The sequence below is a fragment of the Leptosomus discolor genome, chromosome 7 (assembly GCF_034619465.1).
Source record: "Leptosomus discolor isolate bLepDis1 chromosome 7, bLepDis1.hap2, whole genome shotgun sequence".
Taxonomy (NCBI): Eukaryota; Metazoa; Chordata; class Aves; order Leptosomiformes; family Leptosomidae; genus Leptosomus; species Leptosomus discolor.
In genome coordinates this window covers 10,231,249-10,303,337 of record NC_141397.1, presented here as the reverse complement: position 1 = coordinate 10,303,337, position 72,089 = coordinate 10,231,249, and the positions used below count along the sequence as shown (strand labels likewise).

Genomic DNA, 72,089 nt, shown 5'->3' with positions numbered 1-72,089 from the left:
CAGTGGTAGGCATGTACCAAACCTTGCGGTGTTTAGGTTTTTCCCTATTTGTCTGACACACGCGTAACATTGCTGGGATGACATTGATGTATTGGCAAATGTTAGCATGGAGTTGTAGAGTTTGGTTATGAAATCATTTGCATATGCAGCAAGTCAACCCCAGGCAACTCGGAGGGATGTGGGGACTTGTCCCTGTGTCCCCAGGATCCTCTGCCCCCGATGGGGGACATGCTGCCATCCCAGGGAACCCTGCTCTGGATAGGGAAAGTCCTTCCACCCTGGCACGGTTTTGAAAAAGGAGCAACTTTGTCAATTTGGAGCATTGTTTACCATCTTCTCTTCGTGGTAATGCTCTAACGCAGTCACAAAGGACATCTCCTCACCAGGGAGGTGCGAACAAACAGGCAATACTTTTTTGTGTACTTTACAGGCAGTTCCTTTATAATTTACCTGAAATGCACCCGAGGTGAAGATAACCTCCGGACACATCCGGAAAATAGCAAATGACTGCTACGTATCTGACATTTGAAATAACATGTTTCTGGAGGGTTGACATTACAAGAGTCATTTCACTTCAAAATGTTATTCCTAATGTAATTTTTTCAAATTCATAAGAGGCGCTTGCTAGGATTCAGCACAGCACCGGAGTCACTCGAAAGACAGAGGTCAAATTCATTTCATTTCTTTTATGTTTTCTTCTCCCCGCTAGATGAAACAAATGATTGAGCCGGGAACGCTTGGCAGGTCGGTGGCTGTGCGCGGCGGCGCCGTCGCAAGATCGATTTTCCCCATCCGGGGGGCGCGGGCGGCATGGCTGACATCTGTCGCGGTTGTCATGGCAGCCCACTGCGAGGCCGGGGTCAGGCCTGACAGGGAGGGCCTCCCCGCCTCCGCCCGCCGCTCTTCAAGGTTAACAGCCAATGGACCAAAGAAATAGGCAATTATAGTGCAGTCAATTCTGGTTAGGGAAATACCCGAGAAGTAAATATATCTGATCAGCGGATGAAAATGAAGCGGCCCAGCGCTGTGGATGGGGGGCGGCAGTGCCCTCCAGGCGCGGGGCTGTGCCCTCCCAGGCCCAGCGGCTGCCATCGCCCACCTCCAACTCTGCCTCGGGGGTGGAAGGTGCAGAGGGCGGCTTCCCTCGTTTGCCCAGGGATGGTGCCTGCCTGCTGAGAGTGACCTGCCCAATATATATGTATATTGTAACGTTGACATTAATTCTGCAGGTTGTAGAATAAAAAGGGGGCAGAGAGGAGGGGAGAGGAGCGCTCTTCAGGAGAGTGGCAACAGCTCAGCAGGAGCGGACGTTGCCTTCCTTCAGCCCTCAAGGCAAACCAAGCCACCACAGCCTCCAGCAACTGGCCTCCGGGGCCCAGTAAGAAGAGTATCAAAACTCAGCACCCTCAAAACCTCACAGCCTGCCTCGGTTATGTCTTCCCATCTTCCCCGAAGACAAGTGGCAAGTGTAGGTACAGAAGGCCACCCCAGAGATGGAGGAGGAGGAAGAGGCAAGCAGTTGGGTCCCTGGGCTGGTGAGGTCCTTGAGCCTCCAAGACAGCTGTAATACTTGGGGGAGACACCAAAATATTTCCCCCTTCCATGGAGCGGCAGGGCATCAGGAGGTTGCATGCAGACACATCCAAAGACACCTGGGCATTAGAAGTCCCTACTGCACATCCAGCCTGTCTTCACTCCTCAGTGATTTTGGACGTGAGGCTGTTTGTTCTGGACCTCCTGTTCCTCAGGCAATGGATGCCCCAGCTAATTCCAGAGATCCTGTCTCCTGCATGGCTTTTGTGCTGCTGCTGCTGAGGACAGTCCAAGGAGAGTAGGAGAAAGGCCACCTCGGGGATGGCAGCAGAAGGCTGGGACTAGCTTCATGGGCTGCGTCTGCATGCCCTGTTATCACAGACAGGCTGGAAACACTGTCCTCTGCCTCTCGATGCCTGTGGAAAGGAGGAAAATCCCCCTGGCTTGGTGCTGTGAAGGCAGCTCTCACCAAAATGCGTGCACCAGTTCCTGTACCTCAGGGCATGAGTCCACCCAAACCAGAGCCCCTTGTCAATCACCCCCAGCTCCCAGAGGGATCAGCAAGAGCAGAATGGAGGCTTGTCTGTCCCAGCAGCTGCAGCTCCTCCAGAAAGAGGCTATCTGAATCAATGAAAACATTCAGTTTTAATGACCGCAGAAAATAAATCCCTCAAGATCATGAGTTTGTTACAAATGATAGATCAAAAGCAATACTGGCATTTCCTTCTGAAGAAATTTTCCCAGCTCCTCGGCATGGTAACAATCTTTTTCCCTACACTTCTGACTAATCCATAGCTACAAATGGAACAAGATGAAACTTTCCACCTCCAAGAGCACAGGGAACTAGAGTTAACATAGCAAAGTTTTCACAATCAGCCGCAATTCTGAATTGTGTCTGCTACTCCAGTTGATTCATCATTTCTTTCCACCCATATCTGTTTCCTGCTCGATCACCTTCAGCGCTCCTGTGTTCCCCCTGCTGTGCTCAGCCATGTGTGGACTCATGTGGGGTCAGGGCAGGGAGCCGAGACGGAGCCTCACTCCTCCAGCCTCAGCACAAAGGTCCAGCCGCTGGCACTCTGCCGTAACCTGTGTACACAGCGCCAGAAGGCTTCTTGCTGGCATTTATGAGACCTGACTCCTAATCTCTTTGGTATCACTTTTTGGATTCGTCTTGCACTCAAAATAAACATTTCTGCAGATCTTGTGTTTCTAAAGAAATTAGAGATTGGTGACCCAAGATTTGCTGTTTCGTTTTTTTTTTCTTATTTGACCTAAGCAGTCTTTTCCACCAAGAGAAGTTTGCAAAGAATCAAATTCTGTTCATCAGACTTGTTATTGATGACAAAGGGAAGTACCAAAACCCGAAGATTTTTTCTTTTACTGTCTCAGCTGTCATCCTGGTCCAAGATTCTGTTGATGTCCTGTTGCCCTGCTACCTTTCTATCAATTTCCTCAGCATATTGCCTGGGTACCAAACTGTTTGACATTGCCCCTCAGATGCCCCCTGGACTCATTACATGGCTATTAACGTCTCTATGTTACCATTTCCATCTGCTAAGGAATTACTTTCAAAGTATACTGTGTTTTCCCTAGGAGCTCCCTCCGGTACACTAAAAAAGAAATATTTATTCCTAAGAAGGTCAGCACCTCTATTTAGTCACCTGTTGAATGGATTCAGGATGCTTTGATTGCAAGCTTTCTTGCAGGGCTTGTCTTTGTGTCACTTGTAGATACTCAAAGCCAGCTAAAATGTTCCTGTGCTTCAGAGGGAGTCATCATCTATTACTGTAGCAGAAATAATAAACACCAAAAAAATATGCTTCCCAGATCTGGGGTCAAAGTGGTACCATTTTTCCCCATTTTGGTCACATTTGTTGTCCCACAAAAAATGATTCATGAAGTCATTTAATTTCTCGATCCTTTATGTGATGAACGCAGCAAAATTTATAATGTCCATATACTCTGTGGAAGGCACCAGCATGTTGCAGCATTTTAACCTTTTAAATATTCTGTATTTCAGCTGGCTAGCCATCCTACCCCTTCTGCACAGTTCACTGCAGCTGTAAATAGTGGAAGGAAAAGAACAGACAGCCAATCAAATTACAAAAAGCTGAAAAGGTCAAAACTGCACAATTTACTACTACCTTTTCCAAAATACATGAGGCTTTAAGATCCCATTATTTTCTCTTGAAACGCTTAATTAAAAGAAGCAAAAATTGTGTAATAGGAATGTGTTGGTGGGAAAATTAGTGAGGCAGTCCTTGTATAAGCTGTGTCACCAGTGTAACTGTTTCTCTACAGTCTTAATGTCAACTACTCCTGGTCTTCTTCTGTTATTAAAAGCCGGTCATGCAGCTGCATTCCTCGATCTTCTGCAGAGCATCCCAGCGACTGACCAGCCCTTAGCCCTCCCACCCTTCCTTTGCTTTTGATCTGTTCTGAAAAGCAATTCAGTGAAAAAGATGGTTTTCTTCAGGGAGCTACATTTTGCAAACGTGCAAAGTTCACTGCACAGCTTCCATCGTACTGTAAACTGGAGGACACCAACATGTAGGAAATGAAGAAGACAAGAGTCTGTCTTGAGATATGGCACCCCTAGGTGGCACTACAACCTGCATTCATTTAGAATCACAGAATCATAGAATGGTTTGGGTTGGAAGGGACCTTAAACATCATCCAGTTCCAACCCTCCTGACATGGCAGGGACACCTTCCACCAGACCAGGTTGCTCAAAGCCCCATCCAGCCCGGCCTTGAACACTGCCAGGGAGGGGGCAGCCACAGCTTCTCTGGGCAACCTATGCCAGTGCCTCACCACCCTCACAGTCAAGAATTTCTCTCTTGCATCTAATCTAAATCTCCCCTCTTTCAGTTTGAAACTGTTACCCCTTGTCCTATCACCACACTCCCTGATCAAGAGGCCCTCCTCACCTTTCCTATAGGCCCCCTTTAGGTACTGGAAGGCTGCAATAAGATCTCCCTGGAGCCTTCTTTTCTCCAGGCTGAACAACCCCAACTCTCTCAGCCTGTCCTCATAGTGGAGGAGCTCCAGCCCCCTGATGGTCTTCATGGCCCTCCTCTGGACCCGCTTGAGCAGGTCCACATCTTCCTCACACTGGGGGCCCCAGAGCTGAACACTCTGCAGGTGGGGTGTCATGAGAGCAGAGTAGAGGGGGAGAATCATCTCCCTCGACCTGCTGGCCACACTCATCTTGAGGCAGCCCAGGATGCAACCTGTCACACTGCTGGCTCGTGTTCAGTTTTTCGTCCACCAGCACCCTCAAGTCTTTCTCCTCAGGGCTGCTCTCTATCCACCCATCACCCAGCCTGTATCTGTGCTTGGGATTGCCCCGACCCAGGTGCAGGACCTTGCACTTGGCCTTGTTGAACTCTGTGAGATTTGCACGGGCCCACCTCTCCAGCCTGTCAAGGTCTTTCTAGATGGCATCCCTTCCCTCCAGCGTGTCAGCTGCACCACACAGCTTGGTGTCATCGGCAAACTTACTGTCCACATGCCAACATATTATTCGCTTGAATAATATGCATGGACTCCTCTTTTAGACTGTGAAGATGACATTGGAAAGTGGCCCTCCCTCCACATTTGCAAGACCACCATGGTTATTGCAAGTCAGTTTGCTCTTTTTCCTGACAGGATCAATGTCTATCGCATTGCACCAGTCTCCCCACCCTCTCCCCCAGGCTGTCCTTCCGTCCATTGTAAATAATTCAAACAATTCCTGCCGTAGACAGAAAGCAGCGTCACCCCTTTCTCCTCCTTGGAGCGTTGAGAAATAGCTCAAGGTTGACAGAATGCCACAGCTCTGTCGCCCCCAGGTGTGGGCTGCTGTCCTGGGACTCCGCAAATCGCAGGCAGAAAAGTAATTTTTGCTCTGTGTAGCTTATTCAGCCATTTCAGCATGTGGAAAAGAGACTTCTGCTACTTTGCCATTTCAGCTGACTGCTCTTTTCTGTGAAAACCTTGGCAAATAATCATTAGGATGTATTTGTTCTGAGACTTCTCACTTTTTCTTTCTGTGGAAATCACATTTATGTCATTTTATGAATTTTCACTTGGATATCTTTGACAGTAACTTAAAGCAAAAGCAGCAGAAAATGAACAGAAAATAGACACTTTATTTTTTATACCACATGAGAAGTTGGGAAAAAAGGACAAAAATAAATGTAAAAGGTGGAAAGGAAATAACCACTCTTCTGTTTTTCCACAGCTATTTAATGGAAAAGTAAGTTTAAAGAGCACTAGAGCAGGTTTTCTTCTGTCAGGCCCTAGGTATGTTTTCCTCCTAAGGAAAAGGAAGTCATAGCATGTGGGAGCATACTCATTTGGTCCTATTTTCAGTATTTTTTTTTAAATAAGAAACTGCGAAAAAAGGGTCCCCGTTTTTTTTTTTTTGTGTTTGGCCTCTGTATCATCCTTGGTAGAGGAGCCCTGGTTGGGGACGTGCCCTTGTACCACTACAGCTCTGCATCAGGGAGAAAACCATCCCAGTGCCAGCATGGCTCAGTGGATACCTCCTACCTTCCTCCAGGTCTGACTGGTGGCCCCGAACGTGTAACTGGGAAGGATATAGCTGTGCTGGGGCTTGGACGGAGGACACCTGCTCAAATCAAGCTGGCTGAAGTGTTGCCAGTTTAGCTGAGAGGGACTGAAGCATTTGTGCAGCCACAGGACAGAGGTCAGCCGCACAGCGTGGATGCCAGGGAGGAGGCAGCAATGTCTAACCTCGTGCAGAAGGGACCACAGGTTGCACCACACTGGTGGGCAGTGATTTTCCTGAGGTTACCTTCAGGTCATGCACTGTGTGAGGGTTCACAGTTATAACATGTGGAATCTTGTCATTAATAGAAATGTACTGTTTCCAGATTTCTTCACATACAAACAGGCCAGCATTTTATTCACTGGGCTCAAACTGCTGAACAGACAGTTCTCAGGCATCCTATTCTGTTAGAAAAACCTCTTAGCATGGATTTAACATGCCCAGTCATGGAGAAATGGCTCCAACTCCTGGTAAATCACTCTAACGGTCAGTTACTCTTTACGTAAACACTAAAGTGTTTACATGATGAAAGGGAGCTTTTGTCATTGACTTTAACTTGTACCCATTTCTTCCTGCTTCCTAATTCTTTGTGTTTTCTGCTTTCTCATCTCATTTTACTCTCAGCTATTGTTTGTCCTTTTCTTTCCCCTCAGCTTCACTTCCTACCCAACTTCGATTGTTCCTGTCTTCTCAGCCTTTTTCCCCTTCCACTCCTTCTCCACTTCCTCTTACAACATCCTCCGCCTTCTGAATTTTCTGCTCTGTAGAATCTCACTGTGTCCAAATGCAACTGTGGCACAAAGACGGCTGTGATTTAGTCACCAACAATCTGTCGCATAATCATAATGAAATCCTGTCACAAACAAAATTCCATCATACGAGAGGAATTTCCTGTATGGAAATTATCTTTTTGGATGAGAAGGGCATTTCTCCTGGGCAACTCCCCGCCCCACCCCCCGACACCCCATTCTTTGCAGAGCAAAAAATTGCATTTGCTTCAGTATAACAGAATGCCAAACAGGGCCTTCTGGGGAGGCAAGAAGTAGTGCAAACTACTGATAATCAAGATAAATCAAGCCATGACGTAGAACATAAGCACTACGCTCCATTCAATTCAGCTAGGGAGCTCAACTTGTTCAGCACTGTAGGTTATTTTCCATTTGTAATTAGAGCAACAAAGAAACAGCCTTTCCCTGTTCTGCTCCATCAGCACAGTCCCAGCAAACATCCTCATTTTCAATAACTCTTCCCCTTTATCTCACTCTGCCTGATGCCTAATAAGCTGATTGCTATTTACTTTGGACCAACAGCTAATCTGTTAATGATTGATTTTAAATTTTTACAGCCATTTGTCTTTGGCAGGACTTGAGAGTGTGAGCAGCAGTCTTTCGTACCTGATGAATTGGCTTTTCTTTAAAAAAAGAAATAAGATTTAAGTCAAAAGTCTTCACTGTTATGTTTTGCTGACAAACAGCTGACACACAGTGAGCAAAGCTTAGACAAAAGGGTAAATCTTCACCTAAAAATTCATCAGCCTTTGAAACCACTAGCAAATAATCTAAGTGGACATTTTGTTAATAGTTGTAGGGGGTAAAGACCTACTTATGAAGTAAAACATAATTGTACTATAAATTCACAGGGTTTAAAATTCTTAATTAACGAAATTGATGCTTGTAACGACAACTAGGTAGGGAATAAGAACTAATACAGTTACTGTGCTCCAAAATTATCTAAATTGTATACCATATGATATATGTATTACCATGATATATGCCTAAAAGTGAATTTCATTTCCCATTAAAGGACTGCCAAATAGACAGTAGTTATTTTAATTGGTACAACGCAGCAGTGCGGTGCAATTTAATCGCTGATTCTAAAAATGGAAAAGTGAATAATAACAGCTTAGCCTGTATATTCTGAAAAGAATAGGAAAAATTCTATACCAGGAAGCTATGCATATTTATAAATGTTGTTTCTTCAATGAGCCACTTAGGGATAGGCCCTGCAAGGAAATAAATCATGCTTAGAATGCCTATACTGTGTCTCGCTCATAGATCTCAAAGCACTTTACAAAGCAAGGCAAGATGTGTGATTATCATTTTCCAAAGAGGAGAAGCCAAATATGAAAAATCCCATTTCCCTGACATCCAGAAGGATCCAGATCCAGACTTTGGTTCATAACTCACACAGGAAAATAATCCTAATCCAAGAAACCAGTGAAGCCACTTTGTGCTAAACTACACTATCAGCAAGTTCTAACAATAAATGCCTTTTAATCAGTCAATGACTGTTCTCTGTGTATATATGTCAACATTTAAAGCTGTATATGTACACATATATGCATCCAGGATGCCGGTACATAATGAGGGATAATCTGATAGAAAGAAGGATGCAACCTAAGAGGTTGTGCAGCTGCTGTTTCCCTCACTGATAATGAAATAGCAGAGAAGAAGGACATGGTTTAATTCTCTTCAGTCCTACACCACAGGTGGCCTCCGACAGGCTTGAGTTAGGGAAGCCTAAGAACTACTCCCAAGTAGCCCCAAAAGCAGGCTAGTGCACATGGAAGTTGTGAACCACCACTCCTATATATACATATATATATATTGCATAATTTGGGCAGGAATGATGAGCTGTAAGCAAACATAAAACCTATATGTACACCCCAAACCTCTCAGCTCCAGGCTGAGTTATCCAAAGCTTAGAATCTTCCACAAAAAAAATGAACCTGTGGCTAGCTTCAAACGCAAAGTGGCGCTTTCTCGATGAAAAGCCACACCAGTGTAACAAATGCAACATTTTGGCAATGCCAGCACAGGGTAACAGCCATCGCTACAGAGGTTTTGCGTTCCACTGGCTGGCTGCATAATTGCAAAGCACCAAAAAGGAAACACTGAACTGTTTGAAGGATGGAAGCTCTAATCTCATTAATATTTTAGATGCCACAAGACGTGGAAGCTCCATCTGCCATCAACAATATCATGGAAAGAATCAAGGCGACTTGGGAACAGGACTCATGGGCCTCCACAACGGTCTATTGACCTTCTGGTGAAGCAGATACCGAGTGACAGAGATTGCCTATCTCAGCAGACAGGATGGAAACAGGAGAAAGTGTTAAATATAACCAGGTAGACAGTGATGAATTGACATGCTGAAAAATCGAACGCTTCAGTAATCAGCCTAAGGATCTGATATCAACAACATTTTTCAGTTTTGTCCGAATTCATTGAAAGGTGTAGTTTAGCAAGCTCACTTCTCGTTGGTAAGACCTTTCATCTTTATGCAGGTTTTCTGATTGGATTTTGGGACGTCATCATTGGGGTCTGTGTCGTTGCTGTTCTTTGCATAGAAAACAGAGAAAACATTTGCATGAGAGCAAAGTGCCTTGAACAAACCCAGAGTTGGAGAAACGGCTTGACTTGAAACATTCATTGAAAAGTATCACCTTTCCCTACTTCCAGTGAGAACTCAGGGCCAAATTCAGTCCCAAAATTTACATACGTGGTTGTGCAAGGCCTCCATGAGATTTCCAAAGCATATCTGTGGTCCTAATCTGACATCAGGGAAATGATGATCAGACTGAAAAATGAGGGGTCTATCTTCTGCCTTTGTTGCAAGCTGGAGATGACATTTAATTGAGGCACACTCCACAGCAGTGCCCAAAGAGAGGATCTTGGCAGGCTGCAGGTGGCCTGGAGGAGCTGGTCTCTATAAATGTAGTTTCATGGGTTATTTGAGAGGAGGTGACATTCAGGGCCCTCTCGCCAGGCTGGAGGTGTATCCCACCACCACAGCTCTGAGTTCTTCCCCCGGATGAAAGTTGTTTACTGAAAACTTGAAACAATGAAATACTGCAGGTATATTTAGCACTCTGAAGCTTTTGTAACTATAATTCTAATTACAGAAGTCTAATGAACGTCTTTATGGCTTCATTAAATCTTTGGGATATTTATATTATCTGAAGAAATAATCTCCATCCATTAAGAGTGCATAAATCCTGAAGCAGAACTTTAAAAATTGCTATGGATATGCTTATTTCATTGCAAAATACATATAGAGAATTTAAAGAAATCCATTACTAGGATTATATACCTTTCTTCTGAAATATATTTTGAATATAATATTTTATTACAGAGGTCTGACTGCTAGCAAAGAAATGCAGGAGAGGGCATTCTAAAATAATTACTCAGATAGTCAAATGGACAACAATTATTCAGCTAATGTTTGAAAGATTTTTCATAAGCGAAAAGTTTAGTGTAGTTTTCATCTGTATGAAGAGGCCAGGTTCCCTTCATCTCAAAATTAAATGCTACGGGTACAAATGTCAAAATCTGGATGTTTAAAAAAGAAAAGAAGGAATTTTTTTCAGGATATATTTATCTCAGGCATGTGCATAGGAATTAAAGGTTCTTAGAACAGCTATAAATTGCGCATGCAAAGCATCAGTTTAGCAACAAGATGTGCAGTTTTTATGGGATTGATTCTGTTATGCAGACAAGGGGGCTGAAGTCCCCTGAGATGCCCTTGGGCAGCTGTGCTAGCATTCAGCTGCCACTACAGAAGGACACAGGTCTCCCACAGGTCTCTCCACATGATCCCGTGTCACACCAGCCAGCCTGAACAGACCCAGCAAATGGCCAAGGACACCTCCAATGGAATGAGACAACCATGTGTGGGCAACTGAGTTTCACCCTATCCATGTTCATACACATCTCATGCAGCTTTATCCCAGAAGGTGTCATGTACCTCAGTCCCTGGGGAGCTCTCTTCTCCAGACACCCACTGAAAAGTGGGTCTCACCATCTAAGAGAAAAACACTTCTGAGGTACAAATTGATTTCTTGCATTCTTTCCTTGGTCCCCAACCGCATCCCTTTCTCCTTCCTCACTTCTGAGAAAAAAATGAGCCTCAGATCAGATCCTTCCCTGACCTGACCCTTCAAGACTCATTTAGATCCTGAGTGCCAAACAGTTCTCAAGAAAGAACTTTTCCTTTCCCTTTTCCCTTCATTTCTCCGTCTATTTCCTACTTGGACTTTACATTCTTCTGTCATATATCAGGACTGTGGCCATATTCTTTAATAATTTCAGAGTCATGGCTCTAATTTGAGCACAGTAACAACTGGCATTGGCTAGGCTTCTCAAGAGGAGATAATATAATTCTTCCTCTTCCTGCTGTCCAAGTCCGGCATGGGCTGCATTGGATCCACGGTACGTTTTACACTATTACATCATTTCCCGTTGATATTGACCCAGCCTCACTGAACTTAACAGTAGGGACTCCTTGGATTTCAGTCAGCTTGTGTGAGATTTTTAGTACAGTGCTATATACACCAGGGACTGGCAAAAATGCCTCAGAACAAGACATGGAAAATGCTCATTCTGGTTAGCTTATCAAACAATTATACAATTACTTTTTAAGTAGTAAATACTGTGGGGAGTGTAGGAGTTCTTGTTTCTTTAGGTCTTCATGTCTTCAAAACACGGCTAGATGTCTTTCTGGGGGATATGTTTTAACCAACTATGGCTTATGTTTTAGGATATTTCCCTTCTTTTTGCCAGTGGTGAAAGACAACGAAGTTTTGCTGTGGCTTTTTTTTTTTTTTTTTCTGGTATTTCTGTTTCACGATGCACATGTTTATGAGGGAAGGAGTGAAGAGGGAGGTTGGCTAAAAATGAAGATTGGCTAAAAAAGGAGCTTTGTGGAAGGAAAGTTCTTGAGTAGAAAAAGTCAATATTAAAAAGATGGGTGCATTCACAGTATATATGCATACAGAGGGATGTCTGCGGTAGTAGTAAAGAAATACAGTTTGCCTCACCTAGCTTCTCCCTAAATGCAAAAAGGACATCAACCCCGTATTTGGGATCCCTGAAGACCAGCCTAATCATCAACAGTCAGCTGAGACGGGCTGCTTAAGCATTCGTGTGGAAGTAGATTGTGAAGCAGATGAAGACAGGTTTTGTAAAGAGCATTTCCAAGGAAGTATTCTCCTTTTGGAAGACTACCCAGTTCTTCCGTATTCTTCTGTATTCCCAGTACTTCTTTACAAGGTGTCCACTTCTCCAAACTGTGTTGAGCACCAGCCTGCGGCCCAAAACACGTTACCCAATACTCCAGTTTCCTGCTGTGGCTGTACTTTGCTCTCCAAGCAAGAGCTAACAGGGTTGTGACTACCTTAGCACTAAATACCATCTATCAGTTGACTTTCTGTGGCAGAGAGAAAAGTTGGTTGAACAACCGCTGACAATTTTTTTATGTTTTGTATTTCTTGAAGTGAATCATTAATGTACCGAATATTTGCCGTGATTTCTGTTTCTCAAAATCTTCATGCTTGTCATCAAAAATTGTCAGACCTTCATGGAGAGGAAGCTTCTAGGAACGGGGAGACTGGAGTAGCTCAGTCTTGAAAATCAGCTAGTAAAATCCTGGGAAGAGGAAACTCTTACCTCATACATTAAGAAATACGGCAATTGATCAGACACTCCTGATCCTTTTGAACATGATTAAAGAAGTGGTATATGTGCTATAAATAAAGTGATATCTTCCAATAAAATGGAAAATGCCATTAATTTTGTCATTCCAGGAATATAAACAGAAAAGTATTTAGGATTTAAATTCCCAAACATCAATGATGATCTCTGGACCTTTCTCAGTTTTCTTTGGGTCGTAGTAACATGTATTTTACCTCTGAAGATAAAATTAGGTCAGACTTCGCTTTCTATGAAGGTAAAATTAGGCAGAAGGTGGAAATACTCTTAATATTCTTAATATGCACTCTTCTCTTGACTGTCAGGAGTCGCGGAATTTAAACATTTCAGAAAATATTATAATGGAAATTTTTATAATGAACGTCAGTGGACCTGAGAAGCCAATATATTGCAACTTTAAGCAGCCTTTCACCAAAGGGTCCAGTTGTCAATGTATAATGTATTCATTTAAATTGTAATCACAGTCAAAGACCTTCTCTCCTTTTCAGTTAAATGTATTCAGAGTATTATGAGTTTCTTTTGAGTGAGCTCTGTGGAGGTTGATGGGACTCCAATTTTAATTGTATATTTAAAATTTTATATTTTCTTTTTCAATCATCTCCTGGAACCTTCAATATCATTTTTATTTATTAAAAAATCAAGCTCTCCAACATATTTTCCAACTCCAAAGACAAATCTACCTACAAATGATAAAATATCAGCCCACTCTAAGTGCATTAACAGGTACAAGTGCTCTGCACTTAGCAATTGCTGTTCCAGTGAAACTTTCCTCCTCTTACAGGAAAAGCAGGGAAAGAAGTACGAATGACTACAGTCTGGAAAAAAAAAAAAAAGGATTTGAACACATACAGCTAATTACCTTTGGCAGTAGTTGTCCTAGGCTCAGTTTTAGAAATCTACTGAGAGCCTAACATCTTCTAGTGACTCCAGGCGGAGCTATGGCCAGGGCCACTGAAACATTAAAAAGCTTAATCCAAAAGCTGTGGGTTTAGATGGATGGATATCCAGTGAATGTTAGTTTGAAGATCCTTCAAGTCTTATTACTCAGGACAAACGTCAGTTGTGCTTAGATCTTCTTGTTCCATAAAACACCCTCACAACATTCTGCGTGAACAGCACATCAACCTGGTCACTCTAATCCTAGATGCATTTGTTGATTTTTATAACCCTGTCCTGTGCCAACTTCATCCCATTTAATTTTGTAGTGTACCCCCTCCAATTTCATCCTGCTATAGAAATCAGTTTAACCCTTGCTGAAACTCATAGGAAAAGGTAGAGAGATTATACAAACCAGAAACCATGTCCCACTGGGACATAAAGAGTGTCTTTCTTACAATTCGCTAAAGCTGCTCCGCCTATACGTTGAAATTGTGTATATGTTTCTTTCTACTGAAACACCATTTACTGTATCTGTGGCAGCTGCCCTTTTCCAGACTTGCTCCTTTTCCATTTTCTCCTCATGCTCCCATCACAAGCACGGTGTTTGTCCTGGCCTTTTTCTATCAGTCATCTGTGTCATTCCTTCTCTGTTGGAGAAACAACTCCAAGATTTAAACTGCAAAGCCAACTCAGAAATCCCCTTTGAAATATCTGCTTTAGCAGATTCAAAATGGAAATTTCTGACACGAAGTGTGGCTTCTACATCTGACTCATTTCACCTGCATGGGCAGGGTTCTGCTTTTTGGATGGGATCAGGTAAAACCAGCCATGTGGGTCAGACAGAGAATCATGTCCCTGAGACAATCTTTTTCTGTCTTCAGTCTATTGCATTTTTTCTTTGACTCTGCCTATCCTGAGGTTGCATTTGCAACCTGATTTTTTGACATCTTAACTATTCCTCTGCCCTAGCAATTCTAAAGTTTGAATAGCTAAAGGTGAGAGTGGTGACCCAGGATGCTGCAAAGGACAGAGAGTTTCTGGAGGATAAACATTCCCTAACACTGTCTTCTTACCTGTCTCTGAAGGCATTCCAGTCCTCCTCACTTGCATAGTCTTCACAGATATGGCCCAAGGACTACACAGTCTTATCTTCAACCTGTTAAACCATTGCTGTTGAGTTTGAGACATATTAGAAAAGACTGTGTTTTGATCCCAGTTGCACTGTGGTCACGGTTTATCAAATTGTTTAAACTCATTATATCCCAGTTTCCCCATCTGTTCAAGGAGAGGTTTACAACTGTTGAAGGCATTTTTTGAGGTGCAAGTCGCAGAACAAATGGGCATTATTATGGTTAGGGTCTTCATTTCCCCTTCCCATCCTGCTCTGTACAAGGGAGAGCTTTGCTCTTTTGCATAAGAAGTTGATCTATATCTAGAACAACTCTTCCTCGGTTTGAGCCTTGGTACTCTCCACGACAGTGACAAAATTTTAGTGTGAGTCCTGCTCTGTATGAAAAAAGATATATGCACCAAAAATATATAAAAGTGCACTTGTCCACAGTTTTTTATATGAACCTATATACGTACATACACAAACAGAAGCCACCCAGACTACAGAACCGCCCCACTGAAGACATTCCTCAACTGGTATGAAGGATGAGAACATTGTCTATGTTCCTGTAGCACCCAAAAGGTCGGTATGACTTAAGTGGGACAATCTTGGCTCTTCCACTAGGAACCACAACAACTCTGGTCTCAGTGGATCTGCACAAGACACTGTCATTATCCCCGGATCATTGACACGATAGACCAAAACAGCTCCAGTCTATCGTGTCAATGTGCACTTAGGGAGTCCTTAATCCATGGATCATTGGCATATGATGCTGTAAAATCTCTGTAGGAGATGTTATGGTGTAGCAAGTCAATGCACACTGAGGGACTCCTCCATTTGTGAATCATTTACAGTGCATCGTGCCAATTTATACTCAGGGAGTCTTTAATCTGCAGGTTGGTGCACTTATACTTCCAGTATACAGGTAGCCCTGTATACTGGAAATACTTGTAATGTAAACATAAAGTTCACTTTCTTAAATTAATTTCAGTTTGCTCAAAAAGGAGCTCCTGAAGGCATATGAATTTCAGTGGTGCAATAATGTATCATGCCATGAAAATTCATAGCTTGCTGGGGTTCTAGGGAATCCTTCAAAATCTCATTGTAAGAACAAAGGCCAAAAAAAGCTGCTGCTGAAACCTGTGTGGTTTTGACCCTCCTGTAAGTTTTTAAAAAATGCTTGAACCAGTCTTTTTAACATGCTGCTTACAAAATAAATTAATCCCATGGGCCTTCTGTGCTAAAGGATCATTGATCATTTTCATAAGAGCACAGAAAGTATCCTTTTCTGCAAATAATGAATGAGTTGCTAATCCAAAAATGAGACTATTGAGACAGCTAAATATTTACCAGGGTGATGAATTTTTTTAAGTGGCCTTCAGTTTCGCAATGCACATTTGACAACCTGCAGATGCCTAGCTACCTAGTGACATCTGCCCATCAAGCCTAAAAGCTATCATTTGCAGGGTTGTAACCACAAGTGGGTCCAGTTACTGAAAGCAGAGAAAAGACAGCCCTCCTTTTAAGTATCCATCCCCCAAGTCTTCATCCTGGTATAAATCACTGTCATTCCATTGACTTCAGTGGGTTTATGCCAATTAACACCAGCTGACAGCCTAGCCCCATATTTAGTAAGAGCTAGTTTCCAAGGCTAATGGGGTTGATTCAGACCTTTTGCTTACCAGGCAGCTTTGCCACAGGGAATTTTTTCTTTTTTTTCCCAAAAACTGACTTCAAAATTACCGAAGGCCAGTTCTGACTGCCTTGTTATTTATGAATCTGTGGTTTCTTGTCTGCGATGCTCTTTGCCAACACCCCCTGGACACTGGTAAACATGGGGGCTGAGCACTCCTTGGCCGCTGCCTCCCTCCCAGCTGCCTGCACGGTTTGCACCATGCTCTGCCATTCCTTAGCAAAAGGGCACGGTAGGTGTGCAAAACACAAACGTGCGATTTTCACCCCCACCGTACTTAGAAAATCTACCTAAATTTGAAGTCTTCCTCTTCCCTTTGCCCACAACAAAATGCCTCAGACGTTCAACCCAGGATTAACGTGGTGCCTTGGAGAGCTCTCCCTGCAAATTTGGCAGGGCCACTGCTGCAGCCTGGCTGTGGGCAGGGCCACAGCGTGACCCTGCGGGGCACTTGCCACTCGTGTGGCAGTCCACCCACGACACCTCGTATGTGCAGGCAGCGCGGGCGTGAGTGGGCCCAGCCCGGGAGTGCAGGCAGCAACGCGCAGGCAGCCGCAGCTGCCTGTTCCCTGACTTGGAAACAAAAGCGCTTGACAGGGGCAAGAGTGCGAGCACAGCCGGAGCCGGGGAGCCAGCGAAGCAGTAATCCAGGGAGTCAGTAGATCAGCTGTGGGGATGGGGGGAGAGCGGGGGGCGGAGGATGGCAGCAAGGAGTGGGGGGGAAGAGCTGGCAGGTCTATTTGAATATCAGGCTCTGCCACACTCGGGGCTCCGCTGACAACTTCATTACCTCCCCGTATAAAAATGACTGCAGGGTAATGCAAATGGCTTTTGCATCGTACACTCGCCTGCGTTCAGCGTGCCGGCTGCAGGCCGAGGAGACCTGGCGATGGAGCCTGGAGGCAGAAGAGCTTTTGTCCAATTTAATAGGATATCTCTTCAACGCATAATCCTCCCCTCCCAATCCCCATGCATTATGGAGTCCGGTGACCTGGCTCTTCAGGCACGGGGAGGGAGGGGGGCTGTCTCTGGCTTGACCTCATCTGTCGATCACAGGAGAAAGAAAGCAGGGGGGAGAAGGAGGGAGGGGTGCCTATCTATCTATAAGAAATTTCTAATGAATGTTAAGCAAATTTCCTACAGCCTGACACGGTGATCTAATTAATATTATAGAAATGTCGACGGAATATCATTCCGCAGATAGGATTTATCACCTTGAACTGCTGCATAACTGATGGTGAAGGAATGGGCACCACCGTCCCCCCTGATGCTGATTAAATTAGACATAAGCATCAATATGTTACTTATTGGAGACTAGAATTTCATGCTATTACTCTTCAGTTAATCAGAGAACTGTATCTTTTTTTAAAAGATATCAGACTCCCAGTTCTGCTTGTCTGATAAAACAGATGAAGGGTTTGACTATACGACACTCACTGTGTGGGGGAAAATTTCAAAAAGAAACCCTACCTAAAGCAGGTTGAAAGGTCCTGCATTGACCTTGGGAAAGCTCATCCTGAACATACACGACCAAAAATTCAGGGTGGTGTTGATTCAGATAAAAGGAGCAGCAACATCATATTATTGCCCCTTTATTGAGCATAAAAAGACTGGTGAGGAGAAGGCCTGCGGTTCATTTGCCCAAGATGCTTGGAGACAAGACTCTTCCTGCTATATAAGATGCACCCAAGCCTCATTCCCTGGAGCAAGGGCATCTGAGAGTGCCTGAGAGCCACTTCAGCTGTAGCACAAGGCTGCTGCCTCTTGCCGGAACCAGCCACAACCCACTGGGCTCTGGCATACCAAAACCTAGAAGTTATTAAGCCTTAAACTCTTTTGTGAGGAGTTTCACCTTAATTATTTGTTACATGCACAGAAAACAGTTCCTGTTGGAGAAGCTTTGTTTGATGCTGAATGATCAGGGCACCTCTACACCACAACGCTAGTAATGATACCAGTGGTTGAAATAACTGGCTTTACTTTTATGTGTTTAATGCCTAGCAGGAACGATTACACAAGGGAAAAAAAAAAAAAAACCACAAAAAAAACCCTAAAAATGGGGTGTGTGCTAGCTGTCATTATATTTTGCAATGACATAGCTGTGAAAGAAGGTAGAGCTGTTCAAGAACGCGTAACTAGGTGAAACGAGATGAGTCTAAGCATAGGAAAATTGTGACAGAATATCAGGAAACATTTCCTCACAGTGAGGCCTTCAATTGTGTAATGGTCACCCCAGGGAAGTGATAGAAGTCTTGGCACTTGAGTAATTTAAAATTAGAGTGGGTAAAGCACAGGGGAATATCCTGTTGGGAGCAATCCTGTATTGATAGTTGAATAGGCAGAGTCACCTAATTGGTCTTTTCAGGCAGAAGTGGGAGTCTGTGATGACTGATCTGTCCCTTAGGCATTAGGTTGCAGAATGACCATTTTGCATCACTAAATGTCTGTTCCTGATTTTCTGGTTGGGCAGTTTAATGCATTTCTAAGCTTGACTAGCAGAGATGAATATTGTTGCATCCTATATGGGGCATAAAAATGTTAAGCTTGAAAGAAGCTCTTACAGCAGATAAGAGGATTTGTGATTCTGATCCAAAACATTGTGATTAAAATCTAACAGTGTGATGCAAAATTTAATGAATGCCTGTCAGCATCCTTTTACTCAGGGTTCGATTTCACAATCCGTTTAATTTTGCACTGCTACCAACAGCAGCAACCTTCCCATCTCACAACACGGGAAACCTCCGCCTTCCCGTCTTCTCCCTTGTGCCAGCACTAGCGACACTAGTGGGGCTGCATGGTCAGCTAGATCTCTAAAAATGAGAAGTTACCCTATGACACCCCCCAAAGACTTGTGCTCAGCCAAAACAGCTCTCAAAGCAGCTGCCCGCTGGGCTGCGTGGATGCTGAGGCCAGCAGAAGCGAGGGACACAGATATGCAGCTTCAGGTTGGGGGCTTTCAGTGACAGCCCAGACTTAGGTCAGCTTCTGCTGATCAGCACATCCAGTCCTCCTTACTTTAATGCTTTGAGAAAACAAGGTACAGCCAGCATAAGCACATTGCTGTGGTCATGTGGTTAGTCTCCAAGAGCTCCTACCTTAGGGTTGTTGCATGGTGACCTACTCGCTAAAGTCCCCAGTGGAAGTCAGATCCAGCGCAGATGTATAGCGTGCGATTCAGCTCGTCTCATTTAACAGCCTAAAAGTTGGGCATTTTTTGCAGCCCAAGAAGAGAGTGAGAGCAGGTGTCTCCAGAGGGTGATTCACCTCCTGTATCTTAGGCTTAGCCTCAAGCACCAGTTTCAGGCTGCGATGAATCTCAATGACTGTGGAGGGAGCCCAGATGACTAATTCAGACTAGATATCTAATTTTCAACAATGAAACTGAGCTGGGGTGAATGCCTATCCTTGGATATAGAGAATCAGCCCATGAAGTGCTCGCACTAATGATAAGCTTCAAAATGATATTGAAATATTGTTTTAAATATACATTTAGCAATCAAATCTTCTTTCGGAGAGGGAGCTCTGAAAAATACCTTTTGGGATTGAGAAATGTTCTTTGTGGTCCCACAACAACAGTTCTCTGTTTCAAACAGGTGTTTCATCTCCTCTGAAATATTTTTCTCAGACCCCAAGAGGCATAAACTCACAGATTAATTTTGTGTTGGTTTTTATTAACTAGAACCATTTTTTCGTTAATCTACAAAAAACCAGAAACAACTTGACAGCAAGCTGAGGTGAAGGGGTGGGAAGAGTGACATGGGCCATAGCCCTGCTGTTAAAGCCAATTAGTTTGGCTCATATACTCCTGGGTCTAGGCACAGCCACACAGCTCCCGATTCAGGTCACCCGCCTTTGGCAATACATTAAGGCTTGTGATTGTGTGGACCAAATCACCCACGGCCCAAGAAATACTCAGATGCACCACTGCATTCAAAATAGATGGTATCATGATTGTTACACCTGGCCACAAACTTGAACCTCTGAGAGCTGAGTTTTTCTGTTACACGTATGTTATAGGGAGACACACGTCGTCTGAAGACTGTGGCTACGTGACTTAGTTTAGGGCAGGAGATGGCACACGACACAAGCAAACGCACACTGTATCACCCACCATTTTGTACTGGCTGTGTCTTACCCCCTGACAAATGTACAATCATATTTGCTCTTCTGTATAAGCATTCATTCTTCACCTTCAGTCCTAAAATTCCAGGAGATAAATACAGTGCAGTTCTTCCCTTGTAAATATAAAGGAATTCCTGTGTCCTAAGGAAAGCAAGACCAGGGTATAACATTGGCTTTGAACGACAACAGAGCTGCAGAAAACCTCTACTTTGATAGCTGTCTGTTTGCAGCATGATGATAGAGTGCACCTTCCCAGCACAACTTAAAACCGCTCTTATTACAGGTTTAAAGCAGAGATGAGGAAAATGTATAGCAATTTACTAACATTGTTAAATGATGGAATCCAGTAAGAGGAATGCTAACTTTCCTTTTCAGCAATTGCTGTAACCTACACTAATGAGTAGGCTGTTAGGGATTTTCTTCACTTAGCATTTCTCATTATTAATAAATTTTGCACTGACAACTATAAAGTGAACACTTTGGATTTATGCACCTAACCTAATTACATATGCTGCATGTACGCATTTCATTATTTACTTGACAGATTCATTCCTTGATACCATAAATAATTAAAGAAGGATCAAATATTAACAATCAGATACATGCTAATTCTCCTCAAATCTGAGGAAACAAACACATTTTATTTCCTGTTCAATAAAAACAGAATAAAATGCTATTTCCTGTTCAATAAAAACAGAATAAAATTCGTCAGAAAGATTTTAAAAGCAGGTAAAGTTCTTGAGTGTCATTTTTATTTTGCATAGAGTGAAAATTAAAATGTCCAGCTGCTCTCTAGTCCCTTTACAGGAACACATATAGCAATTTTAATAAGTATAAAAGGTTAGTAATTCCTTTTTGACAGTTTCTAAATGAAACATTTTGGTTTAGTGCTTGTCAGGCAATCTCAGAGGGAGGTGACTGCAAATGTAAAGCCTGATCCTGTCCCCATGAATGTCAACCACAAATTTGTACTGACTTCAGGTAGGACACCATTGATCCCATTATTTCCTATACGTTAGTGTTTTGGTTTTTTCCAACCTAAAAATCCAAACTCGCCCCCTCTCACCAAGCACTATCAGCTGAGCAAGGGCCTGATCCTGCTCACTGGTGAGCGCTGGCAGTGCCCAGGGGTATCCCAGAGCCCTGCGTGCGCAACGCTGCCGGGGTTCAGCCCTGCTGTGAATAAAAGGTGAAATTCTGCTCCTGCCCCTTTCTGCCGCTGTGTTACATCCTCTCTGCAAGGATCCTACTCCAGTTTCGGTGGGGTTCTCTGTAGAGCGTGTTGCACAGAGGAACGAGGCAAGGCAACACTCCCTGGTCCAGGAGCCTGCCAGGTCCATGTGGCCCCTTCTTCGCTGGCAGTGGCCCAGGGGGCGAAAGCTGCCTGCCAGCCCTGGGAGCCACTCGGGGCCTCCAGAGTTAGGTCTCTTCTTAGAAAAGCTGCTGCTCAAGCTTTGAGTTATAATTAAATCTTCAGGTGAATTATTTTTGACTCAAAGCTGCTCCCAGTCACAAACCCGTATGAACTGTCTTGCCTGCTGTGCAATTTAAATTGATGTTTAAATATTTTTATACACATCATTCAGTATCTCCATTTGATCAAAAATATTCTCCAATTTGAACAAATTTACTTTTGCATATCACATCCCACAATTTTATCATTTTAAAGGTGTTAAAAATTCATAGATTGCCATATTATTCATCATGAAAGATTAATGCCAGCCTGACAGGTTTTGCAAAGATCTGTTGTTTTTTTTTTTCTAAGTGCATATACCATATCTGTATGAGATGTACCTTGGTTGTTGAATATTGATTATTCACCTCCCCTTTCTTATTTCTGATGCTAAAGAGAGAATATTAGAGTGTGATTGTCAGGGTTAGTGTCTCTCTGACCTACATATGTACTATTAATAATTTATGAGTTGATTTGAAATAGATCTCTGTGAAATGAGCTGGCAATAAGCAGAGCTGTCTAAGATGACAAAGATTCAGAACAGGCCAACTCATGTACATCGGCTTCCCGGTTTCAATCTGAAAACAAAATGAAACAAAAACTCAATATGCCTTACACGGTAGTTAGGGATTTATTATTTGAATACGCCAAGCAATATTACTGCTCCAATTAAAAGTTACGTCTGGATGATGCAATTGATATATTAATCAAACTTTCTAAAGTATTACACTTATTCAGCTATATAAATATATATAGATGATGCTTGAATGAGCAATAAAAGGTACGACAATCTGTTGGTCAACCCTGCAGTTGCTTGACAAGCATCTGCTTGCAAATACAGAGCCAGCTCACAGACTCTTAATTCCCCTTAAGAGTTGTCTCCCTGAACCCAAAGAAGATAAAAATAACAAAGGTCAAGGTCTGCAAAGGCAGATGCTGGATTGGCTTGAGGATGCCTAACATCTAATGGGACCTCCTCCACAATCAACACTATGTTTTTTTTGGTTTGAATGCCTTCTTCCTTTGCACTTCACCTCTTCATTTGGAAAGCAGCCTGGAAAAGGCAGTCGATTTCCCATTCACTGACACTAGGGAAGCCCTGACAAGATGCCTCCAGCAGATCTACACTCTGCCAGAGCCGCTCGTGGAGAGGAAGGGGAATGAGAGCACAGAGTGCCCCACCAGAGCAGGGCACGGGTAGCCACCCCTCAGGGCCACCCTTCAGGACCACCCAGCACAGGCTTAGGTGCAATGGCAGCAAGTGAGACACAACTAAGAAACCATGACAGGGATGCCCACCGCTTTTCAAAGGGCTCTCCTAGCAATTTCATAGCAACACTGACTCTGTCAGTTATCCCAGGAGAAACACATCCAGTAAACTGTGGGCCTCATCACCTAACATTGAGATTCTCTATGTCCACCCTCTTCTTTTCTTGGCTGTTGGGCTAAATGTGTTTGTTACTCACTGACAAGGTGCATTTCTGGTTTCCTTGCTGTGATTCTGAGCCCTTAACCTGGAGAGAAATATGGCACGTAAGGTTGTGGTTTTTTAAATATGATGCAGAAACAAATGGGAAAAGTAAAAGTCTAGCTGACCTTAATAGGAAGGAGACTGTTCCTTAAGCCGCAAAGAGCTAACAGTTAGGCTGTTAGGAGGAAGACTAGTTAATACCGTGTTACAAATCTGAAATAAAGATGTTCAACCAAGGAAATTACATTGAGCAGCACAAGCTAGAGAAGCATGTCAGAGTCACAGGGGTGTTATGGTGACAGAGACAATGAAACGGGATGACACCAGCTCTTCTCGGTGGGAGGGTTTTCTCCATCTGTCTCCCGGGAGTTTTGCTGCGCATCCTTTGTAGGAAACCTTTCCACCAAAAGTGGCAGCAAGCCCTTTGGAACTCTTATTAATATTCTTCCTCAGCGCTGCAAAGTACACTGTAGACAGGCGATGACAGTTGCCTTATCGTGAGCCAGGGAAGAGCAGGGGGCTAACACCAGCGACTGACGTACTCCGGTAAAACTGCAGCGCTGGCATCTCGGAACAAGAAATGAATCAGGAGGGCGAATCAACTCATAATCCCAAGCCTAGCCAGCAGCCGAAGCAGTTATTTATTATTTGCGGTACGGAGCGCTGAACACGTGCTTCCCAGACAAATCGGAGGGCAAGGTCCTTGCCCTGAAGAACATACAATTTATGCAGCTGACCCTGTGAGATGCTGAGGGCCCTCCCAGGAACAGTGGAGCAATTTCATCTCAGGATCGTTTTGGCGCATCTCGGGAGGTCTTGCCTCTCTTACTAACACAAATGGTTCTTCTGACCCTGGGGGATGACTCCTGTAAGTGAGGATGGTTTGGTTGTTAATCTGTGACTCACAAAATGTAAAATCCTTTATCTGTCTGTAGAGTTACTGCATGTGCACACTACTAATACCTGCCTAACTAAGAGGGGAGCTTGAACTCTTCAGATCTACCAGGGGAGCTGCAAAGCATCATGCATTCAAGTGGCAGAATTTGGCAGGCATCTCTCAGTGGGCCCCTAAGCACCATTTCCTGGGGGGAAAGCTGAGCAGGGCAAAACCACATCAAAGTGCTGCAAACAGGGGATGAGCAAGAGCAGGTGACCCTCCCAGTGGTGACATCCCTGACACCACGCACAGCTAAAGAGTCCCCCACGGTTGTGGCAGGAAATTTTGAGCCAGGGGCCCCTCCTTGTCCTCCCTGCTATGGCAGACAGAGGAACAGAGATCTGCCAGAGGATCCTTCACTAGCAACTGCATTTCACTTTACAGAGCCAAATCTCTGAGGTCTCCTTCCCAAGTCATTCCCACATAGGAATCAGGGCACTGCCTTCAAAGAAATTTCAGGGGGTGCTAAGGGTGGTGGTCACAAATGAGTGCAAGCTCATCACCACTGCTGTCATGAACTGACTCCCCAAATCGTTTTCCACTAAATTTAACATTCAGATCTAGAATTCCTTGTGTTTCACCCAGGAAAACCCCAAGTACTCAGTTCCCAGACTAGCAAAATGCTTTGCTGACTCCCAAACCCTGAAGTAGGTCAGAACACTCTGCTTCTTACAGGATGCAACACATCAGCGCACATCCAGCTCATCAATCCAATGCATCAATGAGTTTGCCATCTTTAGAAGGAAATGTAAGCCTTGTCTTTTTACAATGGTTCCAACATCATCCAGGAACAAGAAGGGACAAACTAAACCAAGGAAATTCCTAATGGCTCTCTTCTGTGGGAAAGAGGAAAGATAACATTGTACTTCTGGATTTTGGAAAGGACAAGAGCTCTCTTATTTACAAGCAGTGGCCTGTGCTGATAAATGTGTTGTAGGAAGCCACTGTGATTAATAAGAAACAGGGTGGGCGGGAAGAGCCAGCAAAGCCCAAGGCACAGCACAATGCTCTGTCCTTGGCACAGCCTTCATCTCCTGCTCAGAAGTCACCGTCACTTTGTACAAACAATGCAGAATGAGCGATACGCTTGCAGACCCTTCTGGTGAAGCATCTCAGTCCCCGCCCCGAGAAAAGGACCTGGTCAGAAAGCAAAATACAAGCCTTATTGCTTGGGTTTAACTGAACGGGTTGTTGCAATCTATAAAATTATATTTACTTATAACGCTTGTATTTGGAGTCAATGTTTGAGACATGTTTTTATGGTAGTTTGGAAGGCCAGGTCACACGTCCCATCAGCAGAATAAATCCACATGTTGTGAGGAGGTCTGCTGGAATCAGCTGAACAGACAACACAGCTTTGGTACGGGAAGTCTAAAGCCCAGGTATTCAGCGCTCATTCACACAAACGGTCTTTACTCATGCTAGCACTCCCAAATATTTTTTAAGAAGTACTGTCATGGATGGATGAGTAAAGACTGAAAGATCCGGCCAAAATCAATCTTTCCTATAGTTATTAGTCAACATCAGCCCTGCTTCCTTCAGTCCAGTTCCAATGATAACACCATCTGATATCAACAAGACGGCCGCACTTCTGCAAGTGTCCCTCAGAGAAAATCCTGTCAGTGCTGCTTATTTAACCAATCTAAACAAGGTACCCTAATTGCCTCTCTCTTCTCACCTCCTGTTTTTTAATTAGCAAGAGGAGTGAGTAACCCCCTTTTTCCAAAATAGACATAAATCTCTGTTCCAAATGCTGCAACCCGAAGGATAATTAGCCTAGAATTTTCAGATGCAACAGATGCCGGAGGGAGTTTGGTTTCCAAGCACCAGAGTGCACAGTGCTTGGAAGCAAAAAAGCAAATCCCTTTCAGGTGTTTCGGGTCAAACATCAAAAACTAGGACCCCTCTGATACCTCTTAGGAACACTTTGTGCTGATAACTAGGGCAAGATTTTTGTGATGAGCATGGCACTTTGTCCCTCCCAGCAGGTAAAGCAGTGGAGCCCAGGAGCAAGCAGGAGGATCCTAGTTCCTCCCTTACCTGCAAGAGATGCCCCATACATCCCTGTGCATCGCCTCACTGTTCCCCAGTTTCCCCAGCTGTAAAATAGCAGATCCTGTTTATTTTAAGGCTGAATGAATCCCTCATGGCAAAAGGCTTTGAGGCTCTGGACAGGAAAGCTTTATGATAAACACAGACAAATTATTAATTTCCTACCTCCAGCCAGTGATGTGCTGGCTCTGGTGCCAAGGGGGAGCTTTGACTTCCCAGCAAAACTCTAAACAGGAGCCAAACTTGCTTTAAGACTTCCTTTTTTTGTGTGACCGAGTTGGCAACATTTTGATGGATAGACAATCATATCCCACCTCCCCTCCCAGTGTCTTAAATCATTAGAAATAACAGGAGTTGTGAGTCTTTTATAGGGCGGAAAATAGTAATAAAAGAGAAGATACATATAACCAGCACTTATAAGGCATTTTTTGCCATACAACAAGAAGCCAGCCTATTGCTATACACAGGTTACTCTTCCAACAAAGTTATATGCCCTCTTTCAGGAGAGCTTGGCCACCTATGGCTGCTGGCTGCCTTTTCCTTGCAGAAACCCTTTTAAGAACATATTGCTTATATAGGAGATAAAATAGAATCAAGATTCCTGACACTCAGCTCAGAGGCGTGACTTCTGAAAAATCACAAGTGCTCCTTTTCTGAAGCACAAGGAGACACAGTTCTTTTAAAACTGTTTTAATTGCCTGTGTAAATAACATGAAATAAGAACCTATGAGAGGTCTTAGAAACTGGAAATATAGGGCATTTTGAGAGCATGAACATATGAAAAAGAAAGGACAGACTTTGTAGTCCACTTTGTTATCATGGTTATTGATCATTACATGCAGTGAAGACTCGGGACTCAATGTAAACTTAAGTACGCTGAAAACTTCTAGAATACTGGGAACTACATCCAGAACTTCAGCTACTACTGATTGTCTTTCAGAAATAAAAATACATTTTCACTGCATTTGAAAATTACTGTTTGAAAATGTTCTCTACTTCAAAGCAGACATGCTACTGTTTTCAGGAAAAAAATAACTATAGCACATTCAAAAGGCCACCTGTTGGTTCAAACAAGAACGTAATTTTTAATCTAAGTGCCATTCGGAAGGCAGAATTTTTTTCACCTTCAGTATAAGCAGCACAAAGTTTTTTTCCATCTACTTCAATTGAATCAGTGCTTGATGTTTCTTAACCACTTCTACTCTGAAATTTGCTTTTAGTACTTGCACATAAATTAAAACGGGCCTTCTGTTTTGGTATAGTTACAAAATACCTGCAGCAAAGTTATTTTTGTTCAGAAGGTTGAACTGTGGGATTTTTCTGGGTTTGGTTTTCTATATCATGGTTTTGCTTTGCGTTCTGATTGACCATCAAAGAATAAAAATAGTGTAAGAATCTGGCAAAATGCCCATCTCAGCTGATGGCTGTTTTCTCACCTACAAGCAAAAAACAACCCCAACTAGTAAATACTAACTTTAAACTTGCGGACACCCAACATCATGGGTGTCACAGGAAAGTTCTACCACTCAGGCATATTTTAAATACATCCATGGGAAGGAATCAGAGAAAGTGCAAATACTTATAATTACAATATCCATTTAAATTTTAAAAAGCTTTGTTTCGTTGTTTGAAATAAGTCTAAGCTCAGGCACATGCTGGCACATTTAACGTGGAAATTAGCTGTGCCTGATCAACATTTTAACAAGACGAACATTTGAGCAAAACCTACAGCTGCAGCAGTACCTAAGCGGTTTGCCACTCCTGATCGTTAAAGAAAGCAAAGGCAGACTCAGTGAGACAATGGTTGAGTTGGGTCTGTGTGCCACCATAAAAGATAAATTATTCCCTACCTTTGGGGGAAATCTAGTCAACATGTGTGAAGATTTTTTAATTTATCAGGAGACAATAAGACAAAAGATATTCTTTGAAGGAGCACAACCGAATTGTTGTTGGTTTTTTGTTGTTTTAAATCAAGGAGATTTAAGCTATGATCCATATTATTAGCTGACAATTATGAGAGCAAAGTAAAGGCTACCACGGAGCTAGATCTAGCCCCCCCCGGAAGACATGGTAGCTCTTCTCCAAAGAATTTGCAATTTGGTGAGGGCTGGTCTCCAGCACCACATGCTGAACCCCATGGATTCCCAAAATTAGGACTGAATGCTTGAGTTTTGTTACCAGGACTCATATAACCATGCTGGCACAATGATGGGAGACAAGGCCAGTATGTACATGGACAAGGCTGACCAGAGGTTTTGGGACACAGAAGCCTTGTTTGCTGCATTTTATTTTTAATCTGCATATGCCATTACAGTCTTTGCAAACAATTGTGGTTTTACTGTCAATTCCTCCTGGTTTCCATCCTTTCCCTTCTCCTGGTTACTATGCAGAAATGACCCACAGGAGCAAACAGCAGATTTACGTGATCGTGGAGGGGACATGTTCAACTACCAAAAAGCATAAAGTAAAGAAATGGTGAGAAAAGGAAAAATACCTCTCCATCTTTGCAGGGTGTTTGTCACAAGAGTAGGTAAACACTTAGCAGGGAGAAATGTGATGATACCTCATGGAAACCTTTTAAAGTAATTTCTGACAACTGTATTCACTAGCAGGGCAGTCATTAGCAGGTTGCCAGGAGAAAAAATAAAAGCTCCTAGACTGTTTCCATACAGTCTGCACTCCATGCTATTATTATTACATCAATGCCCAGAAATGATAATGGGATGAGGGCCCTCCCCAGCTAGGCACTGTGAAAAGAAGCACTAAGAGGTTGTTGTGAACCAGCAGACAAAGGGAGTTTTCTTCGTAGGTGCGAAGTTGAGGCGCATCATGTGCGGAGTCACCCTTGCCACGGCTGCACGGAGGCCTGTCCTCCTCCCCGGACTGGTCCTTACCGACCCTGAGCATCCTTTTCCCTGCTGGGTAGGATGTCACGGTCCAGGGTGGGTGACAGCTACCTCCCCATCCCCACTTCCCCAGGATCATGGCCTAAACCCTTCTATCCCTAAATCCCTCCAGCCCTTGGCAGCCCAGAGCCTGCTCCCAGAACCTCAGACGCTGCAGCCCCAAGTTCTCGGTGGCTCCTGAGATGCTCCATCTGAAGGCCTGGCTGAGAGGCAGCAAGCCCTACTCTGATGCTGCAGACCTGTCCCTTGGGCACCTTCTCTTTCCACCACACCAGGGCTGCCTTCACGGTGTTTTCATTGCCACGGGGCTGGGAAAGCCCCTCTCCAGTGCCTCCGCTCTCCAGGATACATCCATCCTCTCCCTCCCCTGCTCTGCTCCATACATGAATACATTTCTCTTTTTTTTTTTTTCTTTCCTTTTGGTATTTATTTTTTTTTCTCTTTCCCATTACCCCTTTAATGCAGAGCAGGGCTGCTGATTACAAAAGAGGCAGTTTGACTCGAGCAATAGGTCTTCTTCACTAATCCTCACTGTCATGGAAATTCCAGCTGCTACAAGAATAAGAGGCTCAATCCATATTTGCCAGCTCTAATATGAAATCTGTCAGGGACCAAATTAATGAGTTCCAAATTCCTTACATCACGATAACAGGTTAAGACTGGTCAATTAATTACATAAATCCTTCCCGATTCATTGTGCATTTTCAGGCGAGATTGTGTCTTACATAACTGGATGACACAAGGCCTTTTGGCTCCTGTTGTTCCGCAGAAAGGCCTCCATTTAAGTGCAGCCCGCCTGCCACCGAGGCTGCTAAATGTCACGCCGTGGCTTTGCGTTGGCCCCTAATTGCTTTTGTATAAGATATATTAAAAAAAAAAAAAAAATTAAAAGGTGGGCTTTAAAAAAAATTTCGGAGCCCGGCGCTGCCGTGCCGTTGGGGGCGGGTGCGTGGGGGGCGGGTGCGTGGGGGGCGGCGGGGGCTGCCCCGCGGGGTGGCAGATGAGCCCCTCCCCCCCCCCCGCCCCGGCGGGAACCCCGTCCCCAGCGCGGTGCGGGCGCCTCCCTCTTTGGCCCCGCTTTTGCGCGGCTACGGGAAAGGGCTCTGGGGCGGAACGGGGGGAAGGGGGGGGGGGGGGGGGGGGGGGTGGCTCGGTGGGGAGCACAAAAAAACCCCACCCAGAAATAAACGAAAAATATATGATAACCCCCCGAGCCCCCGCGGAAAGCGGCGCTGTCAGCGCGGGGGTCACCGCCCCGCTCCGCGCCTCTCGCTGACCCACAGCGCCCCCTGGCGGCGCGGCGCGGCCGGCGGGGAGCGCGGGGCGGGGGCGCCGCTTGTGCGGGGAGGGGGGCGGGGGGGGCGGAGGAGGGAGACCGGGGCGCAACGACGTGTTGGCGGGGGCGGGGGGGCGCGGAGCCACCGCCCCCCTCCGCTCCGCTCCCCACCCCCCCCACCCTCCCTCCGCGCGTTGCCATGGGCTGCGGTTGCCACGAGTTACCGGATCAAGGCCGGGCGGCTCGGCTCCCTGAGAGCCGCCCCCGCGAGCGCGGGCACGCGCGGGCACGCGCGTGCGCGCACGCAGCCGCCGGCGGCGCGCGGCCCCGCCGCCACCCGAGCCGTGCACCGGCGGAGGGGGGCGGGGGGGGGATGGCGGCAGGGGCGGAGCGGAGCGGAGCGGGGCGGAGAGGACGGCGGCCCCAGGTAAGGCTCTCGCCCCGCTCCGCTCCGCGGCCGGCGGCCCCGGGGCAGGGCCGGGAGGGGACGGGCCGCGGGGAAGGGCCGGGACGGGGCGCGGCGGCGGGGAGCGGCGCTTCTGCCTCCCGCCGCCCCGGGGAGCGCGACGTGGGGGGCTGCCTGCCTTTGCCCTTTTCTTGCCTTTTTCTTCCTTTTTTTTTTTTTTTCTTTAAAGAGCGCGGTACCCCGCGGGAGCAGCCGCCGCCGAGCCCCGCCGGCCCCCGGGGAGAAGCGCTCGCTGCTCCTGGGCGGCAGCCGGGCGCACCCGCGCGGGTCGCGTAGAGCAAAATCTCGTGGGTTTAAGCCCGAAGGAGAAAGAGTGGGTTCTGGTTTTAAAGGTCACGTGAATTATCTCCCGAGGAGGTTTTATTCGAGAAGCGATTTACCACCTTACAGAGTATTTCTAACATCGGAGGAAAGAGTAAAAGTGTCGTTCCTCCAGCACCTAGGCCTCTCGGGAAAAGAATCAACCTGATGCTGGAAATAATGGTTTAAATTTTTGCAACAGTGTAAAAACTAGCGGGGAAAGGCAAAGGAGAGAGGGGCTATGCAGCAACGTGCAAGTTGTATTCTCCTCCCTACTGAGTACGGTGACGGGGTCTGGTCTTGTATTTTACAATGTACCTACATAATTTAAACATTGCGCTGGGGAAAAAAAAAAAATCGATATATCACATCTCAAAAAAAAAAAAAGGCAGACGTGCAGACAGAATGTTGCAGGGTTACAGGGTGGGGCATTTAAGAGTCTAAGTTTTCTTCTCAGTGCTTATAAAACTGCATCGCTATTTGAACGAAAATTTTAATTCCAAAAGACAACCTTTCTCATCTTTCTTGCAAGTATATTTCAATGACACTGTAAGTAACAGGTTGCTTAATACTAGTTTACAATATTCTGAATTAACACATTACAGAATTTGATAGCACATATAATTGGAGTTTTTTCACATTTTCTACAAAACCAATAACAAGAAACCAAATCACACACTCGCATATATATTACAATAATGGTTTAAGAGTAATTACACATGGTAAGTCATAAAGTGATTAGGATACTGATACTGAAATAAAGGAAGCCTTACTGGCAGGTTTAAACACAAGATAGAAAGTAGTAACTTGTTTCATTTAATTACTTAAAAGGTTTTAAGAAACCATCATAAAAATGAGAATATAAAGTTCTAAGCAAAAGATAAAGCAAAGCTTTTGAGTGTAGAATTATTGCAGTTGGATATAAATTAGCAATAGTAATTAGGTGATATTATAAACTAGACATTAGCCTGTTTAAAAAAAAAACTAGCAGGAAATGTCAGCATTATTCATAGCTAAAAAATGAGAATCAAAATACCAGCGGTCAACCAATCAAAATATATGAGTGTTGGAAAAAATTAAATTAAAAAATTGCCAAATCATTGAAGTCAAAGACATTTAAATATTTTTTTTTTGCATTTAAATTTGTAACAGTTACATTTAATGTTCCAAAATAAACAAAGAGTCTTAAAGCATTTCTATGCAGTTACATACACAAAGAAGACATACTAGAGAGCATAGAATGCTTTTCTTTCCTCTTTAACAAAAAAGTTCCAGTTATACTAGCTACACAAACAACTTTCAGGAGATAAATATTTAAACAAATTTCTGTCAAAGCTGGGAAAAAAAAGTTCTGTTATAATAGTCTTGGACTTTTTGAACAGGGTGACAAAATAGCAGAACAACAATAGAACTATTAGAAAACAAATATTTATTTCAGAAACATCTTCATTTGGAAAACACTCGCTGGCACATAGATAAGGTCCTAGAATTAAAAAAAAATAAAAGATAGCCACAAAGACTCTCCAAACCTTGTATTTCTATAATTTTCAGCAGATATTGAGGATGTGTTAGTAGGCCAGAACTGTAAAGTGCTTCAACAGTTTAGTTTAATCTTTCAAAACAAAAATGAAAACCCACTACCCTGACATTACATTAAATAAAAACATTAATCTCTCAGACATTATTCCAGTTTTTGGTTTTATATTTTCCCCATCTTTTAAAATAAATGTGCTAAACGATTTTTTTTTGTGTGTAATTTGCTATCTTAAATAAAATGTCAAGCGATCAAAATCTCTGCCTGGCAATAACAGCTACTTTTTAAGCTACTTTTAGTGATAACTTGTTGCTTTAATTAAATGTTACCACTTTTACATTAAAATAGCATAACTCACTGCTAACTCACACACAAGCTGAGAAGGTGAATACATTCATTTGTGCAATTCAGTAAGACTGAGCAAAAAAACCCAAAAACCCATGGATATTTATCTTATAAAGGTGCTATCATCAACCAAATACAGTGGCTTAAAGTGGTTACCTAAGAGATGTTATCCTCGGGCTACTAAAACATGTTTCTAAAATTACAAAGATTCCCAGCTGGATGCTTTAAAAAAAGCACGCCCACACATGCCCATGCTACCCCTTATTAGCTGGCCATTTAATAATCTATTGTTTCTGTAATTCACAGGTTTAAAATGCTCCTTCTTTTAAAGTATCCACAGGATTCTTAAAAAAAAAATATATATATATATATCATATATATCTCCATTTCTAGGCTGGTAACTACAGTGCTGAAGTTAATGGGAGCTTTGCTAGGGTGATCAGACCCCCTAGCTCTTTTTAATAGCAGTTAAATGTCAAATATAAATACAACACCACAGTGAAACATATTCCTTTGACAGAATCTGGGACAAGACACTATGCAGCTGCTGTTAACACTAAAGAGCAAAACTGACGTTTAATCAAAATAAGTGTTGCTGGTTACAAAGTTGTGTTCAAGCCTGCCTTTTGTTTGTGAAAAAGTCAATATTCCGACGTGTTAACTACAGCCACAATGAAATCAGCAGCTCCTGTTACTCCCAAAGAGCAGAGCAGCCCACGTCCGTACAGCGTGTTACAGCTACGTGATTATCATCATCTCGAGGAGGGAGATATTCTCCCTTTAAACTGCTAAACTAAAACATCCCTCCCGGCACCTTCAAATGTAAGTGCCTAAAGTTAAACGTGCTGGGTGAAATCCTGGCCCTAGCGCAGTCTACGCAGAATTCAGCCATTGGTTTCGATGGACTTCATCCAGGATTTTCACTGGGAATGAGTCTCCGTAATTCCCTGGGAACTGAGTATCTCCAGCAAGCCTAGAAATTATATCATTTTTATTAATATTTCTAACTTCTAAGCAACCACGGTCAAGAATTTTGGCCTTCAGTTCTCACGCATGATGAAACCAAGCTTTCCATAAACATTACAGAAAGACCAGAGAAAGATATATTTATATCTCAAATTGTCAGCAGCAGCATATAGTTTGTACAAATGTTGTTTTGCTGATGTTGCTGAGCTACTTTAAAAAGTTAATACCTTGCGGGGTATGTAATTTCATCACCGATGTCAAATGACTTCTAAAGTTGAAACTTCTCTGATGCAAATTACAAAAAGATGCTTTGAATATATTTGATATGATATACCAACTTTTAAGCTGAGGAATGAAGTTATCTTTATTTTCCAGATCCAAGACATGCACTCACTAAGGGAAATATTTTAACTGCCATGTGTGTCAGCGGAGCATGACTTACCCAATACCGAGATTTTAACCGCCACAAAAAACTAAATGCAATATGTAGTGCGTAGACCTGAATCAATGCACATAATAAATCAACAAAGAAATAGTGTCAGGGTCCGTTTTGAAAATTTTGTAAGGGCTATCGTTGTATTGACAATGTGTCTTTCAGATACACGTTACCAACCAGCCGTGTTTACGTGGTACATGGAGCCAGTAAACAGAGCAGCAACCGCTTTGAACTGTCCTTAAGCTAGCAATACAGGAATGATTTTTCACGATTCTTCAGAAGCTGGGCTTGCTTTACATCCACATGAGATGCTGTCACCACTAGGTCCCAGCCTGGAGGATGAACTGCAGAAAAGGGGAGAGGGAAAAAAAAAAAAATAAAAGGAGGAAATTGGTTTTCACAACACACTCAAAGCCTGAGTAACAGAGGAGAACTTTAATTATCTCCAGTCACAAAGAGAGACAGGAAATTTGGACTTTTAATTAGCCATTTGGAGTGCAGTTGGATATTTTTTTAGCAAGATAATTTAAACGCGAATAATTCAAGTCTGACTAAATGAAATTCACATAATCAGAATGCAGATAATTGAATTTCTACTGCATTCATTAATTCAGTGTGGAGGTGTGTGTGAAGACTTCTATGATGAGCTGTCACAGCTCAATAAAATCTCAGTCAATTAATTTTTTCATTATCTTAGTATTACATCAACAAAAAAAGTGAAGCATGCGCATGTGTGTGTATGTATATATAATCTCGGAAAGTAAGGAAATACAGAAATCACCTCTCTGAAACAGAGTCCTCATCGTTTTTCCCTTTTTTTCTCTCTTCATCTTCTACAGGAAAACGTCTGTTCAAAGAGGCAAACTTATGAATCGCATCAGCAACAGAGTATTTGGTCTGTCCAGATACACAAGCCTCCATATCTTCTGGGCTTAGCTGAGTCTGTAAGAAGAGGTGAAGCCTACTGTCTGAAAGCAATAATGCATCTTGTAGGATCCTGGAAAAAGAAAAACAAAGTGTTTTTATGTAGCTGCCCATACACACACACACATATTCTAAAGTGTCTTACCAGAGTAAATTCTAAATGATGTCCTGCTTTTAAGTTTTCAGATGAATCCTAAATCAGTAACAGAAGGTAATGAACATATTAAAATGATTAGGTGCGTGTTGCTTTCTTATTACATTATTTGGAATTTTAGGTGAGTAAAAACACGAAGCTAATAGTTAAGCACATCTGCTATTAGAATAACTTCAAGGACATTTCTTCCATTTAACCATCTGTTATTACCACATGGATCAATTAATGATTTTTAGGCAGTTGGAGGCATATACTCTTACGAAAAATTTTATCTCCATTTCAGAATTATTTTTTTTTTAATAGCTAAGCTTTTCTAAAAATTACAAGTCACGATTTTCTTTGGTGGGAGAAAGAAGTGTGTACAGACACAGAGGAATTCACACACAGTGTCAGGACCTTGAAATACCTGTAAACAACAGCCAACACTAGCCAAAATCATTCACACTTTTACAAATACGCATTCATTTAAGCTAGAATGAAAACGGTAATACTGGACACTGACTTAAATTTACTTGCAAAGTTTTCAGGGAATTTTATATACTATTTCATTCCAGCTATTCTTCTCAAAAATCCATTTAAATCTTTGATTTATATATATTTTAAATTAAGTCTTTAAATAAATTTAGCACAGAGTATTTACTTACATCAAGTGAGAGTAAACAAAATACAATACACTCCAGAACACACAGAAGTTGCAGAGAAACTTTTACACGGTCGGAGAATTAAGGATCATCATCACTAAATTGTGAAAAAACCCAAAACAAACAAACAAACAAACCCAACTTCGCAGCAACATTTCTCTAAAGAGAGAATTCTTTAATACACAAATCCTAGAATGATTCACAAGAGACTTTTTTTTATATATATGTATATGTAATTTTATCATGTAATAAAGTCATGACCATGCCAAACAGTGCTCCACAGAAAGTTATTAAAATATCTTTAAACAAATCAAAACTATTAAGAGTCAATATTTACCTATTTCTACCCATTTAGATTACAGTTGTTATAAAAAAAAAAAAGTCACTGCTATGCAATAGGAAACAAGAGATGACATTAATGTGAGAACTAGTAAGTGCAGAAAGAAAAATTGCATTTTATAGGTACTCTGACTAAAATGAAAAGTGTAACTGATTTGTTCCTTCTCTCAAACAATATTAATGGTGCGTTTGGACCATAATGTTTTAAAACACAAGTATGTTCTGAAAACTGTTCTCTAAAGTGGCCAACATTACAATAATGTTTAATAAATACACAAAAGGATTTCTGGCTTCATTTAAACCTATAAAAATCTGCCAAATCAAAACAAGTAATAAGAGCTATCCAGCTGAAAATGTGGGATATTTGTGTACATGCACATTTCCTTTGCCTAGGTAAACATGCACACACACGGTCTCAAACAAATAACTCAAACTTTGACACCTTCCAGTGAGGAAATGTCTGCAATGACCCTAATGATCTACCAGGTGCATTTTGAAATTCAGTCTCAGAAGGACCAGGTTTCACTGAAGTTCAAAATAAGCACACTTTCATACCTACAGAAAGCCTTTTTAACCCGACCTAAATTCTCACAGTTTTACTCGAAAATAAACATAGCAAATAGCCATCTGTAAAGTCAATGCACACAGTGTATTAATATACAGATAAACTTCTTCATAGTCTAAAAGAGGCCAGCAAATGCTGTGGAAAAATGATTCAAAACACAGAATTTCCAGGTCTACACACCTTGACAGCAACAGCTTCATGAATACAGTTTGAAAAGCCATCATTCAGCAGCCTCTAAAAGAGGATTTCAGCCTTGACTCTCGATAAACATATATTCCAAAGACAAACATTGCAACAAAAAGTGTAATTCCACATAAGAAATCCACATTTATAGTTTATGCAAATGGAGGAGTAAATATTCTCCTTCCTCCTTTCTCTCTCTCAAAAAAAAACAAACCCACCCAAAACCCAAACCAAAACAACCACACAACAAAAACCCAACAATGCTGAAGTTTTCTGTAAACTAGAGTTACTGCTTTTCCCAGGCTTACGAGCACAATGAGGGGATGCACATTTCTGCAATTCTAACATTTGCGTGTCTAATACCAAGTAACCCTGCAAAAAGCCAAGACATTAAATTCTGTGGATAGCATTTAGTTTCACAGATTTTCCTCTTGCCGTACCTTCAAAAGTTTCCTGCCAACCAGCGAAAACACAAGTAACTAACTGTTCATGAGATTACACTACACTTACAGCTCTGTTGCTGTTTGAAATGTATTTTATTTTCTTTATAAAATAATGGGTAATCTTTAAAATTGATTTTAGATGGTTTGAGGCATTACACCAGAGAAGTAATGAGCACTAATGTCAATGATATTGGACACAAATTCATTTTAGCTTTATTTCATGTCCAGTACAATTCTGCTAAGCCTTGAACTGCTAAAGCACTGTTATTAACTCAGCAGTAACCTAACACATGGAACAGCAAACAAAAGTGATAAGAGTACAGACTGATCAGGACCTCAAGGCTACTGTCCTTTTTCTGCAGCTATAATTCAATTTCCAATTTTACTTTACATTGGACTCATTATTTCACAGTAATTTTCTTTTCTGCTTCATAGTGCCATCTGGAGGTGAAAGGAGTGAAGGCAAACCAAGGCAAAGAAATTAAAAGATGCTCATAAAGTTAATCACACAGACACATATATACATACACACACACATATATATTCAAAGGGGGAAGGAACCAAACACTCAATTCATTTTGCAAACCACTTAAAACCATCCTGAAAGTAAACATATGAACACCTTGCACCCAGTCATACCCTTGAAGCATTTCTTCTTTCTTTTAATTAGAAAATAACTTCTGCTTCCCCCCACCCCCCCATCTGAACCAACAGGTTTGATTGCTTTTTAATTGCATCCTTCAAGCAATCAAAATGAAAAATAAATTCAGTGCTATCCATAACAGCGTTATGCTTTCCTGCTCAAAATCCTCCTTCTTCAAGGAAATAACCACACATTTGTCACCAGATGTTACTAGTAGTATTAAGTGCTGGTATAGCAGTTGCTCTCCAGGGCTTTTTCTGTCCTGGGGACTCACTGTGTGAAGGGTTGTACATCTTAAAAAAAAAAAAATAATAATCATTTGGCTCCAAGGAGTTTAAAATCCAAAGCTACAAAACACCAACCACCTAACAAATTAAAAAGGCAAGAGGAAAGGCGGAGTGTCATAATACGACTAGTCGGGCGTCTCAGCAGAGGCTGAACGCGTGCGCAGTCTCAACACAACCAGTAGCGCTCCCGGTGCCTCTCCAACAGTTTTATTACAGCCGGTGTCAATGCAAAGCTGCGGTTACAGCGATGTAAATCTGCCGTCGCACTAATGGAAGAGTCATGGCTCACGGTGATAATTCCTATAAACTGACTGAGCATATTTAAGAGAACAACAGACTTTCTGTGCACGCCTGGAATAAGAACGAAAGGCTAAATCCTGCAAGTCTTGATCCCATCAGTAGTCATTACTTGTCAGAGATCTCACTCCTCTCGGCCAGATTGCTCACATGCATAATGACTATTCATGTGATTAAGGGGGCTGCAGGATAATGCTCTACACTTGAATCAGAGATAATAAAATCTTTTTTTTATTCACAGCCATGTGAATCTTTGTTTGTAAGCTTTCAGTAAATGCTCATGATCTCTAGACCTTTAAAGAAGCAGAGCTGAAAAACAGAATTTCACAACCAGAAGAAATAATGTCATTTTTGAGGAAATGCTGGATACTATATGAGGAGCATTTCTCCTTCCCCTTCCCCGTGTTATGGCAAGAACATTTACAAAAGACAAAACGTGTTTTGTCTTATCTGGACAAGGTCCAAAATCTGGTTTTCTTCAACATGATTTTATTAGTTATATTATACACTGTTCTGCTGGAGGAGAACAACATATGGCTGAACAGTACAACTTAATCCTAACTAAAGATTTCCTGTATCTACTGTAACCTAATACAATGACAGATGCGCACTTGCATGTGTGTGGAAGGTTAACACTCTGATTTTGTTTTCGACAAATTTATTCTGCCCATTTACATCATATCATGAGAGCAAGTGAAGAAAAAAAAAAAAACACAACAACCCAGGAGTCGAGAGGAGGGGGATGACAGCCTGTGCTGTGGTGCCCTCTATCGAGCACCCAGCCCCTCAGCCCCCCACTCCAGACCACAGCAAACAAAGCCCCAGTTTTCTCTTAAAAAAAGCTGACTGCGTTTCCTCCTTTTTTTTATAAGGGAGGAAATGTTACCGACACAGGCAACTGTGAAGCAACTGCTGGGCATCTGATAATGCACACGCTTCGGAAAGGATTAAGCGACACGCGCCTGCTAGGCACTACTCACTTCGCCCACCAGACAGGAACTATTACCAAGGTTCCATTGGAAAGAGGTGGCCACCACTCACCCAAGGAGATCCCACCTGCCCCACGGCCACCAATGCTCCCGGCAAGCTGGCATCCATCCCCTTTAGAGCCAGTCTCCCACTTCCCACACCCCTGAGAGAGCACCCAGAGGAGACACCTCCAGGAGAGTTCCCCAACCCTGCAGCAGCTCCTGCTTGTGGGACTGCAGTGGGGAAGGTAAGGAGGCGTGAGGAGGAGGGCAAACCCCCAGCCACCTCCAGAAAACAGCTCTGCCTCAGACAGCCGAGTTTTGGGTGGCTTGCTCTCTCCAGCACCAAGTGAGCCCGGCACACAGCCATCCGGAGTAGCAACACCATGGGTGCCCTTCGTCTCCTATGGATCCGAGCACTGCACTTCTCAGAACTCCTAGTAAGCCTTCCACCCCATCATAAACTGCATGTTTGAAAACTAATCAAAGACTAATCCTTTTTCCTAAACCACACAAATTTTTGGGATCCAGCTGCACTCAATCAAAAAAACCAAAAAAAGTCAGTGATTAAACCCAACTTAATTTTAAATGTTTTTTGTTAATTACTTTTCTAATAAGCAAACCCAAATGATCTTCTGTGAAGGAAATCTAAATCCCAAAGTTAAACCTGTGCAGCTACAAAGGGTTGAAAGCAAACAAGATCTTACAGAACCTGATATTACAAGACAGTGTTTTAATTTTGACCTCTAATTTAAGAATGAGCGTTTCATGTGAATTTACAGACATCCTCAAAGGATGAGGATCCTTACCAGGAAAAACACATAATTTTCCTTATTCTTACAAAGTAATTCATAATTGAAAAGGGGCTAGCTGGCTTCCGTTAATTCAAATGGCCTCTTGAAATATTAAATTATGCCCAGACAAGAAGTGAGCTTTACAGCTCTTCATCACTCAGAGATAATAACCTGTAAGACAAGCAGGTCTTACCCTGCATTTGTGCAGTAACGCCAAACCAAAATGGGACACCCATTTCCACATTTCACCAAAGTCTGGTGCTTTGCTTTATTTTCCAGCTTTTGGCCTAGTTCTCACACACGGAGAAGCTTCCAAAGCTCTAAGTACACACCTTGCCCCATGCTAGCTTGTTCTGGAGAGACACATGAAGGAGGACAAGAGAAGTCCACAGCCATCCACATATGGACATTAAGGAGGCGCTCCCAGGGCCAGAGGCTGAGTACCAGAGAGCCTCCAGCCCCTCGATCCTTGCTCCTTGGGCACTACAGCAACCTGCTCACACAGCAGCGGGCACGAGGCACTAACGGAGACTATGAAAGATCTAAACCCCATTTCAGAGATGGCTTGGATCCCGATAACCTCACTCACACTAGCGGGGTAGAGAGCTTGTGCACGGTGACTGCTGTCATTGCTAGGGGAAACGGAGCGCTCAGCTTTGCAGTTCTGGGCTACACCACCCCATGCAACTTTCTGGCTCCTTCCCCATCCCCTTTCTAATACCCCAGGGGAGTCCTGCTTCCCCTGGCATGGCCACACTACAGAACATGCAGCATCCAGACCTAGAACACTAGTAAAGTCAAGCGTGTGTGTGTGTATACACACACATAACACAGTCATTAGGAGTCCCACAAATTCAATTTCAGAGAAAGAATTATGACCTTTGGTTGAGATTCATTTAAAGGAAAAAAAAAGCGGGGTGGGGGTGGGGAGAAGCATCGTGGCAGCCTAGCTGAGCCAGGAAAAAGGTCCCTTCTGTAAGGAGCAGCAGAGAGCTGCCAGCCAGCAGAGGGCAATGGCACAGCACTTAATGTGCCAAGCCAATTCATCACAACACAGCTCTAGCCCTGAAAATTCCCTCCAACTATTCCCCGGGGCTGAGAGGAAGCTGACACCTTTCCAAATAGCATCCAAGTTCAAACATTTAAATCATAACTTTAAACAGAGATGCCTCTTTTCCCACTCCTGGACTAACAGCAGCAAGGTAAAACTCTCCACATGCTGTCATTTTCTGCTGTCAGTAGCCATTTAAGCTACAGACATCGACAAAACTGGAAAACGAGGATGTGTTTTAAGATAATCTACCTCTCTGTTTCGTCTTCTAAGGCACAGACAGTGGCTGCAAATATTTTTGATGCTGAAATCCTGTACCGTGTTACCAGATTGGTCTCTTTGCCATGTTAAAATGAGAGTGATTCTGGAAACACACTACTCCATGGCGCAGCACAGCTAAGCTAGAACTGCTCAGACCCAGGGACCTGAACTACCACACCCTTTGTATGACCATTACTACTATCGCCTCTAGAAGCGCACTCTATTTCACCATCCTTCTTCCCTGAGATGCAGGGGAAAAAAAACCTGATCCTTTTCTACTTTCTCTTCCCCGTCTCACATGCCTTCAACCACTATTTATTGGCTACCCTTTTGGCCACAGATCCTATATAACTGTATACACAATATTATTCCTGCAGCAGTTAGCTCTTCCTGCCTTCAGCTGTTAAGCATAACAAATATACCTCAAGGCCAGTGACTTGTTGTCTGTTAAGGAGACTTATAATTACAATACACTGACTGGGAAAATAGCAGGTCCAATACTCCTCTACCCACTGACCACAAGGCTTAACGCCTGCTTAAATGATCTGCTTTTTTCCTTTGCTTACGCAGTTCTGACTCATGAAAACATTGATACTGAAAGAATATGAACAGTCTTGCAGTGTTTTACTTAACCTGAGGAGTGGCTAAAGAGAGCCTGCAAATGCAAAGCCCACAATTCCTGCCCCAGCAGCTGTGAGTAGCCTCCTCTCACACTGGCAGTGCCAGGGTACTATGAGAATGGCAGAGAAAGCAGAAAATTACACCAACAGGGTCTCTGCTGCTGCTGAAGACGAAGGGGTTGCAGCAGCAGGACTGAGACACGCAGTTACTGACACTCATACAGCACTCCCTTCTAATGCAGGTCAGACTCTAGCTAGGTCTGAGGAATGACTGTACACAGATTGTAGCTGTACTGAAAATGGTCACAGCTGCTAGAGCTTGTTTGTGTTAGTGGGACTGGTAAACAGAGTAATTGGCATTATAGGAAATATCTATGTTAGGAGATCTCACTGCAGAATTTTCCCAGGCTTCCAGGCATTTAGTTCACAAACCCACTGATTTTCCATGAATGTAAAGTGAAAGAGAAGTCTGTTTCTTTATATGAGAACATCTAGTTCATTCCTGAAAGCTAGAAATAGGCATCATGGTGAAAGACCTCCCAACCTTGGTACGCAATTGTAAAGTGCCATAAGTCCAAAACTATTCTTTATAACCAATGCAATGAAACACAATGGAAAAGCTCCAGTTGAAGTTTCCTTACAACCAATAGAGCTGAAGTCACGTGTATGAAATATGACTGTGCAAATAAAGCCAAACGTGTAACATGTACAGATGACCACACGGTGGCTCTCAAGTACCAGAGATGAACTACTTCACACCAGAAAATTGATGACCTCATAAAAACGACATCTCTAGGATAGGCGGGACTTACTTTTCCAGGAATTCTTGCAGACCCTGCCGGCGATGGTCCACGTGATGAGGATTGTTCATATTGAAAAAGGGAGTTTTCGAGGGCAGTTCAGGTAGCTGTCTTTATAAACAAGAAGCAAACACACAGTTACAACCAAATCTGAAACAGCGGAGAAAAGACAAGTAAGCAAGTGCCAACCCCGAGCACATGAAAAATCATGGGTCATGTTTCAGAAGCTCATGAAATTGAATTTGGGAACACAAGGTTGAGAAACTGGAGAGCTTCTCACACACCTCAAAGGGAAAAACAGATTAATGTGATTTTTCTGGTCCAGTCATTAAGCTTACATGCATGTCTGGCTCGGTCTCTTACGGTCCTTGCAGAACATAAGCACATCCTAAAAGCTAAGACAGGAGATATGCACACCTATGCTAGATTGCTATTTCTGCTACCTGTGCATAGCAAAAAGGAAACACAGATCAAATTCGGGGGGGGGGGGGGGGGGGGGGGGGGGGGCTATCAGTACAAACCACATTCTTCTGGGTTTAAAGCAGAGAAAATGCCTTGTACAGAATAAACTTGCGCTAGTAAGAAACACAGGACGCTTTCCAGCTCCGATTTCTGTAATTAAGATTAAGCAATCCTCCCCTTCCATGACTGACAGTTTATTACATAGCCATATATAAAGTTGCTCACATAAGCACTGCATTGCTCTGAAGCCTCTGCCGAAGCCAAACAAATTCTCGAAAGCGTCGTCTAACACAGGATGTTTTCCTTGTAAAGCACATACTGTTTGTCTGTTGGGAAATAAAAAACATTTTACTTTGTAAATCATCTTAAGATAAAGTACAAGGCATGGTATTAAAAACACATCTGAGATTCTAATCCCTGAGACACCAATGGAAAGCTTGACATGAATTCAGCTCAGGTTAAGGACTGTGCTTTAATCTCAGACAGGACTGGTGACAGTTTCTACTGCTTCTCAAGGAAATATTTTTCATCACTTTTTTCCTTTTTAAAAGCAAGAGCTCTGGATTCCAGTACCCCTTGCAATAACGAGAAAAAACATCTCAGAAAAAAGTTTCAGCAGATGACGCCAATCTTTGCAGGGATTAAAAAAAAAACCAACCCCCCCCCCCAAAAAAATCATATTTAGCTGTTCTAGCTATAACCCTGCATGTACTTAGCTATACAGAGTTCTTCCAGTGTGCAACCCTACTTAAATCAAATCAAAGAAACCCAATGTGACTGCTCTCGGCAAGTAGCCGCATTTGGAAATTTTCCCAAAGAACACTATTAGTCCACTAGAAAAATGCCAATTCAACAAAAGAGAAATAATTCACGGAAATTAAATGCTTTTGCCAAATTTTCCAGTGGAGCACACACTTAGATGAAACCTCACCTACCAGACAGGACCCCATTATAGTTCTGCCTGCAGTTCAACCCCCCTCAGTTGCTTGCCAGGAGCCACAACTCCTAGACAGCCCATGATGCAGACTGCAGAGGGCCCAAAGATGCCAGCTTTCTGGAATAGATGAGTGTGTGAGATGCCTCACAGTTTAAGAAGCCAAATGCTCTAGGAGCTGAGCAGAATGGGAATCCTGCAGGTCTAAGACCCTACGAGACCCAAGAGTTTGCATACATTGAGAAGACTGGAATGGTAGGACTGACCTAGAGACTTGGTCTCTGAAAGCCCTGGCATTGTGCTGGTAGGAAGCTGAGCTGATGCCTCTCAGCTTCAGAGATGCCCAGTGCTGAATCATATAACACTGGGTCTAAATGACATCACCCCAATTTAGCAGTCGCAGAGGATGCGAGTAATACACTTCTATGCAGAAGCATCAACACCTGTGAAAGAGTTATACAGCACCTGCCCCGCCAAGTCTACACAATTTCTGTTTACCAGAAGTCAAAAACATCACTGCTTTGGAACCCGTACTTGAAACACGTTGCAAAATGTAAGAGCTTCACAGCTCTGATTGCCACACAGGAGAGAATTACTTGTCATGATGGACATTTAATAAGCCATCACTTGACTGCTTAACTCCCTCACACAGGAAGGAAACGCTTTTGGCTGTGTGCCAAGCATTAACCGTTTAACTTGATGATCTCAAATCCTTCACCTGATACTTCATGCACTTCACAAAAAACTATTTTTACATTGCAATTAAAATCCCTGGATCTAGATTTGGGAAAGAAGGGTAAATCCTTCTATATAACCCACCAAAGAAGAATCATTAACAAAACAAAATTATGTATAGGACAGACTTCAGACACAAGAGAACTGTAATTCTAAGTGCACTCCCATTAACATATGGTAGACTACAGTCATAAACCCAAATGTAGTTACTCGATATACCCAAGCACCACCAAACCAGTATAATATGAGTGTCAAGGCACACTGAAAACAACCACACTGCAGCAATCAAATAACTTGGCAAACAGAAGAACTCAGGAGAATTTGAAGTACAAATAACCAGACAATCACTTGAAAAGAAAGTTGTTTTCACACAAATACGCGAACATCAAAGTTTTTCTATAATAGTAAGACTTCACTGACTATGACAATCTCCTAGCTGTTAAGTAAAGCTAAGAATAGTCTCTGTTGCAAGACACTGTGGGGTACACATGTGAACAGAATACCAGGATCATCTCTCAGCTCTGTCACAGACCTTCTGGACGACCTTTGGCCAACCCACCTTACCTGTTCCACTGCATCTCAGTCATTAAAAGGAGAATAATACCCTCCAGCCCCCCAGAAGTGGCGTAAAGAAATTCCATTAATAGCCCAAAGAGAACCCTGGCTTGGACAGAAACAGCAATAAGACCCCAAAGAATCTGCACTGGTATTTTTTATACTTACGTGAATGAATATCTCATAGTCTATGTAAGAATGCCATGAGTCTTCTTTTTGTGTCCTAGGGTCTCGCACCAAGACAGTTACGAATTCCTGCAAGTGCATAATAAAAATCAGGCAATCAATTTCAGAAGACAAAGGGAGCCTGAAAGACTCTCTTGATTGCTCTGCTGTTCCACAAACTACTGTGCTCAAATTAAAAGCTGAACTCCTGTTTTATCGAATTTTGCAACCCTATAAAAGGAGAAGCAAAAAGCAATGAGTCATCTGAGCTTCACCACATGTCTGGGAAATTCCTTGCCAACTGCTAGCTGAAAAGGAGTATTTCAGATTAAGTAATAGTGTGAAAAGTCATACATGTTTCATGTATGGGACATCTGGCGATCTCAGTAGCCACAAACTAAAAACCTAACATTCAAAGTCACACATATAACAGAGAACTAGGCTTTTTGCACCCTTGTAGCCAGCATTCACAAAGAATGCGTTACAAACCTGCTCCATGCACCCAATACATACATATAGCATTTTATTTGCTCCTAAATTCCTTTTGTCATTGTACCTATTTTTTTTTAATCAAGTATATATACCATTGATTTCACGGATCTAAGGTAAAGTGCTCAGTACCTCCACAAGGAGCTGAAGAACTGCCTTTTTTCTGTGCTCAGATGACTCACTCCAGCCCAGTAGAAAAGGATGTACCACTACTAATTATCCCTGACACAGAATCAACACAGGGAATTCAAGGTCTCAAGCCTTGTGTCCCAGACGTCATGTGGAAGGAGATGAATCCTCCTCCTCTGCCATGCCACACATGCTTCCTGACACACCAGGAACTTAAGCCACTGAGTACACACAAGGACACAGGACCTGGACACTGCTATACCAGTCTGCCCATCAACCTGCCCAAGGAAGCAACACAGCCACACTGCAGAGCACAGTTTCCAATTTTGGGGGGACAATGATATAGAGTACTTGTTGTAGAAGTTGTCATATATAGTCTATTCCTTTTAATTCCTACATTTGTATAATAATTTAGAGGGATCCTGAAGGAATGTGAGAGGCCTGTGGGCATTACTGTCATGTAACTGGGCATCACTAATAGGAATTGGAAGAGGCTGAAGAATTAGATGCTTCCAAGTATCCTTTGCTAATGACCATGTGAAAACTTGTAGCATATTCAAAAAAAAAAAAAAAAACAAACCCAAAACCTGGTAAATCTGTATGTTCATACTGTGATGGAAAAGGTTTCTTTAAAACACAAAGACTGAAAATGTGCCTACCTGCTATTTCCCAAGCAACGAATAGGCTGCCCTAGTTCAGTTGCTTAAATAAGCTATTCACCCTAAGAGCTAAGCCAACCACTTAAACAATGACTCAGTTAAAGAAAACTGTATCATTTTAAGATCATTTAAACTGTAGATATAGTCCCCCTGAAAGGAAGGCACTGCACAAGATGTCCAGGTACAGGAATAGACTGTGGGAGGAATGACAGCATCTCTGGTAAATAACATGCTTTTTTAGTATGACATTGCATAAATCAAGAAATCATGAACTAGAAAGCTCTCAAATGTGTCTCTCCATGCCCAAACCACAGATGTCAATAAAGAAACCTTTATGCTTCAGCCAAGTCTGCTCCCCCCACCACACACACTTCAGCGTGCCACCAGCAGCAACCTTCAACAGACTGACAGAAGAACAGTGACAGCCTTGAACAGAAAAGGTTTTAATTTTTTTTCCTGAAGAGTCATCATAGTCTGTACATAGCAGGAAGGCGTTCATGGTCTGGAATAAATTATTTGCCACACTGATTTCCAGGCAGTACTGCTTCAGGGGTGTGAAGCCTGTGGCCTGATGGGTGGATACAGCCCACTGTTTTATCTTACTTAGCCCAGCTCCTGGTCACAGGGATGGTTTCTGTATTACTGCTGGATCCCCTTTTGGTGTGTGCCATGAGCACCTTGCCAAAGAAATCCTGTTTAAAAGGCTCTGATCAGCTCTGCCACCTCTTTACTCACTGGAGAGCTCCACAGGCCTGACTCTTCTCTGCAGCTTCTTAACCCCATGCCAACGTGTCACAAGAGGAACAAACGAACAGAGCTGTAATCACTTCTACCAACTGAGGGTCATGCTTTTACTTTTACAAAAAGGCTAGTGGGAGACATAGAATCATTTAGGTTGGAAAAGACCTTTAAGATCATCAAGTCCAACCATCAACCTAACACTGCCAAGTCCACCACTAAACCATGTCACTAAGAGCCTCATCTACACATGAGGAAGTTATTCCCAGGGTCCTGGGCAGATCCTGAGCAATGTGCTGAATAAAGGAGAGGAAACCAGTTTTTAGTTGGGACTTTTTCTGCCTGCCTCACTGTCCATCTTATTTAGAATACCTATGTAGCCATATCATACTTTTGGACCCACTGTAACATCTTTTCATATCCATAGTCTTACATGCTCCCAAGTTTTTGTCTTCCCCCGCCTATTTCCCCATGTCCCACTCTTCCCCAGAGCTACAACCATTTCTCCTAAACATACTCCCTTTTCTTTCCTGAGCACTGAATGCATCAGTCCTGCAAGCAGAAGAGGAGGAATTACGCCAGGAAGCTTCAAATGGGAGACTGCTCTCCTCTTCCCTTCAACTGCTGCAGCCCAGGAGGGACAACTGCAGGTAGCCTGCTCATAACCCAGCCTCAGACCCCTTCCTCTCATCCGCTGCCGTTCTGGCTTCTCATTGCCCTTCCTTTTGTCCAGGTTCTCCAAATGACTTCATTTCCAAGTAACCTTCTATAACCCACTCCTTTGTACAGAATCAAAATAATCTTCAAAGTAAAATGTTTCTTTCAACCTTTATTATACCAAAGTACTATGATTAAAAGTTACTATTGGATATGCTGTGGGTTAGCTCCAGGTTACCTTGCAAATCATTTCAGACCACACTATTTACACCAAAAAACCCCAACTGTACACTTTTAATTTCCACTTAAGTAGTCACTGAGTTTCAATACTGAGGAAGTCAAGCACCCTTCAGACTGCCTATAGAAGAAAGGAGACCTGCTGTACACGCTGTGGCAGGCAGGTGTCTAGGCAGTATATCACTGAGCCAAGAGTAAAAATGATCTGCAGTACAGCAGAGCACCTCAGCAAACTGCAGCCCTCACACAGAGTCAGTGTCAGCTCTGATTTGAAACACCAGGATTTCAGCAGAAGACTGGGTGTTTCTTTTTTTCCCCTCCCTTATTTACCAAAGGATAGAAACACTGAGTCCAGAATGAAGCAAGATAAACATTAAGCAACTAGAAAACAAAACTAAAAATGTACAGCCTTTCTCAAGACCTATGGTTACTTCCCCTATAAACATTTGAATCCAGGAAGCATTAATCCCAACTCCCATTACAGTTTCTGCTGCTCTGAAACAGTGGCATTGCACACGTACACAACCCCTTCTCTTCTGACCTTTAAGCCTTCTGCAGCATACAAGATCCCGCTGGGACAACAACATTGATTTAATCAAAGCGGCCCTAGCTGCTCAGTATAGATACAGATACGCTGCCAAAAAAGGTGCTTATGCCTCCCTGTCCCCATAGAAGTAGGCTTGTAAAGGCCAATGTTCATATGCAGGCTATGTTAGGATCCAAGCAGAGTTAGGTGACAGAATATTCCTCTGGGAGATTGCTCTCGTACGCTCAGTCCACCCTGCCTTCATTGGTCACAATCAATCACCAAATTACAGCAGTTTTGGTTAATAATTGCCTTTTTCCTCTGTATATACTCCCTTCCCCATCTTGCTATGAAAATTAGGGTACCCTCAAGAGGCATGTCTATCTTCAAGTAACGCACTGTTCATCTAGGGGAGGTGAAACTGACCTCTTCCTCCCACAGCCCACACAAAGACTAACTTCATCTTTTGTCACAAGACTGCATTGCAGTCCAACCATACCACCTGGGAAGCAGAGCCCCAAAACAGCCAAGATTTCAGGGACTTTTTACTTTCGTAAATCCTTTTTAAGGTGTCTTCTTCCCCCGCCCTTCTGTTTTTTCCAGAATTGCAGATCTAGCTATTATGCCACATTATATATACTTTTTTTTTTTTAATTGAGGGGCACAATACATGCATGTCTATCATGCATTCAAGAACAATATCTAATCTTAAGTGCTTAATCTTAATCTTGTAATGCTTAAGTGCAACAATTCTCTCAAAACCAGAATTTACTGCTGACAGTTCAAAGTGTCCAAGCTTGGTCGTGGAGACCTGTTGCACTGGGAATGATACAAACTCAACAGAAAGCTGCTGGAGAACGTGGCATCACCACCTATTCCTTCTCCCTGGAAACTGCTAAATTCATAAGCAGAACATTTCCTATCCAAACTGCTAGTATTGTAGCTTTGATATGGATCCCAGTAGCCATACTGGCCCAAACATCCTCATGAGGAACTTCAAACCTGCCCCAAAAGTAGTCATAAATATTGCAAAAAGTAGTCATGACTACTTAACAAGCAGGAGTTAGCAGAGCAGCCTCTCTGGCTGGATGTTCTTTTAGTTCCTGGCTAAAACAGCTGTGATTTCTGTGCCAGACTGTTCAGGCATGGATGGCACCAGTGGCATTTTGTTACCCTGTCCTCAAAGCCTGGAGCAGTCCAAGTAGTTAGGGTCACACAAAAATGACAAAACGGCCACAGCGACCCCCAAGCTTGGTTTACACCTGCTCCCTCGTGGTTACAGTCCTGTGCAAAGAACATGAGTGCTGACAGCAGAGGAAAAGGGCAGCACTGAGGTGATGTAGACGCAAGCACTGAAAACTGAAACGTTTCCAGTTAGATTTGCCTCAAAAGGAAGAAAACACCATAAAAGCAGCTGAAGCAAACACAAGAAGTCTTTTTTTCTTTCCTTCCCCACCCCTCCTTTCTCCCGTTGGAAATATTTCTGCACAATGCAAAGGATTGCTCAGAGACAAAGATAAGCCAGAAGCTCTACTATATAGAATTTAACCACACAAACTGTGTGTCTGAGAAGCCTCTCTAACATTTTCCTATTAGGAAAATAGCAAATCTGGCATGGAAACATCTATTTTTAATATGTGGGGGAAAAAAATCTACCACAAGGAGGAGGAATAAAAATAATCTCGCATTGGATGATTATCCACATTAATCATTCCAGCTGCATTTCAGTTCAAATGTCTGTGGCCAGGACTGTATCAGGTGACAAGCTCATGCTCCATGGTGCCACTGTTACACATGTGGTTAGTCAATAACCCCAAAGAGTCATTTTCCACAAAGCCTCCGAGAAAAATAGTGTTTCACATCAGGTTGCCTATTAGTAAAAGGTCCAACCACAAAGGACATGGGGCTTTTGACACCGGGAGCATTGGCATCTCCACTCCACACATGCGGAGTAGTAAGGCTGATAAGAGACTAACAGCTGAGACAAAATAATTTGTTGAAACTCTTAATGTTCATTGGGACTGAGCAAAAGAGAACATGCAAGCACAATCCTTGTGGTCCATACATCTTGTAATCAGAGTTCAGACCCAGCTCCAGCCATTATGTCCTACAAATTACATGAAGACTGATGGAGAGAAGACTGAAATCCAAGTCCTACTCTCCTGTCCCAATGTCTGAGCCTCTTATGCACAGACTCACTTATTCTCCTTCTCTCCAATCCATTGAATATTTGATTCAAGCTCTAACAGGAGGAACCGCCACCGCATCACTCCAAAATATTCTGTAGCCTGGCAATTAAAAGCATGAAGAGTACAACCAACCTTTCCTGGTCCATGTGAACCTTAATAAAATTCAATCCACAACCACCAAACTAGAATACTTATTTATCAAAGCTTAGATGTGACTTACTTGTTTTTCGTGTTTTGGTGTCATCTTCACTGCTTTGTATTAAAATAAAAGTCAACCTGAAAAAAATCAAAACAGACATCAGATTGGCTTTTAGTAGTTATTTGAAGGTCATTATCACTTTTGTCTGGCATTAGTAGACAGTGGAAAGAGCCAGGCTCAGTGCCATATATATCAGAAAATATGTTTGCATTAACTATATCTAAGAACTCATTAATTTAAAAAAAAAAAATCCCGTTTTAGAAGCACTGCATTAGTCCCCTTCTGGAGATATTTGTCATACATGACAGTCCAGGTACGCCTGTCCATCCCTGGAAGTCAGTGCTCTTCTTCATTGCTCCAAGAGCTCCCCAGGGTTCATCCGTGCACCCACCTCCTAACAGCTCCGCGCAGCCAGCATCCCCAGTGCACAAACACAGCTGAGGCGGTGCTGCCCACGCCTTGCTCCCAGGCACCCAAGCACAGGTCTGCGTGACTGCGGCTGACGCCCAGAGACACTAAAACATCCGAGTCAGCAGAATCAAAAGCCCCTCTCAACCGTTTCTCCGAAACAGAGATAAGCAGAGAGACAAACTGTTCGGATCCTGCAGGCTAGGTAAAACTCAGTCTAAATTTCACAGCGTTCATGGTTTTAAAACATCCACATAGGGAAAGGTATAATTAGACCAAATCAAAAAATCTCATCGTTAACTTAGGTTTTAAGTCTACTCTTTCACTGGAAATCCCAATAATTTTTAAGCTACCTCTGCAGTCCTGTAAATCAGCCGGTTTGCTCAGGACAGGTACCCACACGGGAAAAGCAGGGCAGCTTTACTCACTTGATAGCTTACATACACACCGCCTGCCTAAAAACAACCACCATGGGAAAAGGATTTGCCATTTGCCTTTCCCCTTTACCTTTCCCACGTGCCATCCAGCCACTGCCAGCTAACACCTACATTAACACCCAGCTACAAAATCATCCTATTGCCTCCCCAACTGTTAAGTCAGCCTCTTCTTTCCAAAGCGAGAGGACACAAGTAGGATCCCTCCTTCACCCCAGGAGCACAACTCCCTGCACGGGCATCACAGTCAGGATGGATGCCACTCGAGCAGGAGAAGCTGAGCAAAATCCTCCCGCGCATCCCTCTGGGCAGGTACCTTGCATGGGAAAAGGTGAATTTGCAGCTTTCTTAGGCAACCCCCAGCAGCTGCTGTCAGTCACCTGCAAAATGTTCAGATGTGACTATGGCTGTGGTTTTGGAGGTGGTTTGCTAAGGTTTAGCGATATAGAGCTTGGAGCCTCTCTTGTTATAGAACTAAATATTTAGGTCAAGCCCAGCTAAGGACTCCTGGAACCCCCACCCTTGCCCAATGCCTCTTACACTTAACTTTCAAATTACAACTCCATCTATTTTAATAAAACAGAGCACAAAGATAAGCACATATATATTACACTGACTAGGAAATTATTTTGGAACAAACACATCTTTCTCAAATTTCTATAGGATCAGTTATATCAAAATAGGATATTCTGTCTCCAAATAGAAGTGTCCATACATGGGACTTCAGACATCCTAAACGGTGCCATCAGCACGGTTCCCACCTCCATAAAGGTAAGGTCACCATTTCACTTCTGTAGCTAGGATGGTGCTGATAAAAGCACAGAGGAATACCAAAACCACACTCCCAATAAATTTTCTTTTTTTTACTCCGTGTACTCATGCCTAACCAGGTATATGCTCCAGGCTGAAGGTGCAGAGGAGCACTCGGGTGCTTCTTCCTGCACAGGCTCAGCCGTACCAAGCAGGAAGGGCAGTAATTTGGCTCATCCATTGTAACTGCTGTTAATACAGAAGTATGTTGCAAGCTTTCCTTTTGGTAGAGATAAATGGCTTTTACTTCTCAGAAGGGCACAAGCCCACACCACAGAAAACATTGTGCAGGGCTCAGGCCGTTAGAAGAGGATACTGTCTGCTATGTCTCCCCATAGGGTGCAGTTGTAAATCTATATAGTTTTGGGATTTTTTTTTCCCCCCTTACTGCTCTAGTTGAATGTGTTTTCTTTTAAAAATGGCAATTCCATTTTTTTTCAGTTATATATTTTTATTCTATCAGATTCTGCAGCCTTTCTCTTTCCTGCCTTTTAACTGATTTAAGTAAGAAATTATGCAAGCCCCAAATACCTCATTCCTGTCACTGTTAGTGAATGACAGAGATGAAATAACACATTTCATTTTGTCATTTGTTTTTCTAACGACCGAGTTATGTGCTGGTGCAGGTTAGAAAGAACAGTTTAAACTCCTAACAGCCATTGCAATTTTAAATATTGAATGACTAAAATGAATATTTCAGCACCAAAAACCTTCCTAAAATATTTAAAATACATCATTTTTCCATCAAGTAATTTGAAAAAAAAAAAGGCAACATAAGCCCACCAAAGGTACATTTTTCATTGACTTAAGCAAGTCCGAGACTGCCCCAGTCACACTGCAGCCACTTGTAAACATACTGAATGCAGCATTCTGTCTGGTAGCAAGACATATATTTTGGGACTTCTTTAACACACATAGAAGCCATTGAAGCAGAACAGTTCAACTGTCTGCTTAAGAAGATGTCTTTTTATCTTTAGAAAAACCCTACCCAAAATACCTGTGACAGAGAGAAGCAGCCTTCAGAAGACAAGCAGAAGGTTGCTGGTCTTTTTACTCATACAAAAAAAATTTCAACAAACAGAGAAATGAACCAGTGATGGGAAAAAGAATCAAAAAAGGCAGTGGTAGATCTGTAGTTTTGATAAAATGTTTTCTGCTGTGACTGGAAAGAAACCCCATTGCTTTGAGTAAGTTTTCGTTCTGCTTCTGACCTATTATCAGTCTAAAGACTTTTTATTAGTAGTAGTAGTAGTAGTTTCACATACTTAATATAACACTTGCTCCTTGCTGTACATATTTTTGATAGTTCTTAATTGCATAACCAATGAAAGCGCCAGGAAGCAGCTCCACAACTGCCAACAACCACCCAAAAGCAGAAAGATTACATAGGATAACTTGCCATACCTCCTGTAGCCTAAAAAAACCCAAAAATCAGGGAGAAAAAAAAATAACCAAACCCAAGTACTGCAGCGCTTCTCTTAAGGATAACAGATAAACACTATTAAGTATTATATTTAATTTCAAATTTTAGAGTTGATTTTATATTTTCAAATCTAAATTTAAACAGATTATTTAATATTACTACGGGAACACCCTTTTATCATGTAAATGGATTGCTCTTAAAGGAGAGAGTAGCTTCTCCTCCACATTCCCAAACTGAAGATGAAAACTCAAGCAGTATGACAGACAATGACCATGACAACTTGCTGCAAGAACAGCGCAAACAAACACGAGCCCTCCTGGCCACCTCACTAGTAGCTATGTTTAGTTGCACTGAAATTTTATGATTTCATTCATTGTTGGGCAGTGGCCTTTGTAATGTTCTTGCCTGCTCTGGGAGTGCTCACGGATTCCATGTGGCCAGTGTTTCCCTGCAAGCAATAAATGTTGATCTTCTGCTCAAGAATTACCCACCCATTCACCTTTGATTATTCATAAATATGTAACTAAACAACCACCTTCAAGCTTGAATGGGGAAGAGCAATTTATTTTTAGACCTTGGTGGCGACTGAGAGTCCTACTCAGTCACAAGCGAAGTCCTCAGATGCACTTTCAAGGTTGTTCCTGTCATCAGCGTCAAGTAAAACTTTCTTTTGAGGCTTCAGTGTGACCAAGTGAGAGATCACAATTAAATCTCTAAATAGTTTAAGATCTTTCCCACATTTTAGGTTTTGCTTACCTTAACACTCATATAAATTGTTACAAGAGTTTTAATTTACAGCCTGTAGAAAGTGCAGCTGCATCCATACACGGAGTTCCCTGTCACAGAACACACCTGTGTGCACCCAACCTCACTATGCAGCTGAAATGTGTATTTTCCTTACAAATCCATATGGACCCATGCTGGTCATGAGGCAGGGGTGCAGAGATATGAAGAACAGAGCTGTGCTAAGAGGCTAACTCTGGAGAGTTCAAAACAGGCTATAATAAACTCAAGTAATCCCATACTTAAACACAAGTAGTACTTAGATTCAGAATAGGGTAATGCAAATTTATTTTGGGGAGCATTGATTGTATGAAGCCTCAAGTTCTGGACTAATTCTGAAAGGTCAACCACTGGCAGGGAGCATCACTGCTGGGGAAAGAGCATCTCCTGCAATTCCTACATGAAGAGAAGGACCTGAGACACGCCTGTGCCAGTGCCGTTGCAAGAAAGTAGGAAATGGAGGAGCTAAAGCCCCATTTAGTAAATTCACAGTTGGTCAGAAGCACAGAAGAAAATTTATTTCATATATCATCCTTTCTTCTTTCATTAACCCTGCTGGTTACCCGCCTTGCCTTCCTTCTGCAAATCACTACAGGTCTGCTTGTTAAAAGTGAGAAAAATATGAAATACAAAAGCATTTTCTTAACTCTGCACAGCGCTCAGATGTCTGCAGACGCTTAGTGAAGTCAACAAAATAAAGTACCCCTTGAGTGAATCCATCTCACTTTCCAGGCTCAAGGTACCCGTTTCATTGGTGGTGTATTACAGTAGCAGCAGAATCGCTTCGTTGCCAAGCAGGAAACAAGCACACCGTCTAAATTGCTTTTAAAAGAGCAAAAGCTCTCCAAATCACCAACAGGATTCGCAGACCTTCCCTCCAACCACAACGCCACGTAGAAATGCACAACCAAAAATCATGCCTGTCCAGCTGCACTTGAAATTCTGATTTCCAGCCACTGCTGTCAAGATGCTTAGTTAACTATGGTTTCCCTACATGATTTCACCCCATTTGGTTACTAAATGCTTGTTTATGGCACCAAGTATAAGACAACTCCTCTTTAAACATGATGTTATAATTTTTCCCCAACCACCCATTCCCTTGTACTGCAATCTTCCCAGCTATTGAGACCTGTTTTATCAACACAATGATACAGGTTGCCCAGAGAAGCTGTGGCTGCCCGCTCCCTGGCAGTGTTCAAGGCCAGGCTGGATGGGGCTGGGAGCAACCTGGTCTGGTGGAAGGTGTCCCTGCCCATGGCAGGGGGGTTGGAACTAGATGGTCTTTGGGGTCCCTTCCGACCCAAAACAGTCTATGATTCTATGAATTCAGGCCATTTTTGAAAAGCTACCAAAGAACTTTTCATTCATTTCAGAGGAATGCGAAAAAATCAAAGAGTTAATCAAACCGACGAATTTTCCTCTCCCCTCCAAACCGTACACATGAAATGGGTTGCGGTGTCAGGTGTGGGTCACATATTTCCAGTTACACTGGTATTATACCATGCTGTGAATCGCATCCACTTAATACCATATTGCTGGACAGCAGCATAACTCACACACCAAGCCTCTCCAAAACCTCTAAAAGCCTAAACAAGGAAGAAGTACTAAGAAAACTGTCCACCATAGGACAGAACACTGGATGTTTCTTCACTCTTTTTTTTTTTTTTTTTCCCAGTCTCAAATTGCAGACACATGCTCAGCCAAAGGAGTTCATATATATTCTGTAGTTTCAGTGGGTTGCTGATCCCAGAGTAACTATTATTATAGGGTTTCCCCATTGGAATATACCAGTAAGGCTAATGTGAGCAGATTGGGCTTTTAGGCAATGGCTAGTGAATGGCAGTTGTGGGTCAAGACACTGAAATAACAGTACATGCCAGCCTTCGTCATGGTAGTTAGTTATTACTCAGTGCTGATGCTTGCCACAGCTTCTGCAGACAACCTGGGGACCGCTCAAAACTACCCTGCAGCTCTGGCTCCTGTGCTCTCCAGGCAGCCTGTCAAGCTGGTCTGCCCTGTGAGCCTGCCTCTGTTACTCTTTCCAAACATTATGGCGCGTAATAAGTAGCTTAAACTGCACTAAACAATTTTGTAGCGTAATTAATTGCTAGGGCACTTTCAGAAGGCCAACGAAGAAATGAGGCAGTCTTTGAAGGGAAGCACTGATGACCTCCAAGGTAAAGTCCCAGTAAGCATGCTTGCTCCAGAGAGCTTTTGAGATCACTTGAGCTAAGAAAAAACAATTTCAGAAGCAGCAGCAAACTTGGCAATCTGGCAACTTCAATCACCCTTCAACTACAGCTGTACTTAACAAGGAAAATACTGAATAGGCACTAGACGGCTTACCAATACGTATGCAAATAGGGCATACCCCTGGCAGTAAAACTACCTTTGAAAACAAAGGGAAAGAAGCAAATCATTTTGAGGCTAAAAATCACTTGCTGACATAGTAACCAAGTGCTTTTCAAGTCAAAGTTCTGTTCAGTTACAAAAATGATGAGTGAGGACATACATGTTGTGCACACATAAACCATACCCAGATCTTATTAGATACTCCAACACAAACCAGCAGTACACTGTCACTCACAGACAGATAAGCCACCCCTAGATATTTTTTACATATGCTAGTTACAAACAACACATTAGACAGCTGTTGCTTTTACAAGTTGGATTACAAACCAAAAAGAACAGGTTTGTAGAGACTAAAGTATCAGCATTTCAGACACTGATTAAAATCCTAAGAAAAATCCTAAATGCTGCTTCTGAAAGAGGGTTTACGTTCAGGAAATGTATGCTTTTCTTTCTTCCAAAGCTTCATGTTGCTTACAAGAATTAAATATTTCATTGTATTAAATCACACTAAGTTGCCCTAAAAATATTATCTTCCCCAAGATACCTCTCTGAGGTATCATTTTTACTTATCATGGGGAAAGAAGGGCTGATGGCAGCTGTATCTTCCGTGCTGAGTAAGCAGAACAAGAGTCAGCAAGTGCCGGGCAGGCTTATTGCGACATTTCTTTCTCAGTCTCTGAAATGCAGAGGCTGACATCACCTGACCCTTTCCTTTGACTCACCCCCTGCAACATTTTGAATCTCATGTGCCAGAAATTTCTCATTTTTTGCTCATTTATGATACAATTTTTCTCTGCTGCTTGAATTGCTCTTACACAGCACTACAAGTTTTAGCTCAGCTTTCTTTCTGCTGCAGATTTCCTTATTCTACTAGAACAGCTGGTTTTGTGACGCACCACCTAGGTCCCATCTAGGAAGTGCTAGTGCTTGGTCTTGTCCACAGAGAGGAAAGTGAAGCAAAAGCAATAGTCTTGACCACGACCACAGAATTAGAAGTCCCAGTCTCATGACGTGTGTCTGGGGAGGTGGCTGGGAAAGACCAAGCACAGATATTGTCAAAAAATAAAACAAATAGTTAAGTAACAACATCCTGAGACAGATCAATCCTAAGCAGTCTCTATAACTGCAGCTTAAAACAGTGGGGAAGATCGGAAATGCTGCAGTCAATACAGCGTGCTTACCAAGCATTTTGATCAACTCTGTTCAAACTGTTGTGTTTCTTGGGTCTTTTAAGCTGACCAAGCCCATGAGGGATTATTACAATGGTCCAGCTGGATCAGCTGTCCAGTCTCTCACACAGTGGCAATTCAGTTTTTGGGCGCTCCTCCCTGAAGAATGCACCAGATGGCCCATCGCTACAGCAGAAACCTACCGGTGCTGCATCTGTGTACCTGCACCCATATATTGCACTAGTTTATGAGCCGGATCTACCAACAGTTAGATTATCCATTTAAGAATGTATTAACAGTGATTTCAATTGGGCAGCTTGTTTGTTCAGTGGCCTTTGTTCTCTTCCTGAGCTAGCCTGTGGCGGTGGCATGAAAACAGTATTTTGGAAGTAAATAGCTTCTAAATATTGTTACGCATTACTAATACAGACAATTCTGAGGAGCAAAAGCATTTGGCAGGAGGCCCTTTTCATGACACTGACTAATAAGAAAATCAGTGATTTATCCATACCCCTGCTTTACATACCCAGAAAGCACTCTATAAGGACAGTACTGTCCTTGACAGGATCTGGTTTATTGATCTAGCCGGAGAACAGGAAGGAGAAAGGTTGTCATCTAGCCTAAAAACAGCTCAGCTTTTGCAACTGTAAGAGCTAGCTATTACCTGACTGCTGAAAAACAGAATTTCATCTGCATTAAAGAGAGAATAAGGCTATTCAAGGTTTGAAAGTTATCTAGTTTAGCTGAGCTTATGGGGAAAAGCCAGCGCTCCTTAGAATCAAGCTTTGCCAGACATCCAGTGAAGGGGTAATCACATACACCAAACCAAATTATAATTTTCCAGACTGCCAACAGACTTTGATTTCAGATGTCTAGGATGAGTCAATTACCACCCAAGGCTAGAATGATGGAAGCTCTAGTGATCCTCAGGTGGACAAAATAATCCTCCAGTGTTCAGAAACACGCTAGTTGTCATCGCTGTCATGGTCTAAGAACAAAGCAAGACAGTGCTATAAAGCAGAGATGGTGCCTTTTACAACAGATTAGAAGTATACTTGAGAAAATAAATGAGCTCTCAGGTTCTCAAGCCCTTCTTCAATAAATTTCAGGGGCTGTACACCCCAAAGCCTTATTTTTTCCAAGCAGACTTGTTACTCTTAATAAAAGATATTTAACATGCAAAACTTGCCTTGGACAAAGAGATCTCTGGCTCTGAAAAGCCTGGAGAATATGGAAGAATAATTTTTGAAAGAAAATCATTGCTTATACCCATATGCTATAGTACAGTATATTATTTTTCAAATCTTGTATTTAAATTCAAATACATAATGGCAAAAAGGAAGGTAAAACCTGTATGTTGACTGAAGCCTGAAGGCTACCTTTATGTTTTCTTAAAAGATAGTCCACTGTACTTCAAATTCTCTTTACAGTTATCTTGCATTAGTTGCAAGGCTTGGTGAATGTACTGAAGGGTAGTTTTCCTGAGAAAGTCAAGATGCTTTCTTTGCAAACTGACCTGACCTATTAACACCTACTTACCAGGGTTTGCATTAAATCCCTGTGATCAGCTGTGCAAAGCTCACTGAGAAGACCTCAGCTGGGAGAGAATCTTGCATCCCTACTGTAAGATTTAGCCTCGGACCACACACCTAGTGTAGACAACCTTTTCCTGGCCAGCAAGTCAAACAGATCTTCCTTCCAAATCTACATGTAATGATGAGTGAAACAGCGGTCAGAAAGCTTCTTTGCAGACAAGCAGGTTAGGAAGGCTTTGTTTCTGCACAGGTATTTATGTGTTTCAAACAGTGCTTCATCAAATACCCAAATGGACATTTTGGCTATAAAACCTCTCCGATTCTTGGATCTTACTGCCCAAACCTAATTTCACAGCCTGGGAAGTGGAGGGACTGTTTAAGCCAGTCACCTGGCTGCCTTCCTCACCATCTTCACAGCAACACCCACCTTCATCTGCCTGGAGATAGGGAGACAAGGGGGTTTATCTCATCTGGAATGAGTAATTTGCCTTCCTGTCTTCCCAACAACCCTGTTGATTCAATGCCAAACAGTCACACCACAACCAGTCTTCACCATGAGCAGACAGACATAACGAATGCACCACAGTCATTAATTCTTGGGGAGCAGACCAACTGGTGTCACAGCCATTAAACACTGGCCTTGTTTCCACATGTCTGAAGACACATGAAGGTATTTTTGGGCTGTGCTTCTCCACACCATGAGAGACAAGGCTATTACATTGAGCTGTTCTCAAAGCAAGTATGATTGCAATGACACTACACACCAATATGACTATACATGCAAATGCCCAGCACATCATATACTCTAGCATTATCAAAATGCTCTCCAGCACCCAAGACTTGCAGCTATTTTCCTTCTCCCTGTAAACACTCCCCAATTCTCCACTTACTACCTCACCTTTTCGTGCCTCATTAGTAGAAATTCATTTCTTCTGGGAAGAGGAAAGTCGCTCTTGGGAAAACAAAGCCTTCCCCTCTGGGAAGACAGCTGAAGATCTCATTAAAACAGGTACCAAAGTTATGACTAATTTAAAACCACACATCACCATTATGCAATTAAAACAACGAGACTATTAGAAGGCACAAAGTTATAACCCGGTGACTGTTGTTGTACACACGGAGCAAGGTAACCAAGCAGTTAGGGCTTCCCTGAGGGAAAGGAGGGGCAGGAATTTGAACTTGAAGGATGTGTTGGCAGCCCATGCACACACACACACACACAGAGGTCAGGGTATATTACTCATCACCAACTCCTTAGTAAAACAGATGCTTTGTTACAGAAGCAAAACATTCATTTTGCTTTAAGGCATAGGATACCTGTAAGTGAGTTTATCCTCCCAGACAACTCTGGTAGAGAAGAAAGGGAGAGGAAGAAGTAATTTTCTTAAGCCACAAATCCTTTAAACACCAAGAAACACAAATTTCTTCATACCACAAGGAGCAGGCATGGAAAGTAAATTGAGTTCTTTTTACCCAGAAGAGTTACCAGAAAGATCCGTAACAAAATCATTGTTGGTTTATTTGTTCTTAAACAAATGAAACTCAGCAGTATGCAACCTGCTAAACGACTGTGTGGCAATCCACAACATCAATCACGCAAAGATGCTAGAGCAAAGGGAAACTCCTTTGAAACGGATCAAGTCCTTCCTTTTGGGCCAATCTCATAGGCTGATGCTGAGTTGTAAAGGTGTTTGCAGGGTTCATGTCTACTGATGACCTCCTCTGGTACTGGGAAACAATTTGAAAAAACTCGTGGTGCAGTACCAGTGAGACCACACATATAACACATGTCCAGCAAAGTCCAAACCAAAACTGATTTCTGGGACCAGAAGCCCCAAGGGCATTTAAGGATTCTATGAAGACATATCATTAATTAGACCTCAAGAAAAGAAGTACTATTTTGAAGTTCTCCAAGTTGAAAGAGGATCACTGGAGGAACACGGTGGGATATGCAGGACCATTTGCAATTATGTTACTGGATTGTGTTTCAGATAAATCTCCCACTGATCCTGCTATCCTGCAGACTCTGGACAAGGAGGATTCAGATAGCTAAATGTAAATATTCACTGTCTTTGCGGATGCTCATAAGGTGTCCTACTTACTCTTCAGCTGTTGCCCAAGAAGGCGGATCAATTGTAGGTCATGCCAGCCTCATACAGATGTCCCAGATCTCCTTGGACAGACCTCTTGAAAGGCACCAGTCACCCACACCCAGGCAACCAAACCATGCCCAACCTGTACTATGCAGAGATTTAGCAAGGAATGCTACAAATAAACAGATCCAGATCCAAAATACTATACACCAGACTTGTGCATGTAGTTCCCTGTAGTCAACAAGGACCTATAGCATTATTTGCTTCTCTATTCCAAGAGTTATCCCGCCAAGAAGTCAGGAAATTCCTGTAGGACACATAGCTGTTTTTTCCTCTTAGTATTTTTAGCATCAGAAGAACAAAAAAGTTGCTGAGTTACTTTTTTGACATAATCAAAACAAGCAAAATGTTTAACAAGAAGAAAGAAGGATCACAATATCCTAAATTAACCAGATCTCTCTTGCTTCTCTGCTTAAAAAAGCCAAAAGCTTACACACACTACATACCACACGCACGGAAACAAGATCCACATGATACACTGCAGAGATATGATACACTGAATTTGTCACCTGTCCTATCCTGCCTACCTACTCCCAGGAAACAAGGAACACCTCCAGCAGTCCATGCTGCCGAGGAAACGTTCACAACCTTTTTACTTTGGAATTTATTATAGTGTGGGTTCTGTTTGGTTTTGTTTGTTTGTTTTTAAATCAGCCTGCCAGAAAAGTGTTTGTTTCTTTCATATGGAGAAACCACAAAATTGTACGATAAAAGTAGAGAAGGTTGCAGTTGCCTGAAATGATGGTGATTAGGAAAAGTATTGAGCAAAAATTGACTGAAATGGTGCTGAGAGACTGATTGAGCCCTTTACAGTCAGAAGGTCCTAACTTCTGCATCAATATTCTACACAGCATTTTTCACTCCACAGGACCAGAGGGCCAGCAGAAGGGCAGGCGGAGGGGAACACCACGGGAGCAAGCGCGTTTGGCACCAACAGGAGCAACCCCTCGGGCCAAAGGCAACGCTGCTCTATGGCTGGGGCAATAAGCATCAAGGGGATGGAGGGAAGCATCAACGAGAGGTGCTCTAGAGTTGCTTAACTAGGAACAAGATGCAGGAAGCTTCAAAACGATGACTGCTGTGACCTCCTCTGGGTGGGAAAAGCCACTTTTGTAAGAGATTCACATGCAGCAGCCGGGTGAGCTCTGTAAAAATTTCTAGGAACATAGCCTTTGCCCTTATTATGTTCTGGTCCTCATCTGTTCAGCACTACTACACCTCAGATCTGCCACATCACCAGTCCTGGCTAGATGGTGACAGTTCACCCAGAGAAGCCACATCACAACATGTTCACTAAACATGTTGATTTAATCCTCCACCTCCTTCTATGCCTGAGAATTACTCAGTTTGACCCAAATCCCCAATGGTTTTTGCTCTGTGTGTCACTGTGGCTGGGAAAAGGAGTCCCAGGACACTTGGAGCCTGCGGCACAGCAGGGCACCGCTCACATCCAGCCTCTACGCTGTGCCTATGCTAAGAGCACCACAGCATCGTGGGCAGGCAGCGAGCGCAGAGTCAGCTTAAGCAGGTACACCAGGGCTGGTGAAAGGCGCTACCTTCAGAATAGCTGTTCTTCAGGAGTCAACGCGAAAAAGCATAGCTGAAAACAACTCCTAAGTGTATTAAAAGATGAAAGGGATAGGCTTTGAAGAGTAAAGGCAATGTTTACCCAGCTGTGACTGCATGGCAGGGAACAAGTGAAAACCAGAAAACTGAAAGTCTGTTGAGGTAGGATCTAGGCAGTATTTGATGAAACACAGCAACACAGCCTTGTGACGCTACTCCAGCTTCCTACTGGGCTATCCCTGACTTATTGTACCATAAACAAACCCTGAAAGAAAAAGAAGGAAAAAAAAAAAAAAAAAACAGGCGAAAACCCAAAACAAACAAGAAAACCCACCAAACCTGCATCATTCAAATAAATTACTACCTTATTTAAATATAAAAACTATTGCAGCAGATTCTATCACAGAAGAGCTAATTCTAGGGAAGAGCATCTGCACACTGGCAACTGGCTGTTTTGCAATGGTATAGAAGCACGAATCCTTAATTCCAGTAGCTCAGCTGACAAAGGTCAACTGCAGTTAAACTACAGAGACAGAAATGAAAGAGGAATCATGATACCAATGCAAGATGTATGATACCAAAGTTATAATGGATTTGTCACTTGTATGAACATTTGGAGGTACTTGATTAGATGACTATTTCTGTCCATGTTCACAAATAGTGTCCTGTTTTCTATTTCATAAGTTCTGTGGGACCAAGGACTGACTTCTTACCCATATATATTTTTTTGCCTCTGTCACAGGGCACACGTAACTGGATGATGCTTCTAGATGCTACTGTCTTCTAATTACACTATAGCATTGGAGAGATTACGTTGTCAGTACTTCAGTAGTAACATTTTCAGAATGTTTTTCTCATTTTTTAAAAAAATAATACTTACATATCATTATTTTGCAAATAAAATTTAAAATCATAAAGGTAATACTTAGAAGTATTTATATGAATACAAGCATGGTGTACCAATGCAAGATCTTTAAAGTGAAATTCATTAAAAGGTAAATACTTCTTAGATTCAATATAAAACATACATGAAATCCAGTAGTCTCTTGTTTGTCAAGTCAAGCATTATACACAATACCCTAGGCTGAAGTAGGCACAAATATTATTTTCCTCTTCTACAGAAAGAAAACATTGGTATTTCCATTTCTGTAAAGGAAGTCCAGTTTTGTGTCATTCAGGAAAGCTCTGCTTTGCATTACTTTTAGTTTCAGTTTTCCCTAGCACGAATAGGAAGACCATCCCCTTCACTTGAGCTGCTTGCCATCAATGGCAGAAGCAGAGCGGGCAATAAATCTCAAGCCGCTGTTTTCCTTGGGCAACGGGCAATGTGGGCACGTGCCAGGCGGGAGCATCGAACGCAGCCGAGTGGGCCAGACCCTGATCCTCAGCGGCCTGGCTCCCCACCTCCGCCTGCCTTTACCTTTCCACCACTGTTAGCAGAATTAGGCAACGTTTATCTGAAATTGCTACACCCTATGAGAACACCCAGCCCCCCGCCCTGATCCGATGGCGACTGTAGGTCTCGACAGGGCGATCTCACTGAGAGGGTGTGAGACAACGAGCAAACACAGCGTCTCAAGGAAGAGCGCAGGCAGCTGCCCACGTGCCTCTGTGCCCAAATAAACCCAGCAGCTCAATCACTGGAGCTTCCTTCGGTTTATGAACCGGCCAGTTTTAACTGCATACTGGGGTTTCAGAGGCTTTCTTGATATGTAACTAAAAATGCTCAGGCTGCTTCATTTAAATGACACACAGAATTTGAGAATAACAATAAGGTAGTCTCCTGACTAACAAAATGGCACAACAATAAGACATATTTAATATGAAACTATGTCATGATATCCATTATATGATATCCATTATATACCGATACAGACAATAATATGCACGATTATATAATGTATATACACAATAATACAACATACACACACACAGACCTTTTGCACATCCATATAAAGATGACAGTTGCCAAAGGCGATGGACTGGCTTTAGCAAAGCAAAAAGCGGTGGTTCAAAGCAAGATTAATAATTATTTAGAGCAAAGTTTCCCACTGCTTGGTGTTAATCGTCACTAAGGGGAGTAAGTAAATCACAGCGGAGCCCCGCACCAAGCACCGGGGAAACAAGCATCCCCTAACAGGCAGGGAGGCACCCAGCGGGGCTCCCCGGCGGGGCTCGCTGCCTGTCCCCGGCCTTTCCAAGCCGTTGCCTAAACCCCGGCTTAATTTAACGGGCTCAGGCAGCGCCTCGCCGGCACCGGAGACCGGAGGAGGACGGCCCTACACCCACCCAGCCGCGCCGCCGCTGCGGACACACGCACACAGCCCCAGCCACCCCGCCCCGGGCGCGCCCGCGGGGCTCTGCCGCTGTCACCGGCAGCCCCACTGCGGCCGCTTCACCATATGCTCCGCGCCCGCTCCGGTGCGGCGGCCGGGCCGGCGCCCCCCGAACCCCTCGGGAGGCCGGAGGGGCTGACACCCACCCTTCCACCCGTGCGCCCGCGCCCCCGCCGCCACCCGCGGCCCCGCTCCCCGCTCACCGCTCGCCGCTCGCCACCGCCGACCGCCGCGCACAGCCCCGCCGCCGTTACCGCTCCCGCCCATAGGCTGGGAGGGGGCGGTGCGTCACCAGCAGTGGGCGGAGTCGCGTCCGCCCCGCCCCGCCCACCGCCACCCCCCGGGCGGCGCGTCCCCGGGGGAGGCGGCAGCGGCGGGGGGGGGGGGGGGGGGGGCGAAGGGAGGAGGGGGAGCACCACTGCCGGGCCTGGGCTTTCCCGCGGGGCGCCGAGAGGGTTTCCCGGCGGCTGCTTGGTTTTTGAAGCCGTGGAAACCCGGAGGCGCAAAGAATGGCTTTTCTCAAAAAGGGTTGGTTTTAGGAGACTTTTAGTTACGGAGGGGAAAAAAAAAAAGAAAAAAGAGATAAAATAAGATTGATAAATCCAATTTATTTTTTTTTTAAGGGTGAATAAAATCTCTCCTGAAGGTTTATTTCCAGCTTTACTCAATTCCTCAGGAAATCAAAATACTGCTGATTTGTTTCCTTACTATTTTTTATTTTTATTATTATTATTTTACCTAAATTACATTTTTGGTTGCTAGATGTCAAAGTTCTGAGAGTGATTTGAAATACATGATTAACATTGTGTGCCAGCGCTTGGAGATCATCTACGAAATAGTGCGGTAACTTTGTGTCGCACTTCTGGAACCTCAGATTCCTGGGTTTTGGAGTCTGCCTTCTGAAAAGGATCTTAACCACCTCGGGGAAATCATTTATCTCTGAGAGTGCTTGTCTTTTGTTGCCGAGGCTGTTCTTGTGTGCTGAAATTGGTTTAAGAGGAATAAATAAAAGCACCTTAGGAAACATTCACTAATGAGAGCAGAAGGAAATGAGTTAATTCTCTGTTACAACAAGAATAGTAAAGTTTTCTGCTTCTGAAGAGTTTGAATGATCTTTACTTATCTATGCACTGATAATCAGCAAAGAATCTGAGCAATTTCTCCTCTTTTAGAAAGCAGGAATCATTTTAATACTGTTGCACATATTTACTTCATCTCTAAATACTGAAAAGCCTAGAATCTCTTCTTTTCTCAGTCTTTTTATGTAAGCTGTGGGATGATTTTTCCCCTAAGATATTAAAATGCGAAGCAAGTTCTAAGATAAAAATTCTGAAAGAAAAGAATTATTATGAATTTGTCTTGAGGACCCCAAAACTTTAATCTGATAAGAGCTCTTAAGCAAAACAGAGACGGGTAGAGATCAATATGAACAACTATTGATTCATAGTAACAGAGTAGAGAGAATTACAGGGGTGTTACATGACCTGGTCTAGTGGAAGGTGTCCCTGCCCATGGCAGGGGGGTTGGAACCCGATGATCTTTAAGGTCCCTTCCAACTCGAACCATTCTATGAGTCTATGTCTATATCAGCCTTTTTCCCAAAATAATTGCCACTTTTGCTAATGGTGGTTCAGCATCGCTGGCAGCAGAGACCCAGTGTAAGCGTAGACAGTGGCTGCTGCCCCTTGTCCTGTAGTGGTGGTTTTTGTGGTAGGAGGGTGAAAGCACCGAGGTTGGACATCACTTTTTTTTGTTATTACTGTCACACGCTGTGCTGAGCAGCAGCTCTGGGCAACCATCCCGCCCAAGAAATGACTCGCAAAGGAAGGCCAGCATAGGAAAAGGCCTGAGCAAAAAGCAAGAGCGAGGCTAACTGGCAATTAAATAGCTCTCTGCAGGATTGCTAGTATAAACTAATTTTCGGAAATTAGATTTTTTTTAATAATCTAGCATAATAAAAATTATTATCAATGAGATTTATAGATCCTAGTTATCGCTGCATAAATGTGAAATTGTGCTACCTCTAAGCCATACAATTTAGCCAGCAAAATATCATAATTAGATATAGTTAAATTTAGCAAACAGATGCTGTGCAGGCAAGTGTTCTTAATGAAAAAGGCAAGAACAATTATGAGAGGGAACAAATTTTTCTTTTGGAGAAGATCTGTTCAAACTTCCAGACTGCTTATTTGTGGGATTTCAATCCTTAATCCCTTTTCTAGACATTTTTTGTTCTGTCCCACTTCAGTGTCATGCTGAATTACCACCTTTCAGAAGGGTATGGTGTGCAGATGCGCTCCGGGAAAGAATGGAAATTGGAATCTTACTGAGATGACTGACTGCAGCGAGTAGCAGAACGAACATGTGAATGATGCTCCTCTATGAATAGAAAGGAAGAAAAGTTCTATAGGAAAGCTTGCATCAAAAAGACCGGATGCTGATCATCACAACACCCACATTTCATGGTTCTGAAGTGGAAGATCTGTCCAAGACCTTCCTAATGAATTTCCTCAAAAGGGTAGTTTTCTGTTTCCATAGCCTGGTTTGGTCAACGCACCCGGGTTTTGCTAGCATGGACAAAGCTTTCCTAATCTCAGCCATCCTCATGGACATTTCCTGTTTTATGTTCTGCCCTCCGTGTATTCAGGAATGACGGGGGCGGTATGCTGCAACCCCTATTCTTTCATCGTTTTGCCAGCAAAACAGGCGCTCAGTTTGCCTTAAGCTATGTAACGCTGTCTGGTGAGAGATCCAGAGGGACCTGTTGGTTTTTGCTCAGGGCTTTTGTCACCGGACCTGCTGCAGGGGAAATAGCTATCCGCTCAACAGTAAAATTCAGGATTATTGCAGCTGCTAAATAAAAAAATACAAAATATAGCATCCTAGGAAAACAATAGGAAAGGCTGGGGAAGCAGTAGAAAAATAAGGAGGTGAGAAAGACCAAAGAACTGAAAAAAAAGATGATTAATGTGCTGAGGAAAGGATAGAAATCAGAGGTAAGGGGGAGTTTTAGAAAGCTGCTGTTGCCAATTTAGTCCTGTTGCCAGTTGAGAATTTGCATAAAGGAAATTCCTGTGCATTTTCTGTGAAGTTCTCATGCTATTTTTGTCCGTCTTTTTTCACGCCAGCAGCATTGTGTCCTGACATGATGTCCAAGAATGCATTGCATCAAGGTTTTTTTTGAGCTTTTCTCGGGGTTCAGCTGTAGTGCTGGTATGAATGATGGGGCCTGCTGCTGGCATTGGCTGACCTGCTGGTCTGAAGGGACTTCTTTCTCTATGCCAAGAACTTGCTTCTCAACACTGCGATAAACTAATTGAGCTTTGGGGAGTTATTGAATTTTTATAACATATTTTCTCCATGCTTCAGCCAAAAAAAGGGGGACTTTATTCCACAACAGCTCTCTAAATTTCCACTGAAATAATTATTCTGTTGTCTTAACAGCAGTTTGACTTATTTCAAATTAAATCTGCCACAGCTATGGCTGTCCGTTTACTCAGAAGGGCAAACTTAAATGTGCATTCATCTACATTAATGTTGCATTTCACAGAACCACAGAATGACAGAATGTCAGGGTTTGGAAGGGACCTCGAAAGATCATCTAGTCCAACCCCCCTGCCAGAGCAGGACCACCTAGAGTAGGTCACGCAGGAACGCATCCAGGCGGGTTTTGAATGTCTCCAGAGGAGGAGACTCCACAGCCTCTCTGGGCAGCCTGTTCCAGTGCTCCGTCACCCTCACAAGGAAAAAGATTTTGTTTTTCCTTATGTTAATGTGGAACCTCCCGTGCTCCAGCTTGTACCTGGTGCCCCTTGTCCTGTCATTGGCCATCACCAAGAAGAGCCCAGCTCCATCCTCCTGACACTTTCCCTTTATGTATTTATAAACACTGATGAGGTCACCCCTCAGTTTCCTCCAAGCTAACGAGACCCAGCTGCCTCAGCCTTTCATCCTAAGGGAGATGTTCCACCCCCTTCATCATCTTTGTGGCTCTGCGCTGGACTCTGTCAAGCAGTTCCCCATCCTTCCTGAACTGAGGGGCCCAGAACTGGGCACATTATTCCAGATGGGGTCTCACCAGGGCAGAGTAGAGGGGGAGAAGAACCTCTCTGGAACTACTGACCACATCCCTTCTAATCCACCCCAGGATGCCATTGGCCTTCTTGGCCACAAGGGCACATTGCTGGCTCATGGTCATCCTGCTGCTCACCAGGACCCCCAGGTCTCTTTCCCCTACGCTACTCTCTAAGGGGTCAGTCCCCAACCTATACTGGTCCATGGGGTTGTTCTTTCCCAGATGCAAGATTCTGCCCTTGCCCTTGTTGCATATCATTAAATTTCTCCCCACCCAGCTCTCCAGCCTGTCCAGGTCCCACTGAATGGCAGCCCAGCCTTCTGGTGTGTCAGCCACTCCTCCCAGTTTTGTGTTTCAGGTGAGGCACGTGTTTTTTGAAGCAAATCTCTGGTTGCCCTTCCTGCTCTTCACATCATTTTGTCGAGCAGCCCCAGAAGACACAGAAGAAACATTTCACCTGGAATGTAACCAAAAGCTGCACTCCAGCCGCTGATGGAGCCAGTCTGGAACAAACCCTCCAGAGCAACCAGAGGGTGGTCAGGAAGTCTGCACAAGCTGGTTTGCACTGCAGAGCTTTTCCTGTTGTATCCCACTGCTTGCTAACATAGACATTGCCTAAGTCGCAGAGTGATTAAAATGCTGGTTCTGTTACCACATTGTCTTGGTTTGGCTGGGACAGAACCCCAGCCCAGCCATGCCAGGCAGGCCGTCAGCAGTTTGAGTCAGCCAGGGCAGCTGACCCGAGTGAGCTACAGGGGTAGCCCATCCATAACGTCATGGTCATCATAGAGGGGGCTTTCTGCTGGGTTTCTGGCTGTTCCTTCTCTGGCTTCTCTCTGCTCCTGGAGGCCTGCTCTCCTGTTGACTGTGACTGC

At 43.2% G+C, this 72,089-nt stretch overlaps 1 protein-coding gene across 1 annotated transcript; it reads right to left on the bottom strand.

Annotated features, from left to right (window-relative positions):
- Positions 1–34,791: 34,791 nt before the first annotated feature.
- Positions 34,792–52,215, bottom strand: SNX10 (sorting nexin 10). The gene is made up of 6 exons (XM_009950327.2): positions 52,192–52,215; positions 46,351–46,437; positions 44,184–44,284; positions 43,509–43,607; positions 35,308–35,523; positions 34,792–34,870 (listed from the first exon to the last, which is right to left on the bottom strand). Exons 1-6 carry the CDS (start codon positions 52,213–52,215, stop codon positions 34,792–34,794), a joined length of 606 nt encoding a protein of 201 aa, XP_009948629.1.
- Between the last annotated feature and the right edge of the window lie 19,874 nt (positions 52,216–72,089).

What these genes read in the sequence shown, in the direction of transcription:
- SNX10 (XM_009950327.2), bottom strand. Translation starts at nt 52,215, where the DNA reads ATGACACCAAAACACGAAAAACAA. An exon ending in ACTATGAGATATTCATTCAC is followed by an intron (nt 44,285 to 46,350) that starts GTAAGTATAAAA and finishes ATTTCCCAACAG; the next exon opens with ACAAACAGTATGTGCTTTAC. An exon ending in CTGCAAGAATTCCTGGAAAA is followed by an intron (nt 35,524 to 43,508) that starts GTAAGTCCCGCC and finishes TTCTTTTTCCAG; the next exon opens with GATCCTACAAGATGCATTAT.